A 72,089-nucleotide genomic window follows, 5' to 3' on the forward strand; every position below is an offset into this window, starting at 1 on the left:
ACGTTGTCATCCTGAACCCTATAACTTGAGTGTGTTTGATCCATGGGCACATAACAGCCATTAGCTACTTGACCTGCACACACAGCAGAGGTGGTAGTGGCAACTGTTGTCAATGGTAAATACCACTTGCGGATATGGCCTGAGACTGGAAATTGAGGCCTAGTTCATGTAGCAACAATTCCAGCTTTTGTGTGACAGCAGGCCAGTTTTACGTTGCACCCTACCCTCCTGAACTGGCTTTGCGTTTCAAACAGCCTTGGCATGGTTGAGTACCCCCATCCAAATGTTGTTGGTTTAGTGTTGTGCTTTGCCCCAGGTTTCCCTTGCACAGCCCATGCCCACATGCCGTGCCCCTTTGTCCTTTCCAGTACCTGATTATCATGGCTTATATTTATTGTGTAATAGGTATGTCCCCACTTGTTTGCAGTTAACAATTAGGCATTTTAGTTCCCCATGCCACTTAACACACATCTGTGTTGTCTCCTGGTAGTCTGTGCTGTCCTGTCCTTGAATCCCTGTGACGATCTCCTCAGTGATGATGGCTGCCATCATCTCCTCCATGTGGTCCAGGGCCTCCTGCGGTGCTGGACTCCCACCTCCAGTCTACAGTGCTGCCTTCCTGTTCCTGGTGATCTTTTCCTTGGTCCTGCACTTGCATTAATGCCAACATTTCTTGCACTCGGTGACTGTTCTCTGTACTTCTGCCACACTGTTGACCTTATCAACAGTTTGTTGCCAAATTGCCTCTCTCCTACAAATTGGCAATTTAGAGGTGACAAAAAGTTTGTGATGGTGTTCCGTCACCTCGTTCACCAGTATTTCATGCTCCTCTGCACTGAACTGACACTTCCTTTTCTTCTTCTCCCTCTCCTGGGTCTTGTGTGGGTCCTCTAGGCTGGTTCCTGGTCGGTTGTCATCTTCCTGGGATCATGACTCTAACCAGTGGTTTGCGCCACGGTGCGCAAAAGTATAAATTTGACGTCCGTGTGGCGCAATGAAATGGCGTTAGCTGGTGTTAAACTTTTTGACACAAAACTGCGTCGGCGCAGTTTTGCTTCAAAAAGTATAAATATGGCCCCAAATGTTGGAGGGTGTCCCTCTAGAATTGGTCAACATTATAAGCCAACTATATAGTGAGGTATGGGGTAAAAACAAACAGAGAATAACATTAAAGTTAAATATGATAGGAGCATGAATCAAAGTTGTGCTTCCTGGGGCTACTATTTAATTTTTCTAAATTATCGACTTGACTGAAATAATAAACTAATTCATTAATAGCACACCTATTTGCCTCCCGCCATGTGCTAAAGTCCCATGCCACGTGCTTAGCCTCATCCTGGTCCATTCACTTTAAACCACAATTATAGTAATGTTAATAAAAGGCAAGTAAAGAGTTTTGGTAAATCACCGTTGGGGCTGAAGGAGAATACCCTTTCTCAACTGAAGAACTATATATACTTGTAGGCTTGGATAGATAATAGAATGAGTTGGAGTTTTATCCAAACGTCCAAAAATAACAAATGTCAGCTTGTGAAAATGCATCCCTTTGCATGGTTCTCCAGTTTTTTCAACTGACTTAATATTAGTACTGAGATCGTTGCAGAGACTAGTAGCAAAACACTGCTGAGACCACCTGGGTCCAAAAAGGGAAATATGTTTTAACGCACTCTCCATTAGTGCGTTGATACATGCATCACTAAGATTGATGCAGAGTGTTCTTTGTTGCCTTGGTCGATTTGGCACTTCCCCGTTTACAGTGACCAATTTTCAATAGAAATTCTCAATGACAACTGGAGTTACTTCATTTTGTAAGCAAGGAGAAGCTACTATACACCCATGTCCATGTACGGACCTGTAATCATGGAGAATATTGTTTTGGTAGGGCCACAGCACAGTGCTAAAGAAATTACACCAGTGGCATAAAATCAAATGTCACATGTAGGCCCGGTGTAGAACTCTGCTCCACAGTGGAAGTGGTGGGATTCGGGCACTTTGCACTACTTGAAGTAGTGTAGAGCGCCTGAATTCTGCAATTGGCTGTGGAGCAGAGTTTGTTCGCATGGGGGCGAGATTTAATTTTGGTGCTCTCTCACGAGTGCCACAATACTCTTGGGCCACTAGCGAGCACACATGAGACTTTGCATTTGCTCGCACTGCTTCAGGTCACTCACATGAGTTTTTGCGTTTACATACGCTGCTTCTGGCCACAACAGCAGCCAAAATGGTCTCACTCACAAGTGTGAATGCACCTGGAATAGATTTTCAACTTGAGATGCATCTAAATCTATTCAAAAAGAGGATTTTGAGTGGATTTTCTTCTCCAGTAATGGACCCTTCAAGTTGTTTTTTGTGTAAGATGCCTCTTATCGTTGTTTACAAACATCTGAGACTCCAACTTCCTGTTCCTGTCCAACAGGCTCCTCCCAGCGCTTTGTCCATCTCCTGGTCACTTTTCACTTGTATTTTGAGTAGGAAGGTTCACTCTCTTTGTCTCCTGGATATACCTTTGGAATTATGGAGTTTGTTTTTGCGAAATTACAAAAGTAAGTTCCAAAAGTATTGAATAAGGGTAATGTTTGTTTTCTTGTGCATGCACCTGTATTTCTTTGCACTTTAATTTGATTTAAAAAATCTGTTATGCTGGGTGGCCCAGAGTTTAAGTATGGGCTTAATTATTATTGTTTTGCATTTCATTGATTTTTCTTCTTTTGTAAAGGAAAATTGTTGCACAGCTCAGTACTTTTCTATGTGTTTGTAACATTTGCAATATTATTTTACTCTGTCGCCTAGATTTCCAAAGGGCCACTTAGCTGGGAGCCCAGTACTAGTAGTCAACAGTGCATTAAATAAATGTTTCACTGGTTTATGTTTGTAAAACTTCATTTAAGCCTGGGAATGGTTTGAATAAGAAATGTTGGCTATTGGTTGAATTTCATTTTTTATGAAAAAAAGTGTATATGTTGTGGGGTAATATTTGATGGCATAATCGGATAAGTACTGTTGTCATGACATTTTTACAGTTCAGTTAATTTTCATGTTTTGCTTGCTGAATTAATGTTAGTGCTTTCTTAAGTGTTACCGCCATGTCTCCTTATGGCCGGTGTGCATGTGTGTGTGCCTGCCTGTGTGTGGGTGTCATTATCCACCATTTATCTTTATTCTCCATACCATGTGGCCTCTGTCAATAGACTTTCATGTGTTCTTTGTTCTCCATGCCTCCTTGTTCGCAGCTGTTGTTTGATCATGTCACTGGGGTCCATTATCCGCATCCAGCCAGGGTCACCTGTGCCATGGGATTGCATGTGTTCTTTTTTTTTCATGCCTCCTTGATCCCTCGTGTTCTTTGATTATGTGACTGGCAGCCATTTTGTGGATCCAGCCAGTGTGCGTTTGCCATAGGCTTGCATAGGTTCTATCCTTGTTCCCATGTCTCCTGGCTCATTGTTGTTGTTTGACCATGTGGCTGGCAGCCATTTTCTGCATCCAATCAGGGCCCCTCTACCCTAGGCATTCATGTGTTCACTGTTTGCTATGCATCCTTGCTTCTTGTTGTTGTCTTACCATGTGGCTGGCAGTCATCTTGTTCATCCAACCAGTGTGACTTTGCCATAGGTTTGCAGGGGTTCTTATTTGTTCCCCATGCCTCCTTGCTGTTTGACCATATGGCTGGTGCAATTTGTGCACCCAGTCTGTGTGCCTATGCTATAGGCTTGCTTACAAACTTCAGCATTTATTTATCATTTGTTTATTTTAAGTTTATATTTTAATTGTTTATTTAATTTTTCCTGTTATTTTTGTATTTCAATATTACATTTTATTTTTATTTTACTTTATATTTTATTTTAATTTTTAATTTGTTTTTTCATTTTTCATTGTGTTTTTTATGTATGTTTTGTATTTTGTTATTATATTTTAGTTTTTATTGCTTTTATTTACTTTTTATTTTTTTACTTTCTTGTTTTTATTTTAATTTTTCAAGTAAAAAATCGTTTTTTTATTTTTTTCATTTCTTATTTAATTTTATTTAATTCTGCAGTTTGCCATGATCCATCCATCCTTGCAACTGCATCCATTCATCCATCCATCCACCAAAGGCAGACAGCTGTGCTACAGCATTCAGTTTCTTTAGGTATTCCATTTCCTCCTGGACATCCTGGCTGTGGTGCACTGCAGACAAATCAGCAGCATAATCCATGTTTTGAATGATTATTCCATTTACCTTGGACCACCTTGCCGCCTTAGGTATTTTAAGGTTTATTCCATTTACTCATGCCTCCCTCTGACTACCACAGGTGTCCCCTTTAAAACAGATGGAGATATAGCAAAGAACTATACCTGCAAGTTGTGCTGCCTGACTTGAAATTACATTTTATGTTGTGTTTTGACTTTACAATGTTTGATTATATTGGCATTTATTACATAAGCAACCAACCACACTAATATTGCATTTGTCTGAATTATTTCAACTTTCAACAATTCTATGTTTCAGTAGCTACATGTTTTTCTTGTTTGGTTACTTTTAGGTCCACAAGAAAAGAGACTTCACATCACCTGCAGTAAGGCCAAAGTTAAAGCCTGTACAGTTAGTCCTCCAATCTCTTCAACTTGTGCAGCTTAGTGCCTCTGCCAAATGAGAGCTTTAAGATGGCCCCAAAAATGTTGTTCCTAAGAAAGTGGTCATTGAGAAGAAGCAGCTTTCCACTAGTGGTATGAGAACAGCAACCTTTTTCAAAAGACCTGGGAGCAGCACTACCACACCTACTACATCACCCCAACCTAAGGCCAAGACCATCTTTGTCAGTGAGTAAGCCTCTGCAATCATAGTGACACCAACGAGCAGTGAATTTGAATTATATTATTACTTTCACAAAGTAGTACCCAAGCATTTCCAGAAACAGAGCAAAGTGGACACCAGCTGCAGCCAGCAATAGCAGACCTTCCCAAAGTTTAAGCAGAACAGAAGTCAAGCTTCCTGCTGAGCAAGAACCTCCTCTTTTAGAATCAATGGCTCCTAGATCTCCAGCAAGAAAAAGGAAGGGTACTACTCCTCCATCTTCTCTAAGCACCACTTCTGATGACAATGATAGGGACATGGAGTGGACCCTGACAGAGTCCAAGAGATCCCTAGAGAGGTGAGGGAAAAGAGAAGTTCCAGAATGGCTTAGAATCATGGAAGGGAACAATGGTGAGAATGATGATGCAGATTTGCCAGTCATTGTGAAGTTCTCCCAGAGTAGTTCAACATTACTATCCAAACTGCTCTGAGGGATGTGACACAGGCAGCACCACCAGATCCCATATTTGTATGGCCCCAGCAGAGACCTGTACCAACCCATACCTCAGTAGAAGAATGTACTCCAGGGGGGTAATCGATTCACCCAGCTACCTCCAGGTCTTCTTCAGCCTTTGGCAGTGGCCCAATAAGAAATTACTTCTCTCCAGGTTTTTACGATTAGCAAACAGAAGGAGAACATTGTGATATGCTTCATTTGCCACACAAGTGTCCATCAAGGTAAGCCTGGTTCACAGGAGGCCAGATGACTTATATGAAAAACCATCACGCAATCCGGTGGGAAGAGCACCATAAAAAATTACTGAACTTTGCTGCGGTGGTGAAGGTCAGGAGAGCCAATAAACATCAGCCACAACTGGTCAAATCTTGGAAGAAGGCGAGGAAAAATAGTGTAACATCCTTGTGCAAAGCAGCCCTGTCCCCAGCAGGGTGCAAGAATCACAAGTTTCAGTGACCTTACAATGGCAACTGAAGACTCAGCATCAGATGGAGATATCACAGTATTTGGTGAATGCATCAAGAAACACACTGAGTCTACCACCACCTACATCTCAAAAGTCGCCTGCTTCAGTGGCCCCACAAAAGAATAACATCCAGGCTACTATTACAGGTAAGTTTAGGCAGGAAGGGCCCTTCCACCACAAGTACCCAATGGCATGTTTGTACATTAGGAAGCTGACAAAAATGTTAGTGCTGGACGTCCTTCCTTTTTCTTTTGCAGAAGGAGTGGGATTCTTAGAGTTTGTGACAGACATCTGACCAAAATGGAAGGTTTCAAGTCAAACCTATTTTGCCAGTTTCTGTTCCAGCACTGCATCACAATGTGCTCCAATTGGTTGGACAATCTTTGCAGCAAAGTTTAGTCCACACTATCCACCTGATGACAGACAAGTGGACCAGTTGTCAGGCTACTGAATACATGTGCACACCACATTCAATAATTTGAAAACCCTACACCTGACACACCTGCACACTGCACTATAAAAAACACACCTTCACACCCCACAATCCTTTGTAACCAGAAAGCCATACACAGCTCAAAAAAGGCTGCAATCAACTATCAGTATCCATAGATTATACAAACCCACACACTTCACGTTGCACACATCACACATCTGTGCAACACACCAAACACAACAATAAGTACCCCACGCATTAGATACCGTGGGTCATCCACTGACATCACAGCTCCCATCACCAATTCTATTTCCCTATTTTTTTACATCCTCACCATCTCGTCCACTACTATCATGTCCCCACAAAAACATCCCCATTTCACAGATAATGAATTGAGGGTTATGGTGGACAAAATCATCAGAGTAGAGCCACATCTATTTGGAGCACAAGTTCAGCAAACATCCATCACCAAAATAATGGAGATTTGGCAAAGAGTAGTCGACAAGGTCAATTCTGTAGGCAACTATCCATGTCAAGGCAGTACTTCAGGAAGAGGTGGAACACCTCAGGGGAAGGTGTATTCCATGGCAGTCTGGCACCAACTGGTATTCAGCAAGACAGGCAGTGGGTCCCCACCTCCCCCCCACAGTTCACATCATGGGAAGAGAAGGTCTTGGACATCTTGTACCCTGAGGGCTTGACAGGGATACCTGGGGGAGTGGAGTCGGGCAAGTCACAACACCTATGATGTCACCATAAACTTTTGTCTTGCATGATCACTGATCCTTTTTGACATCATAACTGCCAAACCAGTTACCATCCCAATGTCCAACTGCCCAAGTACCTCTCTCTGCCATCCCACAAGTCAACTAAGCTCACCTGGGGCCCCAGTGTTTGTATGACATTGGCAGTATAGGGACTGATAGCAATACAACTCCCAAGAGGCACTGTTCCACCATAAAGAAATCCAGAACAGTGTACTGCAAATAAAATTGTCTTGGTGTTTAACAAACAAACAATTTAACACACCGGAATGCTCCACAATTGTACCATCTATAGCAATGACATCAAAGCGATGGGCATCTGCAAATACAGTATCATCCAAAACACAGCTACAGCTGTGTTCCCTGTTAAACTGGCCTTCAAATCTCCATTTCATCAATGTAATGTACTCACCTTGGGGCACAAACATATAGGAAGCTGGATGTGCTTGGAGTACACCCTACAGAGGCCCAGGTATAATGCGTACTCCCATACTGTTGGCCAGCTCTGTTTCCATTGTACATTGTGCAGCTGTTGGTTGACTCAATGATGCCATACACCTAACTTGGAGATAACTTTAAAAAAATTAATTAATTTAGCAGACAACATATGAGTCTATGAACAGACATCTAACCACCAAGATACTCCAACATCTTGTAGCAAGGTGTATGATATAGGAAATCTCTGTTTGACGAATAGCTCTAACCCAGATTTGGAAGCAGGTGTCAATGTCATATCAGGGGATCAAGTAAAGGCTATGTGTGTATGTCACATAGCATGTCTACTGGTCAAATTTTGATGTCACTTGTTACATAATTTTAGGTAACTGTGTGTTGAACTTACAGGTAACCTTTGCCATTATGGCAATGGAAAGGACACCAGGGACAGCCACTTTTTCTCTGGATGAACCCCTCTATGTGGAAATCACCCCTGGATGTGTGGACATTGAGGATGCTTCTGCCCATCTTGGACACCTGGTCAGTCAACTACTGTGAGTCTCACCCAGCCTACATCGACTCCTCCCAGCACTGTTGCTAATACATCTCAGGCAACCATTCACCCCCAATCCTGTGTTCAAAAGACAGTGTCAACCACCAAGATCCCCCCCCAGTACAGATACTTAAGTCACCAGTCATAAACCCAGACAATGATAGACATGGCACCAGTAGGAGTGGGCAAACAGTACCAGGGGCACAGGCACGTGGGGGTTGGGTATGTGGGAGGAATGGTTTGGGCCCAAGGATGGAGGCTCCTAGGGATACAACTGACCATGACACCATCTCCCAAGTCTTGGGAGCTTACCAACAATCCAAAGGCGTGATGGGCCAGGTACTTACCATGATGGGAGAGATGAAGCAGCTGCAGAGGGACAACCACCAGGACGTGATACAGCAGTGGAAGGGCCAAGATGCTCATTTGGCTGCCATTGCAAGGGTGCTGAGAGACAGGAATACCACCCTGAGTAGGTTATGCCAACAACAGCTGGCCCCTTCCACTAGCAATGTGACATCTGCCACATCAACATCCGTGCCAGCCAGTGGAATGGAGGCCTCGCCAGGGAAAGTACTTGCCTCAGACACCCCTACCTCTGTAGCTGATAACCCCCCAACAAACATGGACATCTACCTAAACATTCAGGAGGATCAGGTGCCAGGACTTCTACCACCGCCAGGAAATGAACATCCACTGATTGGTTCCCCTTGTTTGTTACTGATAGACCCTGTTGGCTGTCCTACTTGCAATCTCCAACTTCCAGTGCTACAAGAACACTGGACGTGAGACTTTAAATATTTTTGCTGCTACCCTGATGATTTAATCCACCATGACTGAACCCTTCAATGTTTATAAGCATTCCATTTGATCCAATTCAGACACATGAATGTGCACTCCTTACTAAACACTACTAAACCACAGATCATGTGTGAGAGTCATTTTTTTTAGCTATATGTAACTATTAACTCTAATACTTCTTGCACATAAAAGATATGCACAAATGTGCCAACATTGTAAAGTCCTATCTCACATGTACCGTTTAATCAGGGTACATTTTGCATTTGATGTTACTGATGGACAAACTTATTATCACTTTCATTGCACTTTTCTACATATAGGTTGATAAAATGTAAATGATCACACAGTAAAGTACTGTTGCTTACTTTAATGACTCAGTATAGATGTGAATAACTAGGGCCCCAGGGACCACAGACATTAAAGACATGTCATTGTTTCACTATCCAAATGGGCAAACAGATTGGTTCACTGTATCATCAGATAAAGCTTTATGAAATACCCCTATCATCCCTCCCCAATTACCATACCCCAAAATACAGACAGAGATCAGTACAAATACCCCCAGTCATGGAACCTTCAATGTACCATGGAAAGGTATCTATAGTCACGTTACTCACCTATGTCAGTCTTGATACACATGCACAGTGGCCTACAATGATGAAACACATTGACAGCTACATACAAAAAAAGGCATTACCAAATTCAAGCCATTAAGATAGCTGAAGGTATGGATTGCACAGGAGGACTTGAGTCAGAGACATAAGACCACACATATGGCACCATTGGGCCCACCTACTATGGCAAACAGGTCAATAGTGTGGAATAGGACACTACCAATCTCCTGTCCAGATAGTCCTGGCATAGAACTCACACACCAAAAATCTGATGCCAGACAGTTACTGGTTCAATCCATTTTTACTTCACATGCCAGTCTGCAAGCCTCATCTGCCTGTGACACTGTTGGGTATTGTCAAATGAGGATGACCCTGTAAAGTAATCTGCAAAATGATAATGTAATATATAAGGTATAGGAAGGAATTGACTGTAAAACGTTATACAGATATATCCTATTTACAGTGGTAACTCTGATTGTGCATGGTGACAAACCTAGACTATGGTCATCAAAAAGCTGCACACTACTCAATGTAGTATTCTGCATGAACATCTGAGTAATGTGCTTTGAAGCTACTTTTATCTGATGGTCATACTAAGATACTTATCAAGCATAACTAACCCCACTGAGTTAGTACGATTACAGGACATGACATACCTACAGTCGGGTGAAGTACTGATTGATGAGATCTGCCCAGATGTCTCCACCTTCATCCTTATCGTAGTCATCCTCACTTGGCACATCTGCATTCTCACCTGCTGGAACTGCTGGCTCCTCGTCATCTTGTATAAATGGAATTTGACATCTCAGGGCAAGGTTGTGGAGCATGCAGCAGGCAGCAATAATTTGACATACTTTGGTGGGTGAGAAGAGGAGGGCTCCACAAGACTTAGCAATGCTTCGGAAGCTTACCTTCAGGAGCCCAAAAGTCTGCTCCATGACACGCCTTGTCCTTTCATAGGGCTCATTGAAACAGTTCTCCCTGGCGTGGTTGGGTACCTCATAGTTGTCAACAACCAAGGATGGTTTGGTTAACCACAGTCCCCTGTAAGAAGTAGTTACAAAGAGACACGCTTAACTCTTTGACATCCACACATTTGGTAGCAGGTAAAAGTTGCAGACACACATGACATATATAACTTACGAACAAGCCAGGCCGTCTCTGTGTCCTATTGTGTCATCAGCAGTGGGATATTGCTGTTCTGCATGATGAAGACATCATGGATCAACACGGGGTACCTTGCACAAACTTGTGGAATGTAGAGGTCATTCAAACAGACTACTTGGACATTAATGGAGTGGTAGTTTTTCCTGTTCCTATACACCTGTTCATTGCCTTTTGGGGGATCCAAGGCACCATGGGTGCCATCAATGGCACCCACCACAGGTGGGAAATGTGTAAACCATAAAGATCATCCTTCACCAATGGCAATGTCCACGAGCCGTGATGGTGTACATTGTGGCAGACATGACCACCATCTCACTTGACCCCTGACACTGCTACCAGCAAGACCTCCATGACCTGAGTTTCTGTGTACTGTCCCTGGGAGTAATCATGCCACCTTCTACAGGTGATAGGGCCCCTACCTTCTCCCCAGAGGAGCATAATAAGCTGGTGAAGATTGTAATACATGATCACTGAAGGTGGTATGACAAACTTTACCAGGAATATCATCTTAACAGATATGCTTGTGGTCTGGTCATATGTGACAAGCTGACACCTGTTACTGGGTATTCATGTTGTATGCCTGTTTCAACATCACACATGGCCTGACTGCAATTGTTCATCTATCATTGAATGGGGTGTTAAAGGCAGTATGTGTATGGCTATGTGCACTAATTTGTTTTCATCCTGCTTGTTTAGGTATGGTGCATGTGGACATGACATTCTATTCTTCTCTGTATCTTCCATGCAGGTCACTGCCCATCAGAAGATGGGGATATGGCATGCCATCACCAAGAAAGTGTGGACTCTGAGGGTCCACAGCTCGCAGAGCACCCGCTGCAGGAAGAGCTGGGAGGGCCTGAGATGCTGGGCCTAGAAGACCGCAGAGGCCCAGCTGGGTATGTCCTCCCAACGAGGATGGGGTGCACATCGGACCTTGACCCCTCTAAGGCCCACATTTTGGCGGTGGCCCACCCAGAGTGTGATGGGCGTTTCACAGCAGCACAGTAGCCACAAGGGGGTAAGGACAGACGTAACACAATTTCAACCCTTAGGCAGGTTAGTGTTTAATGTGATAGATTGTTAGCTCTGACAACGTGGTAAGTGCATGGGGTCAAAATATCTCCAGTCAACACATTGATGCACAGTCCCCAACAATGGTACACAGGTGTGCACATTTTAATGTGGATAGGGACACATTACTCACCTATGTTGTCCCCTCTGTATAAAAGCATATGATGATCCGCATGTGACAGTGTCATATGCATACCAGAAAACAGCTTTTCATATTCTGGTGGTTGTTCGTTCCCAACTTCATATCAGTACTCCCAATATCATGATGGTAAGTTGTCCAGGTTCTTGCTCTCTGTCCATTGCAATGTCCCTTGCTCTTTGTGTATGTGTAACATTGAGTCAGACAATTTGAAGTCATTCCTACTTTTCAAAAGGTCACAGATAAGTGACAGAATCACGTGTGGCCTTGATGTCCATTTGACATTTCACATGAAATACTTGCTTCACATATTCAGTCCTGTTACAAGGTGAACCCCCTTTGTAAGAGAGGGTTGTATATAGACCTTTTAAATTCTCTTCTGAGTGGACAACCTACATATTGGGAACCATGGAGGTATTGCTAGTCTCCTATAGGATCACACACATTGGTGTCAAGACAATGAATATTAGTACCATGTTCATGTTCAGTAGGTGGTAAGTGCCTACCCAGCATTTGCCTTAGCAATACTGTTGTAAGCATGAAAAATAGTCAAAGAAATCTTATTCACAGTTAAAATCTTTTTTTTGTTGCCAACATCATGTGCAAATTGAATGGTTCTGTCATTGTTATTTGACATCATAAAGAGGTATATACATACTTTCTGTTGCTAAACAGGTGGCTGTATAGAAATCTATTGTTTCCACTGACACCAATGTGTTGCAGGTGTGGTAGTTCACATATACATGTGAGTGGCATGGTATGTGTATTCAGACATTTTGCTTGCACCATGATGTGTGTACCTGTCATCGTAGCATCAGATGTGGTTTGTCTCTCAAACATTTTTCACAGACAGATCCAAGGGTAGTCATGTCTGATGTGTGAATAATGAGGTTGCCACCCAGTCAGTCATTGGGCTATTTGCGGCAATGATTGCATGATTACGTAATTATAAGTGTCACCTTCATGCGCATGACAGTGGTCCATTGACTAGAAACAGAAGATATACTAGCTGTTGTTGTGTGTGAGCAAAGGCTCAGAGCCTATTAGGCCCTTATATGTCTGATATACTTTATTTTCAGGAGAACTTAGATACCTTGGTCCACAATGTATTTACAATCCTTTCATACATCACTATTGGTGCATGTGTAGGTGACATGTGTTTAGACTCTTTCATTTAGAAAGATTTAGAGTATGGCAATTAGAAGAGTTGCATGATTGCATTTATCTATTGTGCCTGTTGTTAACTATTTGACGTGAAGTGGTTATGGCTTGTGTACACCAGGCTGTCTAGAGTATACTAGACAATATGTTGCATTGGTTGGTACATGACATTAGGCTTATTTGTTACTTTGTGTTGAGTTTGTGTATGTGAATTGTTTAAATCAATGTCACATTTCTGAACTATAGCTTGATTGTTGCTTGACTAAGTTGCTGTGGATAGGGACCCTGTATAATGTGTCAAAGACACCGTGTCATGTAATGGTCAGTGTGATAGGTCTACTGATATCATGGCATTGTAGAAGTGGGATAGGTAGCTCAGCCAGTGTGTGAAAATGTTTTTACTGAGGGACGTACATTGTATCTTGTTGTGATATGATGTTGACACTTAACTGGTACTACCTGGGGGTGTTGGTCAACTGGATGTGACGTTACTGAATTGTAAATTATGATAGAAGTGGTATTTAGAGAAGAGATGACCATACCTCACTTTCTGTTTTGCAGCATCAGCAGGTAAAGGAGACGGGGCACAGGCAAGGTGCCATTGGACCTCCAGTCACGAGAACACTGACGCCGAGGGACCCAGTGGCTGGAGGGCAAGGGAGTGCTATGGAGCAGACCAGATCCTATACATCATCCTTGGAGTCCTCCTCCAATGGACAGTTCCTGGTGATTGCGGACCCATCTGGAACCTTCCCATCTCTTCTACCACCCCTTTTTTATCACTGCCATCCCTGTAAATCCCCACACAGTTGGCAGTGCCCCCATCCAAGAGGGTGGGCGTCTCCTTCACCGTAGGCACCTCTGCCCCAGCCCCTGTTAGCCTGCTAGCCTGCTGCCCTCTGTGAGGAGGCTATTGACCTCCTGAGGTTGATCTCCATGTGTCAGTCAACCATTGTGAATGCCATCCAGAGACTGGCAACTCAGTTACAACAGAGTAATGCATTCCTAGAGGGCCTTCATGGTGCACTGACTGACCCACACAAATATTTTCATGATCTGGCCTCCACACTGACGGCAGCCAGTCACCCATTGTCTACCGTCACCCCTCCACCTTCCTTTTCCCAATCTGATTCCTCCTTCCCAAACCCAGCAAAAGCACACAAACAGACAGGCATGCATCCACCTTAAAATCCAAGGGTAGCGTAGACAAACATAAGCACCACAAGGCACACCACCGGTATATACACAAGCAGCATCTACCTGCATACAAAGCAACAGGCACTCCCTGCCCTGACACACCCACCACCCTCAGCATCACAGACACAACACCTGACACACTATCAGACACCACACCAGCATTCAGTGCTACAGCCACCACAACTATCCTACCCACAGACACCACCACAGCAGACCATCAGGCAGCACACCCACAGTTACCAGAACTACAGACATACATACATGAAGCACATTCACCATACCTGCATCCCCCAGCACCTCCATCCCCCTCAGCCAAAGACACATAAGTGCCCTCACTCACCCACCTAACATACACCTATCACCCATAAGCACACCTCCCACAAACACACACCCAAGACATTCACACCAACACCTCTTACAACCACTCCCTCTACCTCCACACCCAAAACCATCCTAGTGTGTTTGAGAAAGCTTTCCTCTTGGAGTTTAACCCTTTCCCTACTGTTCTCCCCTGTGACACCCCCAAAAGATACGTTTCCCTCCCCAAGGAAATCCCTTATACCTCTAAAACCTCATTGACCCCCTGTCAGTACCTATGTCCCACCTCCCACCAAGAGGTTAATCCCTCCCAAGAAGACTCAACCCTCCCTTAAGCCAAAACCTAACCCCCCTACCAAGCCTAAGCCCAAACCTTCCCCTCTCCAGCCTAGGCCTAAACCCAAACCCCCCTCCCCCACCGCAGGTGCCTGCCTGCCGCTTGATGCCCCTACCTGTGTAGGCTACATGGCAGTTAGGAGTCAAGTTGGGGCAGCACTTTGGGCCATATTTATACTTTTTGACGCAAAACTGCGCTAACTCAGTTTTGCGTCAAAAAAATTAGCGCCGGCTAACGCCATTCTGAAGCGCCTTGCGGGCGCCGTATTTAATCAATGACGTTAGCCGCCGTTAGCCGCCGGCGCTGCCTGGTGTGCGTGGAAAAAAACGACGTACACCAGGCAGCGCCGGCGTAGGGGGATATGGAGCTTGGGCGCCAAAAAATGGGGCAAGTCAGGCTGAGGCAAATTTTCCGCCTCAACCCGATTTGCGCCATTTTTTTCGACTCCCAACCCCCTTAGCAAAGACAGGAGTCATGCCCACTTGCCCAATGGCCATGCCCAGGGGACTTCTGTCCCCTGGGCATGGTCATTGGGCATAGTGGCATGTAGGGGGGCACAAATCAGTCCCCCCTATGCCACAATTTTTTTTTTTTTAAATACTTACCGGAACTTACCTTAATGTCCCTGGGATGGGTCCCTCCAGCCTTGGGTGTCCTCCTGGGGTGGGCAAGGGTGACAGGGGGTGTCCCTGGGGGCATGGGAGGGCACCTCTGGGCTCCTTCCGAGCCCAGAGGTCCCTTAACGCCTGCCTTGTCCAGGCGCTAAAAAACGGCGCAAAAGCGGGCATACGTCATTTTTTTTGACCCGCCCACTCCCGGGCGTGAATTTTGCCCGGGAGTGTAAATACGGCACACATGCCTCGGAGTCAATTTTTTTGACGGGAACGCCTACCTTGCATATCATTAACGCAAAGTAGGTGTCCACGCTAAAAAATGACGCAAACTCCATGGACTTTGGCGCTAGACGCGTCTAACGCCAAAGTATAAATATGGAGTTAGTTTTGCGTCGGAATTGCGTAAAAAAAAACGACGCAATTCCGGCGCAAACAGAGTATAAATATGCCCCTTTATGTCTTTGGTGCAATGGACTTTTGTTTATAAGGACTGGCCTTGCACCTCTATCTGTTTCAAAAAGTAAATATATGTTCTGACTAACCAGTTGTTGGTTTTCTGGTTACATCTTTGTCCTGCATTTTCTTTCCTAGGTTTGAGCTGTTCTAAGCTGAAACTGGTTGTGTCTCTGTAATTGTGTGTGTGGTGCTTGTGCTTCCTGTGTTGTTTGAGCTGTATGTGATGGTGTGTGCAGTGCTGTTGTCCCACAGGGATAGGGTGTGTGATGGGCATGTGTATATTGCTGACATGTTGTTGTCATGGTGTTGTGTCATGTTTGTGTTGACATGTTTTTGTAATTGTAGTGTGTGGCTTTGTGTGCTTTAACTGTGTAAGTATGGATATATTGTACATATTATGCTAAGTATGATGTGCTGTATGTGTATGATGTGTTTGTTGATTGCTAAGTTGCATGAGGGTATAATTGTGTGTGTGTTTGTTCCCAGTTGGTTGTATATTGTGTTATATGTGTGATGAGTCTGGGCCAATGATGGATTGTGACTGCTTGACAATGTGTTTATGATTGTTCAGTTGTGGTATAGTTGTGTCGTGTTGGTATGTTTTATGGGATTGTGTGAGACTAGCCCTGTGCTACGTTGCCTTGCGTAACTGTGTGTTCTTGACGTGTGGTGTATGTATGTGCTGGCTTCAGTGTGCGTGCTGTGTTTCTGTGGGTGTATTTGTTGCTGTATTTGAGTGTACATGTCATTGTACTGTTACGCATGAGTATCGCCCTCGCACCCCCTCCCCATTGTATGTTGTGTGTCTTCACAAAATTTGCCAATATACAGATGTAACAGGTAAGTGTGTGTACTTACTGTGCTGTGGTCCTCGTTAGCTATTATTCCATTGTCTTTCAGTGAGCAACAGCAGCTGGATGATGTCTAATTGAGGTTCAATGGCTGCTCTGGATGAGGATTGATTCCTGGAGGTGAGTGTCTTCTTTTATGCAGTTGATTTCCGGCTGCGTTTCCGTGGTGGTCTGACCTCAGTGGGAATGTTGGCAGTGTGCAACGTTGTAATGAGTCTGATGCAAACATGTTCTCTGCAGGCTCCAATCGTCTGCGCCAGTCTGACTGCACTGGCGGTGTCAGCAGTTCTTTGGCTGTGTTCCATTCAGGGCCTCATTACAACCTTGGCGGGCGGTGCGGCCGCCAATGCGAGCGCACCCCCGCTGTGCTCATTTTGACATCCCCGCAGGCCCAGCGGGGATGTCAGCCGCAACATGGGGGCCGGCTTCTAATGGAGCCGGCGGCGTTGTGGCCGTGCGACAGGTGCAGCTGCACCCGTCGTGCTTTTCACTGCCTGATCTATAATCTTTAAGGGGTGGTAGTAGTAGTAGACTAGTGAATGGGCAGTGCAGGGGCACCGCAACTCCCCTTCCGGCAGTCAGGCTGGCGGGAAGGGGACTAGTAAGCAGCGCTGCCCTGGCAGATGAAAACTGCCGGGACGACCGTGGCGGGAAACTGCCGGTCCCGGCGGTACGACCACGGTGCTTGCGCCGCAGTCGTAATCAGCAAAATTGTACCACCAGCCTGTTGGCGGTACAATCGCCGAAACAGCTGAGGCCCTTAGTCTGCAACATACTGACTCTGCACTCAATTCAGCCATTCCTCTAAAGCCCAGAAGCAGTTGCAAATTATTCAGCATGGTAAACGTGTACCAGTTAAAGCCCTGATAAAGAAGTTGCTGAAACATTCAAACTCAACCTATTATATTTTGCAACAGCTGTTTGAGCAGTACAGACAGATCAATGACAATGCATTCTAGAGGAGTGGGTGCAATTGGGAAAACTATGACCATGAATGCGGACAAATGGGGCCTAGTTAAATGCCTGAGATTCTGCTTCCTTTTGAGCTTTTCATGCAGAAAGTTAGCAAGAAGGACAGTACAACGGGTACAGCTATCCCATTGTTACATCTGCTAAAGGTGCAGCTAAAGGAGGTTTCTGAAAGGGTCACACTTAGAAGAGCATGCTCAGTTGAGAGCCTAATCTGTCTCTTGACTTGTAATGCAAGGCCGCAAAATGACATTATCAAGTCCAAAGAGTAGCTCTGTGCCACCCTACCTAATCTACACTGCAATAAAACTCTTTCCACATCCATTACTTTTTCTGAAGGGGATGTTTTAAAATATAAGAGGTGGACTGATGAGCACGCCAGAGAACTGGAAGAAGAAAGGCTGGAACTCAGAGTGCACTCTGCAGTTCTGGGGTGCTGCCTTAAACTTCCAAAAAAGGCAGTCTTGTCTCAGAGCAGCCAACACCACCAACAAGAACAGCAGCAACAACATCAGAAGAATTGGACCCAACCTCTGCATTGGCTTGGTTTCAAGTGGCAGGTCTTAAGTCCAGTGCAAAGGCAAAGACAAAAAAGGTTAATCAAGTGGCAGCACCAATGATACTTCAGAGGATGATCCAGGAGTATCTGGATGACCCAAAAGAGGAGCATGTGGATCAAAACCCATTGGTGTATTGGTATGGGACGATGCACCAATGGCCAAAGCTCAGCAGTTTGTCAGTAAAGTATCTGGCTTGTCCTGTAGCTAGCTTGTCTCCCGAATGTATGTTCAGTGCAGCGGGCGCAGTTGTTACAGTGAGAAGGACCAGTATCTCACCTCAACATGTAGAGATATTAATCAGGATCAAAATGAATCAGCATTTTAAACCACCTGATTATACTGTTCCCAAAATAGCACAGGAGGAGGAAGAGGATGATTGGTCAGACTCAAGTGTGCTTGCTGACCAACTTCTACCTGAGTTTGAGGACAAACTGTACTTCCTGAACTGAGTATGCTAGTGCCACCATAGAATCTTTTAATTATTTCTCATTGAACCTTTATCTTTGCAAAAAAAGGTAGTGGAACACTGTTTGTGTTAGATTTATGCTGCCCCACCATTTACTATAATCACGTATATGGCCGGATAGCAGTTGAACCCATGTGCAGTGAAGGAATCACCACATTCCCTTTAGGGCATCTGAGACAATGCCTGCTCCCTCACATGCCACTGCCTATCCTTTTTTATGTTTGCATCATCTAGCCAGGCTGCTTCAGAAGACTGCAGGTGCCAATGCAAATTCCAATGTGTTGCTACCATTAAAGAGGAGATCATATTTTGTATCAACCATCATGCTTTGATTAGAAGACCTAACTGCTAACTATTTCACTAATGAATGATGATATATAGAATGATTGTGAGTAATGATTGGTGATGTATATGGTGTCTGACAGTGAGGACGGAGTTCAGCAAATTTGTAAGATTGATTTTGATGATTTACAATGTTTGAGTGCTGGTGGGTGATCATTTTTCCTGAAAGTGATTGGCCTTTCAAACTTAGCAAAACTTACCTGCAGAGTCCAGTTCTCTCTTCTGATTCCTCAGAGACAAGACCAGTCACTTTAGTTGCCAAACACAAATCTACACAAAATACTCCAGTTCTGTTTCTTTATTTTGTTCTTCAACAGCAGTGCCTTACACAGGTCTACCTTGCTTGGTTTGGGACTGGGACGGAGTTACTCAGAAACAGAAGAACGAGGTGGAGGTTGGAAGGACAGAGGATGTCACTACTTCAACAGGTAGAAGGAAAAAGTTATCAACTTCAAAGAGAAACCATGATGATGGCAAAGACACTGAGGCCTAGTACTCACTGAGATCTGTAGGAGGGAAAGAGGTGCATTGATTTATGAAATGTTGCTCAGCATCTGTTTGTTGCATTGCTGAATCAAACGTGAAAATCCTTGTGATGTTCTTTCTCTGCATTTGAGTCTTCTTGGTACACTCTTAATTCCTCATGAAGCTTACCTTGCTTCTGTTTTCCTTCTTCTTTACTCAACAATAAGGTTACTGTTTTTTAATATGCAGGCCTTCTCCTAGACCTCTCCTGCACATACAAAACTTTGTGAAAGCTCAACGCTCCAGCTTACCTACTGGACAGGTTCAGCCAGGCACCCAAGAGTGAAAGACATTCCAAGAAGCACTGAGATGTACCGCCCAATATGGCAATACAGTATTATTTTCCTTTTAAAATTCATAATTGTTAGAATGGAGGGTTAATTTAACTCCTCCTTAATTTGTATTTTTCAAACCTAGAAGATGTAACATTTAGAGATATAGGCCCAGATTTAAGAAGGCCTTGCGCCTCCATGCGCCACATTAGCATACTTATTTATGACGCTAATGTGGCTCAATGAGGCCAAATTTACTGGGCCAGATTTACAAAGTGGCACAATGCATGCATGCATTGCACCACTTTGTAACCACTTGCGCCACATTATATCTGTGTCAGGCATAATGTATGCAAGGGGGCACTCCCCCATTGGGGGTCCCAAAAATGGTGCAGTGGAATCTGTGAGAATCCACTGCACCATTTTAAGTGGCTATTTTTAATGCCTGCACAGAGCAGGCGTTATAGAGGGCATACCATTGTTCTTAATGGGCCCCTATGTACCTTGCAGGAATAGGACAAAACTTTGTTGGTGCTAATCCTGCAATGTACAACAATGGCATCAAAAAATATGATGCTATTGTCCCTAACCTGTGCCATGGTGCGCCAAATGTTTAATACCGCACACACATGCTAGTGCTATGGGGTGCAAGAAAAGTGGTGATGCATATTATTCAGTGGCACTTTTCTTAAATTTTGGCCATACTTTCTTGGGTCACTCTGGGGAAGAAGGACTATTTGCAATGCATTTATCTGAACAGATTGATGTTGGTGTGCTGCTCAATGCCCTGATGAATATTGTGTAGTTTTTGTCTTTGTCACACCTTTCCCCAAATCCCCTTTCCCATCTATTCATCAAGCCCATAACCCTCTTCCGTGAGCCGTATGATTTATTGAGGTGTGGCTTAATTTTACACCATAAAAGGATCACACACTTGCTGGGGCAGATGTGGTGAAAGCAACACCAACTCACTGCATGCCCTTCTACTGCATGAGCAATATTCCACACCGACCCTATCAACATTTTCAGTAAGGCCTTGTGTTGTATGTTGCATAATCGCTCAACTTTGTCCAACCACTCCTGACTCTGAGCCCACTTCTCCTGACTTTGAGGATTTCATTTACTAAATTTAGTTTTTAAATAGTAGCTCCTCATTCCTCAGAATAACTTTTAGTATCATATCAGGTCTTCTTTGTTGTGTGTCAAATATTGTCATTGTGCTAGTCTGGTCTCAGACTTCCTAAAGTTAAGATAGTTGACAGTGCTGGATAACCTTTTGTTTAATCCTGCAGTTGGAGTGAGTATAGGTGGGAGTGCACCTCGTGTCTTCCTGTTATTGTTCTAGTCTACTACTACTACCACCCCTTAAAGATTATAGATTGGGAAAAACACTGCAGTTAGAAGACTGAGGGATTAGTCCCCGCTTCATCTATTCAGGTAAGAGAATGGGTATAGATTGAAATGAGCGCATTTAGTTAGTAATTAACTTCTACTGAATATGTTGTTTGTGTGCATCTATGTTTTTGTAGGCAAAATAAGTAATGGCAATCATCCCCTAGTTCTCAGTATAGTTACGGAGGATAGTAGAGCATGGGTAAATGACATAGGGGGTCATTCTGACTTCGGCGGGCGGCGGAGGCCACCCGCCAAAGTTCCCCCGACAGAATACCGCAGCGCAGTCAAAAGACCGCCGCAGTAATTCTGAGTTTCCCGCTGGGCCGGCGGGCGACCGCCAGAAGGCCGCCCACCCGCCCAGCGGGAAACCCCCTTCCACGAGGATGCCGGCTCCGAATGGAGTGGCAGTTGCACCCGTCGCGATTTTCAGTGTCTGCTATGCAGACACTGAAAATCTTTGTGGGGCCCTGTTAGGGGGCCCCTGCAGTGCCCATGCCATTGGCATGGGCACTGCAGGGGCCCCATGACACCCGTTCCCGCCAGAACCAGGCTGGCGGGAAGGGGGTCGGAATCCCCATGGCGGCGCTGCCTGCAGCGCCGCCATGGAGGATTCCTCAGGCCAAGGGAAAACCGGCGGGAAACCGCCGGTTTCCCTTTTCTGACCGCGGCTTTACTGCCGCGGTCAGAATTGGCCTGGATGCACCGCCAGCCTGTTGGCGGTGCATCCGCGGTCCCAGAGCCAGGGTTGGAATGACCCCCATAGACTTTTTTTTAGCAGATTTTAAAACAATCTACCCTAAAAGGCAGAAGTGCAAAGTAAAACACTAAAATAAACATTTGAGGTATAAATCAAGTAAAATAAATGATCTCCTTTTATTATACAAATAGAACTCACACCCTTTCCAGACGCAACAGGCCCACCCCCTCACCAAACAAATGTGCCATTCCCAAAATCAAACAAAAGTCTACAACAAAAGTCCAAAACGAAACTCTAAAGTCCAAAACCCAGTCCCAGTTCCCTTACCGCCTTATCTGACCCAAACAAGTCCCTCCCACCAACACAAACAAATACAAAAATGGTCAGAAGAGGGCACTATTGATTTGTGTCCAGAGCTGGTCCAGGCTCCGCTGGATCCTCTTAAGCTGGCTCTTCACCCGCCTTTCCAGGTGGCCCAACTGCTGCAGGATGGGCTGCATCAATGTCCTCTTCATGTCACCTTGAGAGGGTTGGCAGCAGCTCCAGAAACTGATGGCTGTGGTGGTGGAATCGCTGGGAGGCTGGAAGCTGGCGGCGGCTTGCTGAGTTGGGACCCGGGTCAGAGGCAGCTTGTATTTATATTTCTTCATCCTCCAAGGCCACCAACAGCCTGCCTAGTGAGTGGTGCTGGTAGACCAGCAGGAGTAGCTATATCAACAAAAAAAACAAGAAAAATTGTAAGCTTGTGTAAACATTTGTTTCAAATTAAGTAGTGGGTGGCACAGTAGCTGCACATTGCTAGTCCCAAGGGCCATTGAAATGTTATGTGATTATGATTAGGAGAGTCACAGGGCCAATTTTTGTCTTTTACCCACACATTCCTCACATAAACAGCACTCACTGCAGGACAGAATTCAATTAAGGCAGAATAACACCAGATTGAAAAAACAGTGGTTTGATTTTTTTTCTTTTAAAGCCATTTCTAGTAACTAAACAAATAGAAAATAAATATAAATCACATCTCATTTCAAATAAGACATTATGCACTGTGGAGTACAAGTATCCCTTATGCCAAATCTGAAATCAAATTAGGCACTTAGGTGGTGATTACAACCCTGGCGGTTGGTGTTAAAGCAACGGTAAAACCGCCAACAGGCCGTCAGTAAAAAAAATGGAATCACGACCGTGGCAGAAACCGCCAAAATAGACAGCCACTTTAACACTCCGACTGCCACGGTGGTACAAACAAACACTGCGGCGGTAACCGCCAGCAAGACGGCAGCAAAGACCACGGTGAGTACGACACAGGGGAGGTAAAAAAGAGTGACACACACACACGCAACACGCAACACTCCCACCTCCACCCTCACCCACTACAACACATACACACAAGTACATGTAGATACATTACATTAACAACCCCCAACTGCCCCTGGAAGAATGCAAGGGCAAAAAGAAATGAGTCGAACGTTTGTAACCTATTCAAAAACAGTAATAAAAAAATATATACATTCTTATATATACATATATTTACACTAGAAACAAATATATACACCAAGAATACAAGTCCAAGGTATTCCAACATCATAGTCCGTGGACCACTGGGCCCAAGATGCATGGGCGAGGCCCACACTCAATACCCGATCAAAACGGAGAGAACACTGCTGGGGCATCAGATAGAAATACAACAGGCACCTCAGGGGGAAGGGAAGTGGGGGGACCTCAGCCAGATGAGTCCACAACACCAGATCTACGAGGGGGTTCCATGCCCATTGATGTATCCTGGGGAGTGCAAAGCCACAGTCTCTCAAGTCTCTCAAGTGGGTGGTTTGCCCACTGCTGCATCCTGGGGAGTGCAAAGCCACAGTCTCTCAAGTGGATAACAGTCTCCACTGCTTCTGGAGGGGGCTTTGTGCCCAGAGTGCTTCATCCTACCAAGGACTGAGGTAGTGGATGTGATACTCCACTGGTTCTGGAGGGGGCTTTGTGCCCAAAGTGCTTCATCCTGCCAAGGTCTGAGGTAGTGGATGTGATACTCCACTGGTTCTGGAGGGGGATTTGTGCCAGAGTGCTTCATCCTGCCAAGGACTGAGGTAGTGGATGCCTTTCTCCATTGGTTCTGGAGGGGGCTTTGTGCCCAGAGTGCTTCATCCTGCCAAGGTCTGAGGTAGTGGATGTGAATCTCCACTGGTTCTGGAGGGAGCTTTGTGCCCAGAGTGCTTCATCCTGCCAAGGACTGAGGTAGTGGATGCCTTTCTTCACTGGTTCTGGAGGGGGCTTTGTGCCCAGAGTGCTTCTTCCTGCCAAGGACTGAGGTAGTGGATGTGAATCTCCACTGGGTCTGGAGGGGGCTTTGTGCCCAGAGTGCTTCATTCTGCCAAGGACTGAGGTAGTGGATGCCTTTCTCCCCTGGTTCTGGAGGGGGCTTTGTGCCCAGAGTGCTTCATCCTGCTCGTGGCGGCCTCAGTAGCGTCGGAATCTTTTGCGCTCACTGGCCTGCGGTGCTTGTTGCGGCGGTGTCCTGTTCAGCGGTGCTGGTAGCGGCGGTGTCCTGTTCAGCAGTGCTTGTGATGGCGGTGTCCTTGGAAGCGGTGCTGGTGGCGGCGGTGTCCTTGGCAGCGGTGCTTGTGGCGGTGGTGTCCTTGGCAGCAGTGCTTGTGGCGGTGGTGTCCTTGGCAGCGGTGCTTGTGGCGATCTTGTCCGCCGTGCAGGCCCAGACTTGCCTGTTTTACTGTGCCCCTTCCCCACCTTGGATGGTGGCGCAGCTGTCTCCACACTCCCAACTGTACCCCTGGGAGAGGCTTTGGTGGAAGATTTTTTTCCTCTCTCCCGTCGGGTACTGGCCAACTTTTTGTGCTTTTGAGGTGGGGGACTGTCCGTGCTCTGGCTCCTTGGCACACTGGCTGCCCTGCTGCCTGGCGCACTCCAGAAGCCAGTTACTACTGGAACCACTGTTCTTGCTGATGTTGTGGCTGAGGCGTTGGGTTGGGACCTGGAGAGGCAGGCCCTAGGAGACTGAAGGGGTGGGGGAGGTGAGGGGAAGAGGTCAAGGTTGGACAGGAAAAGTTTTTTGGACACAATGGGACGGGTAGATGGAGGGGGTTTGGGAGGTAATGGCTGTAGGAGGTGTACGTTTGGTGACTTTGGGTGAAGGTGCATGGGCTGCGTTTGTGTACCTTGGGAGGTAGGCTCACAGACACAGGGGATGTGTGAATGGTAGTGGGGGTGGTGACTGCACGTGAGCGGGGTGTGGTGGTGGGTGTGCCGGTGATGGAGGTAGTGGCTGATGATGTAGTGCATGTAGATGTGAGTGGAGAAGAGACTGGGAGGGAGGAGGTATACGAGGAGGAGGGACACACAGTGGAGGCAGTGGCTGTTGGTATGTCTGCATGTGTATGATGCATGCGTGAGTACCTGTGGGATGTGTGGTGCTTGTGTTTGCCTGAGCTTCCCTTGTGTGTTGACGTGTGTGCATGCTGGTCTGATGGTGTGCTTGGGATAGGCTGAGGTACAGGGGTTTGGGTCTGGGTGGAGGAAGTTGGAGGGGGGAGGCTAGTGACAGGGACAATGGCTGCCATCAGTGCTGAGGCCAGAGTCTGAAAAGCTCGCTAATGGGCTGCCTGACCAGAATGAATGCCCTCCAGGTATGCATTGGTCTGTTGCAACTGCCTCTCTAAACCCTGGATGGCATTCAAAATGGTAGACTGCCCAACAGTGAGGGACCTGAGGAGGTCAATGGCCTCCTCACTGAGGGCAGCAGGGCTGACTGGGGCAGGGGCTGAGGTGCCTGGGGCGAAGGAGATGCCCACCCTCCTGGGTGAGCGGCCACGGGGCAAACTCTGAGGGGCTGCTGGGAGGGCAGTGTTGGTAGGGGGGGTGGCGGCTGTACCTGTAGATGCGGGGGGCACAGAGGGGCCTGCCACCACATAGGAGCTATCATCAGAGGAGGAGTCCGTCTCGCTGGTCTCAGCTCCTGTCCCCGCAGTGGAGCTCCCCTCGCCCTCCGTCCCACTGGTGAATTCTGACTCCGTTGTGTCGCCCTCCAGGGCCATGTGGGATGCAGCTCCCTCCTGCTCCGGTGCCACTGCTCCTCCGCCTGATGATGCTAATGCACACAAGCACAGGGAGACCACAAAAAGGGGGGGAAGACAGAAGAAAGATATGTTGAGTGCATGCAATACCGCTACAGTTGGTGGACACTACAGACACAGAAGCCCCCTGCACTACGCCGTGCACTTGGAGATCCCTAATCAATCACAGGGACATGGGTTACATGGCTATGCCCGATTGCTGTACAAATGGAAGTCACAGGAGCCTGACTAGGTGTAGTTGGCTCTGTACACAGGTGGGGTGGGGTGCCACAGGGCCTGACTTAAGAAGGGACTTTGCCTACTAAACTCGCCCTGGCCTAGCGGAACCCACAGCCCACCTCCCCCACCCAGACACCTACAATGTGCGCTGAATCAGCTGAATGAGAGTGTAATCACCCCCTTGTGGCTGCTGTGATGCCCTCAAGCATCCATCCAACTCCGGGTACGCCACCGCCAGGATCCAGAATCCAGAAACCAATGCAGGATTGCATCTCGGTCTTCGACCGCCTACTGCGAAGGTGTACACCAGCGCAGTTACCTCATGTCCCCTTGTCCCAGGGTCGGGCAACCGCCATTTCAGGGGGCCACATTGCATTTATTTTTTACTGTGTCACACATATCTAGGCCTTGCTTAAATACTAATACAGCCATATGTCGATTTAAATACATTTTCCAATTAAGTTGTGTTTACGTACCTCAGTGTTGGTTGACTCTCTGCTCGCTGTTCTCCTCCATATAGCACGTCCACTGGGGCAGGTGAGGATATGGCGGCATCCTCCAGTGTACAGACCGCTGGTGGACCTGTCGACAATGGAGGAGCGACATGTAATTATCACCTACAGACTTGATAGTACCACAATCCTGGAAATGTGTGCCCAGTTGGAGCCAGACCTGATGTCAGCTATCTGCCATCCCACAGGAATCCCCCCTCTAGTGCAGGTGCTGTCAGTACTGCATTTCCTGGCAAATGGGTCTTTTCAGACAACAGTGGCCATAGCATCAGGGATGTCCCAGCCTATGTTCTCCAATGTGTTGTCTGCCCTGCTGAAACACATGCACAGCTACAACGTTTTCCCTCAGGTGGAGGATTTGCCTACAGTGAAAGGTGACTTCTATGCCCTGGGACATATCCCCAACATCATAGGTGCCATTGATGGGACACATGTGGCCTTGGTACCCCCCCCGCAGGAGTGAACATGTGTACCGAAACCGGAAGAGTTACCATTCTATGAATGTGCAGATTGTGTGTTTGGCAGACCTCTACATTTCCCATGTGAATGCCAAATTTCCTGGCTCACTGCATGACGCTTACATTCTGCGGAATAGCAGCATCCCTTATGTGATGGGGCAACTCCAGAGGCACCGTGCGTGGCTATTAGGTGAGGACATGGACCCAATACAGTGTGACTAGGTGTCTGGGGATGTCCCTAAGAGTTAGTGTGTGTCTAACAGTTGTCCCTCGCCATTTGCAGGTGACTCTGGTTACCCCAACCTGTCATGGCTACTGACCCCAGTGAGGAATCCCAGGAGAAGGGCAGAGGAACGCTACAATGAGGCCCATGGGCGGACTAGGAGGATTATAGAAAGGACCTTCGGCCTCCTGAAGGCCAGGTTCGGGTGCCTCCATATGACAGGTGGTTCCCTATTCTACTCACCAAAGAAGGTGTGCCAGATCATCTTGGCCTGCTGTATACTTCACAACTTGGCTTTGTGACGACAGGTGCCTTTTCTGCAGGAGGATGGTCCAGATGAAGGTGTTGTGGCAGCTGTGGAGCCTGTGGACAGTGAAGATGAGGAAGCAGAAGAAGAGGACATAGACAACAGGAACACGGTGATCCAGCAATACTTCCAGTGAGACACAGGTAAGAAGACAACACTGCCTGCTACATCTGATTTGGTTCTTCTACCTCTCTTCTGTCTGTCATTTTCACCCAGTGTATGGACACTGAGTTGTCACTTTCCCTTTCGATTTCACAGATGTGGGTCCCACTGTGTGACCTCTGCTTTGATTCCGCATGGACTATCGCTGTGTGACTTAGGTATGTTGACATTACATTGGATATAGCTTTTTGCCACTGTTATTACAAATACACATTTTCGAAGGCACAGACCTACTCCAGATTGTTTTGTGATTTAAGGGTGTTTATTTAAGTGCAAAATAGTGGAGGGGGTTGTAAAATTGTCAGGGGTGATGGTGGAGGAATGTCCATGGCAGAGTCCAGTCTATTAGTCTCACAGGTGCATTGTCCAAAGGTGAACAGGAAGTGGAGCTGGGGCAGTTGATGGATGGACAAGGTGACAAAGTGGGACAAAGGATGACAATCAGGGAGGTCTCATTTCTTGGCGGGGTCTTGGCATTGTTCTCTGTCTTTGTCCTGGATCTCCGGGACCGCTTGCGGGGTGGTTCTCCATCTGCAGGGGGTGGGGTGCTGGTGTCGTGGTCCTGTGGTGGTGCCTCCTGTCCACTAGCGCCTGCGGAGGTGGTGGGAAGTTCATCATCCAGGGTAGTGTCAGGGGCCCCTTGTTGTACCACAGTGTCCCTCCTGGTGTTGATGAGTTCCTTCAGCACCCCTACAATGGTGCCCAGGGTGGAATTGATGGATTTTGGTTCCTCCCTGAACCCCAAATACTGTTCCTCCAGCAGCCGCTGGGTCACGTGAAACTTAGCCAGTACCGTTGCCATCGTCTCCTGGGAATGGCGGTATGCTCCCATGATGTTGGAGAGGGCCTCGTGGAGAGGGGGTTCCCTGGGCCTGTCCTCCCCCGTCGCACAGCAGCCCTCCCAGTTCCCCTGTTTCCCTGGGCCTCTGTCCCCTGAACCGTGTGCCCACTACCACTGCCCCCAGGTTCCTGGTGTTGTTGGGGTGGTGGGTTAGCCTGGGTTCCCTGTAGTGGTGGACACACAGCTGCTTGACGTGTCCTGGGGACAGAGGTATGGGCCCACTGGGTGAGTGCTGTGCTTGTGTTTCCAGAGGGGGGAGGCTCTGTTGTGGCTTGTGCCAGTGTGAGGGGAAGCGACTGTCCCGAGGTCCCAGATGGGCCGGGCTGGTCATCTAGATTCAGTTGGACAGAGCTGCTGTCATCACTGTGGGCCTCTTCTGTGGGTGGAGTGGACATGTCTGGACCCTCCTGTCCGGTGACGTTGGGTAGGGGTCCTACAGGGGTGTAAAAGCATGATTATTGCATCTGTGTGTGCCATGGTGTGCAATGGGTGGGTGACCCTGTAGCCCAGTGCTTGCATTCTTGTGTGGGACCTTGTGTGATAATGGTTTAGGGGGTGTATGGGTATGTGCAGTGGACATGCTTTGGTGATGGGTGTCCATGCTTTGGTGTTACATGCAGGGCTTGGGTTTGGGATGTGTGGTTTGTGATATTGGGACATATGTGAGGAGTTGGAGTGATGGGGGAGAGGGTGAGGGTGCCGGTATGTGATAGCATGCAGGTGGGTGGGGGATGAAGTAGTTAAAGGTTTGACTTACCAGAGTCCATTCCTCCAGCTACTCCTGCGAGACCCTCAGGATGCAGTGTAGCCAAGACCTGCTCCTCCCATGTAGTGAGTTCTGGGGGAGGAGGTGGGGGTCTGCCGCCAGTCCTCTGAACCACAATCTCGTGTCTTGAGGCCACGGAACGCACCTTCCCCCGTAGGTCGTTGCACCTCTTTCTGATGTCATCCCTAGTTCTTGGGTGCTGTCCCATTGCGTTGACCCTGTCCACGATTCTTTGCCATAGCTCCATCTTCCTAGCTGTGGTGGTGTGCTGCACCAGTAATCCGAATAGCTGTGGCTCTACCTGGATGATTTCCTCCACCGTGACCCTGAGCTCCTCCTCAGAAAACCTGGGGTGTCTTTGCGGTGCCATGGGGTTGTGTGGGTGATGTGTGGGGTGGTGTGTGTTGTGATGTGTGGAGTGATATTTAGAGGTGTGTTGTGTGAGGTGCGTGGATGCTGTGTGAGTGATGGTGTTGAGTGCCTGTGAATGCTATTGTTCTTTCTGGTGGTGTCTCTTTATGGCCTTCTGTCGCAATTGTTGTCGTAAGGGTTTGTGGGTGATGTGGGTGTGTGTTTTATAATGTATTGAGTGTGTGGGAGTGGTGTGTGTATTTCGAATTGTCCAATGTGGTTTTGTTCTGTAAGTGAATGTGTATTTTGAGCGCGGCAGTGTGTACCGCCAATGGAATACCGCGGTTGAAAGACCGCCACATGGATTCGTGGGTCGTGATAGTGTGGGCGTATTCCTGTTGGTTTGACGGTGTCGGTTTTTTGATCACCAGTTTATCACTGACCTTTGGTGTGGCGAACTTGTGTGGGTGTCTAGATTTTGGCGGATTTCGAGGTGTAGGTCATAATGGCAGTGGCGGTATTCCGCAGCCGCGACGGTGTGTTGGCGGTCTTCTGCACGGCGGTAAGCGGCTTTTACCGCCAATGTTGTAATGACCCCCTTAGTCCCACTATACTCACTGGCCTCATCCACCATCACAAATTATTTCCGACCAAATAATTTGCTGGGCAGTAAAGAAAGGAAACTTGACTTATTTTACTGCAGGTAAGGAATAGGGATTAGGCAGATAAGTAGAGCCTTTTCTATGGAATATAGGGGTGACACTGATCACTGATTCATCATGTGCCTAAGCTTTGGCTTATTCAGTCACTGTAAAAGACAAAAATCTAAAGGGAAAAATGTGAACAGGCGTATAATAAATCTATTATGAGAAACCATGAAATATATTTTGGACTAACTTCACATTGCCATAGAAATTTAGCACAGGCCAATAATAAATTTTTCACATTTTGGTAGGCTGGGACGGAGTAACTTAGGAAATAAAAAAGAATTGAAATACTAAGAGATGATTGAGTGGGCGAAGGGAAACACACTTTAAGTGTTCGGTTTGCAATGCATTGAAAACCTTGTTAATTAACTGAAGCAGCCAACATTGCATTCACACATTGAGCCGTACTGCATTTCGTCATTGATGGTGAAATGCCATGGACAGGAAGATGATGGGTAGAATATTAATCTTCCTCGCTTAACAAATACAGTGAGTCAAGGGATTTGAACAGAAATGTAAATACCCCCCATTTTTAACCATAGCTTTGATAACTATACAGCAAAGTAAGCAAAGTAGATGAGCAGCATGCCCCTCTCTAGAATGGCTCCCTTGTTTATTCATCCAAGCAATCATTCTTTCATTCTTCCTACTATATTGACCCATAACCACCATGATTTAAGCTTTCCTTTCCTTTATCCAGTCTTTTACCAACATTTTCAATCCATTATCTATCCATTAAGAATCCACCCTTTCTTTCAGTCATCCTTCCCCCATTCATCCATTTACCCAATAGTCACCCATGCATTCTTTCATCTGCCCACGCATCCTTTCTTTTCACTCATTTCCCCCATCCCTTCTTTTAACCTTACATTCTTCACTGTTTCCCTCAAACTAACATTTTTAGCTTATATTATGTGATCTTTTGCTGGGTTTCTGATAGAAGAAGCCATAATTCAACCACTTCTGTAGCTGGTAAAGCAGGGGTTCATGATCGCAAGGCACATCAATGCCCTTCTAGCTAGTGAGTATAATACTAAATGTCAATGTGCAACCAATGTGACTTAACACCGCCTTCCCATGCTGCCACTTCTCCCCTTCCAACTGACATCCCTTCTGCAGCAGCACTTGAGCCGGTGGCCTTGGAGATCTGTGTGGCTATTAAATTAAACATTATACATTTTTTAGATGCCATATATTACCCCCTGTTATTTTTTTTTATTAAAAAATTGAATTGCAGTACATCACTACAGTTTGGTTAGCTCTGCAGTATCTTATCACACTTGGCATTTTGTTTGGTTCACAGCGTTGGAAAAGCCAGGTGGTCATGCCAACCAAAAACCATTCGTAATGGAGGGGCAGAGTTACAGCCCATGATGATAGTGACTCTAAATCATAGAAGCACAATAAAGGGGTGGAATAATAATGGTCAATGAAAGACTTATAGGGCCAGATATAATGGAAAATGACTGTGTACAGCGCTGCACAATGCAGGGATACACCATTTTAATAGAATACAGTACAACCCTGTGTTTCCCCATGTGCCGGTGCTAAATGTGCTGCCCTGTGCCAACGCAGACACTCTTTCACCATTGTGCAAGGTTGGCTCCGTTGAGGGGAAGATTATTTTTGTGCAGAGAGGAACAATCTTAAATGGTGATTTGCTGTTTCAATATGTGCTGCAAAATGCAGCACACATAGAAAGAGCAAAAAACGAGGAGAAATGAAAGCAATTCACTTTGTTGTGCAACTCTAACGCCACCGCTGGATATTTGGCAACATTCTCCTAAGATGAATTCAATAAAAAATGTTCATCTTTGTTTAAATCCTTGACAGCCCACAAACTAATTTACCAAGCTGCCAATCCTTCAGCTGTTGCAATTAGATTTACCAGCCCAGCAAAAAGGTGTGAATAGCTCACAGCACAGAACAGAATGCATTTATGAGCTGCTGACCTGCTATTAAATCTTTGACTGCAATTCGAATGTGGTAAATAAAGTAATATTCACCCATAGATATCAATTTTTTTTTAGGGGAGATCAAAACTGCCTCACGAAGAGTAAACAGGGACAATGATAATGTGATGCTTATACTTAACAGGGTTCCATAGGGAGCTTGCTTTTGCAGGTGTTCTCCATTGCACACTGGCTCCTGAGGGTACCCTGGACTTAGAGGGGTTATTGCTGGTTGGTAAAGGAAGATTCTCATTTACATACACTAGACACTTGGACAGCCACAGAGCTTCACATTGTGGTCCCATGACACCTTTAAAACCCCAAGAATAATGATATGTGGGAATGTTTTGCAGTAAAGTAGAGGAATAAACTGAAAGTTGGAAGACTTTTTGGTGTGGACTTTGGCCCCAAACTGAAATACTAGCCAAGGACCTTTACAAGAAAGACTCTCACCACTGAGACTTAACAATGCAACCAGACTTGAAAGAAGAACAGAAAACAAAGAATCTGTTGTTTTTTTCTGCCTGAGGTAGTACAAAGTCTTAGATCCTGTTTTCTATTTATGCAAACATTAGAAATTGATTTTCAAGAACTGATAATATCCATTCTGTGTTCCCTAAGATAAAACGGATAAGAAAGACATCTTGTTAAAATAACTATCTGACCAGGGCATTGGATTATATCAATAATTATGTCCCAATGATACCTGTGCTCACGTACCTTAGAAGTTCTTATCAATCTGCGAGCAAAGAAATATGTAAAAACCTAGAATATATTTTGAGGTACAGAAGACCAGGATGAGTTCCCAAGGATATTTGACAATAGAGGGTCCTCATGAGACATGATTTCCTCATTTGTCACACTTTCATCTGTTGCTGTGAATTTTGAGTTTCCCCAAAATGTTTTGCCTGCTTGCCTCTAATTTTTCTGAATTTGTTTTTGTTGGTCCTAGGACTTTGTGCACTTTACCACTGCAAAGCCATTCTAATGTGCCTATGCTCTCTCCCTAAAACATGTTTTGTTTGGCAAATTCCCAACTGACACATTTAATTTGTTTGTAAATCCCTAGTAAAAGTCACTACCTGTGCACAGCAACACATTTTTAATGGATGTCCTGAGTAAGGATTATCATATAGTGATATTATAACAATAAAACAAACCATATGTGTCATATAAAATATATGAGGTCTAACCTGCACATAACACAAATATAGGAACATGCGGGTGGATCCCTGACTCAGCCCTCTTTTGCTTTACTATTGTGTACTGCTGCATTGATAAAAGAACACATTCTACAACAGACATCAGGGCTGAGACTTTAGGAGTAACAGAACAACAGAATAACAGAATTCTTGAAGACAAGACTTGAACCTCAACTTGTCAGTATTAAGTAAAGTGACAGGTGCAGAAAACGTATCAGACAGGCTTAAATCTTGAAACGACGTTGAAACACACTCAAACCAAGGAATAGTTAGACCCCTATCTATTTCAAGTCAGTCTAGAATAAGGTCCCTTTTTAAAGTGGCTTTTACAAAGGCCCAAAAAGTAACCCAGAGCAAAAGTAGGGCCAACTTTGCTTTATCAGAAATAAGTTGTAAATGTAGCTCTGGGTGGATGATAAAGTGGGAGTTGGTAGGGAGAAAATAAAGGAGTCACCTATATATATAATTTGTTTCTGTTTGTGAGGAAGAGATGTTGTAATATCCCCAAACCCCTGCCCCACGCAGAGCTACAGGGACACACTGAGAATTGAAATAGCCCCCATTCCAGCAGTCTAAGGGAGATTGAATATTGCCCCAGCAGACCTGCTTAGCTTCAGGTTTGAGGTATTACCCTACGGCTGTCAGAAACCTAATAAATCAAAGATAACAACTGATCGCCAGAATGGAACCATTTTCCTTCCCATAATATGGGATTTCCCAAAGTTGGTGATCAAATCTAAGTTGCTCATGAAAGTCACAACTGACTCCACCAATATAAAATGGCCCAAATTTATACTTCTTTTGTACCGCATTTGCAACATTTATCCACGCAAAAGCAGTGCAAACTTACAAAATGTAATTGTATAAATATGGGCCAAAGTTCTTTCAGATTCCAAGCCATAAGAACTACATCATCTGCATGAAGTAGCACAAAGATACACAAATTAGCTATTCTTGGAATGTCACTGGTGACATTGGCCAAATAAGGACTCATAACATAAATATACATAATAAACAATAAAGGTGGGAAATGCAACCTTGACACACCCCGCCTACTAAAAGGAAAATGGCTGACACAGTGGGCAGTGTCTGGCTATGGTATACTTGCAAACAATCAGATGCAAGTTCAGGCACTGTTCCACTGTGCGCAGCCAGGGACGGAAATCAAATTGGTGGGGCAAAAGATATTGTTTTGGTTTACTCAGAATCTTAAGCGATTTAAAATCATCCTTCGTAAAAACTTGATGGTACTGTCAATTAGGCCTGGGTGGGGATTGTGGATATTTGCTATGCAAAACTAAGTGCTTAAAAAAATCATTCATGCTATGCGTAGTTCTGTGAGTAGATGAGTTTTGGGTAAGTTGCACTTTTCTAGCTGATTTTCAGCACCAGGAGTTTCTCCTGAAAACACATCACACGGAGAACCAGAGAGAGCAAACTTCTTTCTACCACTCAAGTATATTTCTACTTGCGTGGCAGCTTTCTCAACATGAAAAGCAGCTTTTTCAACACAGGCGGTAGTTGATGAGGTCCATTGAGATCCATCTGGACCTCGGGCTTTGTAGTCAGTGCTTTGCCTTATTGCATCTGCCACTTCCAGTAAAGTAAAGGGCAATTAGGAGGAATTGCACAGTTTTTCCTGAACAAGGTCCCCTCAAGCATTCTATTCTACTAGATGGTAAATAGACCTAAAAAGCTTAACCCACTTCAAGCCAAGCTGGATACATTGCAGAAGAAGGTTGGCTAGGGCATCCCTTTGCCTGACCCTGATAACCATATTCCCAGACTCTTTACTATGATTGCTCAACACTATGGTTTCCAAGTGCTCCCAGTCTGTTTTTTTTAAAGCTTCTTTTGTAAACTTCAAGGTGTTTTTCTAAGACTTTCTAGCTGTGCGAAAAGCAAGGATCTTTCGCTGTGTTACCAAGGGTGCTTTCCATAACCAGGGACTCGAAGCAGAACAATACCTATCAAACCAGTAAGGGCACTCCTGAGCATGCCAACTAGGCATCAGTAAGTGGATCCCAATGCATAAACATAGGTGTCTGTAATGAGCTAGCATGGCATCAACACTCACATCTGCAAAACATCCCATGAATGTCTTTAGTGATTCATTATGAGAAGACCAAGGGTAGACCTTGATTCCTTTTAAAACCAAACAAGTCTAAGGCTATTGTTTGAATGCTCGGTGACAGATATTGATACAGCAGTGTTTTTAGCCTTAAGTACTGGGAAGTGTCCTACTGTACCCTCTAAATGAGGCCAAAGAGGGTCCATCTCCATTAAATAAGTGAACTATGTTGACAAGGTCATGTGCAGATTGGTGATAGCCTTACTAATTTGCTTGATTATCTGAGAGACCCTTGTGGGTTAACAGACCCTCATTCCCGTTCTCATTGGGATTAACCACTAATTTGCAACTGACACAAAACCTGGTCTGCTGAACGAAGAGAAGGAATAAGGGCCGGTCCAGTTAATTGTGGAACTTGAGACTCAAGTGGTGTATCCACCTGTTGGCTTGAGCAGCTAACATAGAGCTTAGTTTGTCAACAAATGAGCAAGGCAAGGCTTTTAAAAAATATCCTAGTGAAACTAGGGTGATATTGCCCCTAACAAAGGCTTTACTTATAGTCTCAAACAACAAACTTTGAACCAAGTGAGGAGAACTAACATTTACAAATAACACAGTCTCCCTGAATATCAACTGGGTTGGACCCAATTCATCTAATCCTATGAGTTAGCAAATCATAATTCTGAGAGGGAGAGAGAAAACCACTATTTCAAGCAAGCCAATCCTGGATTTTATTATGAAGTTCCTCATTGGACTCTATCTGGTCCCTAAATAGAGTGGCATCTCTGGTAAGAATCACCTTCTAAGAGCGAGCATGGTAGGAAGGTTAATGATGTTCAAACTGGGATTAGAAACAGCCCTACTTGACACTTTTCCAGCCATGTATGAATTTGTTGAGGAACTAGCTCCCCTTTGATTTAACATAGCCCCTTTTGGGGGAAGCGGTTATGACCCATGAATTAAGTTAGGTCTGGGCCTGAGCATGGGAAGTGCAGGGGGCCCCCTGTGGCTCCCTGCACTAGTTCTCTGCCAGTCTTTTCATGGTGGTGGAGTTCAGCACCCCTCTGGCAGATTACAACCAGGACCACCGTCAGTCCATCAGGATCACTGATCCTGGCGGAAACAGCGGTACATTGGTGGGTCTGCTCACCAACCTCGTAATATGGCTGTCAAACTGCCACAGCTGTGGCAGTCTGATCGCCACAGCTAGGCTGGTGGTCTTTGGACCACCTGCTTCGTTATAAGGCCCTTATTCTAACAAACATTGCTTACCTTGTTTCAAGTTAATGCTATATTTTTAAATGTTTAGACAATAAATTAATTCTCTCTTAATTTTTGTTAATCTGATCTTAACATAGTTGCACACACATTACATGCTGATGGGTCAGTCTTAATTAATTGAAAAAACTGACAAGCTCATAAAGAACCTAAGAATGCATGCTTCATGGTGCAAATTTAAAAGATACACGTCTAATTATCACTGAGGTGTGTGGATGCCCTATTTAAGAGTATAAATCAATGTAAAATTAGAGCAAGAAGGAGGAAAGCAAATAAACAAATAGAGACAAAATGCTCAACATCAGGGTAACAGAATCAGAGATAGAATGAGTTAAATATTTAAGTTAATAATTAGCAATAAATCACAAAGTGCTATTCGTTCAAGTTGACCAAACCTAGGTACATTTCACACTGAGGATGTAAGTCAAGAGCAGGGGTCTTCAACCTTTTCTGTAGTGAGAGCTACTTCTAATCAGTGAAAATCATCATGAGCTACTGAAGGCTAAACAACTTGTGCATTGTTACCAGACACCCCCACATCCAGCTCCATAAAATAAGATTCTATGGGCCTAATTACGAGCCTGGTGGTCCTGGGACCGCCAGACTCACATTGGCAGTCAGATTTCCGCAATCCTGGTGGTCCTACAGCTAGATTAGGACTATTTTTCAGTTTTACATATGGCACTGTTTTTCGTGGCCATTGGGAGCAAAAGGCATGTTATATGTAAATATGTAAATGTGACACTTTCAAATGGGAGAAAAGTAAAATGAAGAGTTAACTTAATCAATAGGACAACTTTTCATTTGGATTTTCTCTCATTTAACATCATTTTGAAGCAAAATTTATTTTGTTCTCACCTCCAATACTGAGTTGACAAGACAATCACTTTTATTTTATTCTTAAATACCTCAGTGCTCCAGTTCTTCACCTCTGTGCCCAATCCTGAGCTTGCGACTGAGCACTGCTCATTATTAGGATCTGGTCCATGCAACCTGATGATATTATTCTAAAATAACAAACATCCGTCCCACAACTCAGAAGATATCTGGGAACTAGTGTTAGCTCGCAATCAACTAACTTGAGTACCTGGTTTGAGAATTTCATGGATCAAGTGTGTTACCTTAGGATTTAGGGCCTCAACAGGAGTTTAACTGGAACTGAAAATCCTTTATTCAATAGAATCCACGAGCAGATTTTTCTTCTCAATACTTTATAAATTATGGAAGAATTTAGGCCACTGGATGTAGAGCCTTTAGAGTTTGCTAAATATATTGAGGATTTTTTAGTTTTGCCAAACCTCTAATTTAGGCCGAATTTAGGGTTTGACTTTGTGCACTCATTCAGAGTGGCAGAGGACATTAACTACACTACTCTGATTGACAACTGTCTGCACACTTAGAGGCGGCCATTGACCCAACAGTCATCTCTGTACTTTGAAAGTAACCGCTCTTACAGCAGTTCCTTTCAAAACACAAAAAGTTCATGTGATGGGAGCCAGTGAATTTTCCAAAGTTTTTGTTTTTCAGAAACAAGCTCCAAAAGTGTGAGTTTTCTTTTCAGAAATCAATAAACTAGTGAACCAAACACGCTGGGAGTCTTGTCCCAGAGTGTGGGGACATTATTTTTTGTCTGTCCCTCACCACTAGGTTTAACCTGGTAATGAGGAGCAGAAAAAAATGCATTACACCATCTGCCCTAAAGACGGCGGACAGTGTAATGCCACTTTTCCATCAGGACACAGCAGAGAGCTTTTCATCGATAAAGTTAGGTACTTGTTCTTTTAGGGTACAGCTGAAGCCATGAGGCTTGGTGCCAAAAGCCCAGGGTGGGACAACATTGGAAAATGTAGAGAAACAGGTAAATAGGCTGCCGTGGCAACTTTGTTACCATGTCACAGTCTGAACACTTACCCGGGGGGAGTAGCTTGGTAAGTATAATTGGGGGAAATGAGGTTCAGATTTTCCAACAAATACAATGAGCAGGGCACATGAAAGAGGCTAATAGGGGCAGTGGAAAGGGAGACAAATGTGGATTGGAAGGGCCAGGAAGTGAGAAAAAATCATTTTTTTTTAAATATTCAAAAAATGTTATGACTTTCAAAGCAGAGAGAGAGTATGTGTGATTTTTGCCTGTATTTATGTACAAGTTCCTGGTGAAATCCAACAGACACCTCACCATACCCTACTGAAAGCACCTGTACCAAACTATTTGCAAGGAAATGTATTTAATAAGGGGAATGTTATACCCCAAGCACTGCCTGGAGCTACTACCTTGACTTTCCGCCAGAAGTATTTCCTCTGCTCCTCTTATGGAAAGCATTCACAAATGTATTGATCCCTACCAGGCAGGCCCGAATCTTGCTGCCTTCAACAAAACGGTGAAGACAATACTTTTGCAGAGTTTATTTGATACTTGGCAAAGTCATTTATTTTCAAGACCTACTTGCAAAGCAGGCTATTCTTACAAAGTACTTGTCAATGACCACAATGTCATGTCTCACATCGGTATGCTGGGCAGGTAAATCTAACAATGGCCATCCTACTCAAAATGGAGATGGGTGACCATCACTAAGACCTCACAGCCTTGTGACAGATGCTCCGGTATGGCAGTGGTTTTCAATAGCAGGGCTAACACAGACTCCACCAGTGGAAAGCCAACACTTTCTCCAATTGTAAATACAGCATGGGACCTGCAAGATTGAGATGGTGGGAGCACTGCCGATTTATGGCACATCCAGCTCTATCAAACTCTAAGTTGCCTTCTGAGGCACAACTTCTAAAGATCATGAAAGACCTCTTTTTAGTCTCTCCTTCAGGTCCAAAATAGATGAGGAAGTGCATCTAGCGTCTATATGACAGTTCAGTAGTGGGAAGCAAGCACAACACTTACTCCAATAAAAGCACCAGCAAAGCCCCGTTGACTTTCAATTGGCCAGCTATTTCCTCCACAGAGGAGCCACTTTCTGTACCATTTTCTTTCCAAGCGATAAACAGGATGCCAAGTTTTCTGTCCTTCTAAGTATTCCTAAAGCAAGAGTGCTAAGAAAAGTGAGTTCTGCTAGTCCTTCTACAGCCAGAAAGTAGGCAGGCAGTGGGTACCCTCTTCTTCTGGTATCTTCCAAATCTCAATTGTATTGTGATGAGCAGGGGGTGGAATCATTTCAAGTGGGGCACACTAGCTTAGAGAAGACAATTCTGTTACGATCCGAAGAATCCTCACATGCCTAAACCAGGCTCTTTTTCAGCATTTCTTATTGATTTTGGGTAAACCCTGCTCTGGGGGCTTTACAATTGCATAACCAGTTATGGAGCTCAGAATTGCCACCTGCACTTTATCCTAGTTAGATATCTGTTAAGTATGTGCCACATGTGCCACGTTTGGATATCTTTCACTTGTCGTAGTTTGTACTCTTGCTCTGAGCAAAACTGCTAGTTTAGGGATAACAGTACTTTTGTTTGTAGGCAACTGAGTCTTTCCTACCACAATTCGCAACTGTTGTCCCAACCTTACCGGCTTACTAGCAGTACCTCACCAGAAACACAACAGTAAAAGGTGATTTATGGAAGTCGCTTACGCATGGACTCAAAGTAAGATGTCTCAGGGTATGTCGTGGTTAAACGGAGATTACCCTTTTCTCACAGATATATTATGTCTCATACAAACACAGGCAATGACACAGATGCAGTAAAGTTATAATAGATTTTATTTAACATAACTGCAATTTGCGATAAGTTGCATGAACTGCAATGATTAGGATAATGAATATAGCAAGTAACAGTATTGTGAAGAAGAGAGTCATTGTTAAGAAGTATTGCAATACATGAAAAAGATATATAAGATAGAATATGCCCTATTACCCTCATGTGAATAGGCCTAACCTCCTAACTAAAGGAGAGCTGGGTTTGCTAAACCTAATCTGCCAAAGCCGTGTCCATGAGAGGAGCCCCCAACCCTTGTTACCTTGGAATGAGGTCTATATCTCAGACTCTGTAGGGACACGAAGACTGGGTCAGCGTCAAGACGATTGCAGCATCGATATCAGCGATGGTGGCGATGCCCTCTGGTTGGAATCCCTCTGATTATCTGTCTAAAGTGTGATGTATTTATACAGATCTACAAGGTCCCCTGACGTAGGTGTATTCCAAAACAATAGATAACAGGCATGCTTGGGACGGCAAGTAATATCAACAATCCCTCGAAAGTATAGAGAGGGAAAATCCCTAAGTGTGAACATCTACTGTTTGTTTGTCTTTGGTGCTTGATCTTGACGCCTTGGCGCGGTGACACTGTGTTGGAAAATGGGTTATTGGTAGGGCAGGTAGGTACCTACACCTAGCAACAAGCCACAAACCTCCACATAAGTACAGTTAGGTCTCAGTAAATTAATCCCAGCTCTACCCTTGGTAGCTTGGCATCGAGCGTCAAGGCTTAACTTAGGAGACAAAGTGTAAAGCATTCAAATATCACAAAACAGTAATTAAATAAAACACAGGAAACAGTTTAAAAATCCAAAACCAATTTATAAAAATAGCTTATATTTTTATCTTTAAAATGACACAGAAACGATTAAAATCGGTTCAAGGGAACCGGAGATATGAATTTTTAAAGTATTATTATTTTCTAGCGCTTAGAAACAAAAAGCGCCAATCGGGTCATCTGGTTGCACCAGGACCGGGGCAAAGTCAAACTTTCAGGCCGACCGCGATGGAGCCCTGCTCGGCTACAAGTCGCGGGAGGCCTCGGTTAAAAAGTTACCTTCTGACTTAGGCCCTCATTCTGACCCTGGCGGTCGGCGGAGAGACGGCGGTCGGACCGCGAACAGACCGGCGGTATTAAAAATGGCATTCTGACCGCGGCGGTCCCCGCCGCGACCGACCGCTACTTCTCCACTCCGACCGCCGCGGCGGTCATGACCGCGGGGCTGGAGTTTGCGCACTCCGGCCCGGCGGTCGTCCCAAGACCGCCAAGGGTATTATGACCCTGCCTACCGCCGCGGTTTCTTGCGGGCGGGAACCGCCGTGCGAACCATGGCGGTAAGCACTATCGGGGCCAGGGAATTCCTTCCCTGGCACTGATAGGGGTCTCCCCCACCCCCCACTACCCACCCGAGTCCTCCCCCCACACCCTCCACCCCCCTGCCACCCCCCAGAGGTGGTACGAACCCCCTCCCCACCCCCACCCCGACATGCACATACATGTACCGCGACATGCACACACCCCCAACATGCACATATACACACCCCCTACACACACATACACAACGGGGACACATACCCGCACACATACATGCCGACATGCGCACCTGCCGAACAGCACACATTACCCATAGACACAGCAGCACCCCCCGCCCGCATACACGCACTCACACACCCCCTCTACACACTCACACGCACACCCCCATGCACGCCCACATCACACAACACCCCCCCACCCCCTCCCCTCACGGACGATCAACTTACCTTGTGCGTTGGTCCTCTGGGAGGCGACGGGAGCCATAGGGACGTGACCGCCAACAGAAGACCGCCAACAGAAGACCGCCACACAGAAATGTGGGTCGTAATTCTGTGGGCGGTGTTCTGCTGGCGTGGCGGTGGAGGTTGACCAGTCTCCACTTTCCCGCCGACCGCCAGTGTGGCTGCTGGCGGTTTTCCGGCGGAACGCTCCCAGCGGTCAGAATGCGCACAGCGGCACACCGCCGCGGTCGGCGGTCTTCACCGCGGCGGTAACTCAGCGGTCTTGCGAAAAGACCGCCAAGGTCAGAATGAGGGCCTTAGTCTTTATTTTGAAGTTTTTCTTCACCGGGACGAACCTGCCAGTTGAATCCGACCTCCTGGAGCCCTTGTCCGGTTACGCGATGTGGGTTTCCTCGGTGGAGACTTTTACCTTCGGACTTAGTCGTTTTTTCGAGATGAAAATCCTTCGACCGGGGTAAACCTGGATCTTGATCCGACGTCCATGGAGCCCTTCTCGGATACGATGGCTGGGAGGTCCCGGTCAACTTTTTACGTTCGGACTTAGTCTCTTTTTTGGATGTTTTTCTTTACCGGGACGAACCACGAAGTCAGGCCGGGTCGCGGTTGAGGCAAGCCGGCTAGAATTTCCGCGGCGGGTCGGTCCCTCTCTGGAGCTTTTTTCCAAAAATTCTCAAATCTTTTCCAAACTTCTGGGGCTTCACACTGATGTTCTTTTAAGGTTCTTTTGGGGTCCACAGCTCACCCCAAGGGTCCAGAAGTTCTGTGATGGTCCTTGGGGGGTGCGGACTTCAACTCCCAGAATGCACCTGGCGCAAACTCCTTTTTGGCCACTGGACAGTGGTCAGCTGGTCGCTTTCTTCAGGAGTTGGTGCAGGGGACTCTGGTTTAGCAATTTTTCACCTGTAGCAAACAGGGAGTCCCTCCTTGAACCAGTTGAAGCCAGGCAAAGTCCTTCTTGTGGTGAAGCCCAAGTGTGCAGCTGGTGCAGTCCTTCTGAGTGCAGGGTCCAGGTGCAGGCCAGGGGTCCAGCAGGGCAGTCCTTCTTCTTCTTTAGTTCCTTTCTTGTTGAATTCTGGAGGGGATCTGAGGCGTGGGTGCAGGTCTGCCAGTTTTATCCTTGCTCCTGGGTGAAAAGCAGGGGGGCCCTGGTTCTCCAATCAGGGACAGGGTCGTCCCCCTGTGATGACCACTTCCTGGGAAGTGTGGAAAAAATCCATCCCAGAAGGCAACAGTCTCTAAAAATCCAAAATGGATGAATCTGATTTTTGGAGGAGAGATCTGGCTGAGCCCACCCACTGGTGTGGCTAAAAATTATAAACACACCCCTCTCCTGCCCTCTCCTAATCTAATCAAGGGGGCACCTAGCTGTCTGGGGTTGCAGGATGTGGGGGTGTTGCTGGGTGCTCCAGATGTCCTTCTCTGCCTTTGAAGACCAGTTTGGCACCCTCCCCCTTCCTGCCTCACCATCTGCTGAGGGGAGATTCTCTCCCCCAAGCACATTCCTTTGTTTGAAGCCAGGCCACTTCACACCTCATTAAAGTAGCCTGGCAGAAGCTGCTGCAGGCTGGCCAATCAGAGCACAGCAGCAAAAACAATGCAGAGCTGAAATTGGCAACTTTTTAGGTAAAGTCTAAACTTTTTACCTGAACTGGTTATATTAAATCCAACAACTGGAAGTTGTGGGATTTATTATAACAATCAATTTGATACCAAATTCTTGGTATGCAACATTTAAGGAGACTTTAAAATTTAAAATAAAGTCTGCCCATTCTAGCCTATGAAGGCCATTTACTTCAATGAGGGAAAAACGAATTTGGCTGTTTTTACCTCACCAGGGCTTATAAATCTATTTTTATAAAGTCCCTGCTTATAGTTACATGGCACCCAGCCCTAGGGGCACATAGGGCACACCTTAGGGGTGACTTATATGTAAAAATAAGGTAGTTTAAGACTTTGGAAGTACCTTTAATTCCAAAGTCGAATTTGCATATAACTTTAATTTAAAAGCAGCCAGCGAGGCAGGCTTGCTTTTAAAATGACACTGGGCACCTCAGCAACGCACCTAGGTGTGCACCACCTATGCTGTGGTCCCTAAACCTACATGCCCTACCATATACTAGGGACTTATAGGTAGGTTAACTTAGCCAATTATAATTAGCCTAATTTGCATATCCATTTTACACAGAGCACAGGCCCTGGGACTGGTTAGCAGTACCCAGGGCACCATCAGAGTCAGGAAAACACCAGCATAAAGTGGAAAATGGGGGCAAAAAGTTATGGGGCCTCTGCAATCAGCCCCAGTTTCTCACACACTGATAATGTAACTCATATCAAGTGGCCTAACTATAAACAAGGCAACCATCTTAGAAGAAATAAATATCTAATGGGCTAAAACAGAGCAAGCTAAGTAGGTTAAAAGTCACTAGGTGACGGGGGCACGAGTCTACAAGCCAGAGGCTAAGCTAACTCCTGTTATCCCATTAAAATGAACTGGGATTCACTACACACTCAGACCTTGGATGTTTCTGAATAATCATAATTAGTCGCCTAGCTACTGTCAAAAGTAGGCTTTTATGCATGTCACTGTTTGTGGGGCTTCAGTTGTGGTCCTGGAGATATATTTTATCAATTACTCATATGGGTGGTGTAAATCTACACTGTACCCATAGGTGACAGCTAACCTTTATCCCACATATGGTATTTCCACACCAGTGAACTATGGCTTTACCTAATGTTTGGCAAGTCAATTGGAATTAGCTAATCTGTCACCACATTTTGATTGCAGAAAAGATGCACTTGGGACTGTTTAACAGTTCTCCAGCTCCGTGAAATCCATGAACATATATGAATTCTACACAGGATCTATTTTTTTACCTGAACATGAATGTCTTGCCTCTTTGTAAATGTTGTAAAACACAATTTATTATACAGTTACCACTAAAAGGTAGGACTGAGTTTTATGGCAGCAGAATTTCAGCACGAGAGAACTGGGTACATCTACACCATCAAGAACTATTGACCCAGTCCGTAGTGTTAACCCTGGCATCCTTGGTGTGGTTTCCCCTAACTGTTTGCCTCTAATGTCCATGTAGTTGCTGTGTGCTGGACTTTGCTTTTGCTGTTTTTCTTACTCTGGGCACTTTACCACTGTTCACCAGTGCTAAAGTGCAAGTGCTCCCTGTGTAAATGTATGTTTAATTTGCTTTTCCCTGATTGGCACATTTGATTTACTAGTAGTCCCTAGTAGAGTGATATAGAGGTGCCCAGAGCCTGTAAATCAAATACTACTAGTGGGCCTGCAGCACTGGTTGTGCCACCCACATGGGTAGCCCTGTAAACATGACTCAGACCTGTCACTGCAGTGTGTATGAGTGCAGTTTTAAACTGCCAAATTCACTTGGCAAGTGTACTCACTTGCCAGGCCCAAACCTTCCCTTTTCAGACAGGTATGCCCTGGGTATCCCCATGGGCAGGGTGAGGTGTATTTTAAAGGTGGGACATGTACCGATGTGTTTTACATGTCCTAACAGTGAAATACTGCCAAATTCAATTTTCACTGTTGCAAGTCCTTTCTCTCTCATAAGTTAAAATGGGGGCTGCCTTTAAATATCCTTAAAGTGCAATTTCCCTTTGAGAGTATATAGTAGCTCACGGTGCCTCACCTGAACCCCCAACCTTCCCAAGGACACAGGTCATTACCGTTCCGGTACATGACATGTCCTATCATGGCGAGCTTAGATCTATATCTTTCCAACTATCACTATCTACAATCTGAGAGCATAGCTGGTATACCCTCCGTCTTCCTCTTATCTAGAAGGGTAGCCTGAGACCTCCATACCTGGAAAGCTGATCCAGGATTCTGGTCTAGAGTGAAGTTGGCAATCATTCACTGCAAGATAGAAGCATCAGCAGAGCTGCATGTCAAACACAGCTTTCTCTCCAGGACAGTAGTGCACAATTTATAAAATCGAATTCTGTGTTGCAGGCACAGCTCTGATGCAGTGATATGTCTACGTGTTAAAAGCTGTTCCTGAATGGGCAACGCAAGCACTTGTTTATCTTGTTCTATGTTCCTACCCTTGAACAAAGTGTATATATTACACTTTGAGAAAGGCAAGCTAAAAACAAGCAGCATGTAGAATGTATTCTTTGAATAATATTGTGCAAGCACAAAGGGGGTCAATATGAACCCCGGTGGTTCAGACTGACATGCTGGCGGCAGGGACAAAGACCGCCAGCGGCATGGTGGTCTGAACCGCCATATTAAGACACAGTGAGGGCCACCATAGGTGGCCCTCCTCCTCCACCAGGGTGCCGCCGACAGGCAGCCTGACAGTGAAGGGAATAATTTTCCGACAGGGCAGCGCTGCAAGCAGCGCTGCCCCTCAGATAATGATCCCTTCTGCCACCAGCAGTTCCCTGGCAGGTTCCCCCGCCAGATAAAGGCTAGCGGAAGGGGTGTTCCGAGCCCTTCCGGGGGGCCCCTGCACTGCCCATGCACTTGGCATGAGTAGTGCAGGGGCCCCCGTGCAGTGCCCCATTGCGCAGGTCACTGCCGATTTAAGGGCAGTGTTCTGGGCAACGGTGCAGCTGCACCCACCGCACATCAACATTGGTGGCGGCTCCATTTGGAGCCACTATCAATGTTATGCCCCTTTTCCCCACTGGGCCGGTGGGCGGAAACACTGTTTCCTCCTGCCGGCCCAGCTGGGAAAACATTATATGGCTGGCAGGGGGTAGTTGCGCTGGCAATCTTCTATTGACTGCTAGCAAAACCGCTGAGATCGTAATGAGGGCCAAAGTGTGTATAATGTCATTGTTAAAAGTGGTCAGCTAAAAACGTGTAAAATGTCAAATATAAAACTAAGCTAAAATGTAGGCCAATTGTGTGACCAAGAAGGCCTCACGGCAAGCTCAACTTTGAAGATACTGCCACAAAAAAGCAGTGCTTTGATATAATTCCCACCTTAGATATTTAGCCTGATGGGTTGTGATTATGGACCTGCTTGTTCCCGATGGCCCAGGAACTAATCATATTGTCAATTTTCCAGCTTTTTGAAAATCTATTAACTTGCCAATATTTCACTGAAAAGTCTAATCATTAAGGTATTTGAACTTCTGAACTTTAAACAGTCAGACTCCTTATTAGCATTGGATGCGGCTATTTGTTTAATGCATTTCATAAATTTTTATTTCTCACACTTTATTTTGCTGACAGATTTTTAAATCTATTATGGTGAATTTCAACTTTTGTTATTCGATCTGTTTAACACTTTTATATTTAATATAAAGTTGTATCAGTAGCTGCCAAGTACAATCTGGTGCCTCCAGCTGTCCCTGCTGGTGGCACCACATAGTAGCTGTTCCTGAACAAAGGAAGAAAACTATTCTTCAGCTAACCTGTTGAAATATATAGGTTTTTGAAAGATGGATTTTTGTTTCATGACTGAGGGCCTGATTTAGATATTGGCGTAGGAGTTACTTTTTCACACTGGTGATGGATTACCGTCTGCCAATGTCTAAATCCCATAGGATATAATGGGATTTAGATTTTGTCAGGCGGGATTTCCATCACTACTGTCACAAAGGAACTCGTCTGCCAATATCTAAATCAGGCTCGAGCTGTTTTGCACCATATGGACAGGGTCCATTTTAAGGCAACAGAGTACGTCAAAATGCAAAGCTATTCTTCTGAAATGCCCCAGTAAATGATTATAAATTAAAACACTTAGGGCCTGATTACAACTTTGGAGGAGGTGTTAATCCGTCCCAAATGTGACAGATATACCACCAGCCGTATTACGAGTTCCATAGGATATAATGGACTCGTAATACTTCTGGTGGTATATCCGTCACATTTGGGACGGATTAACACTTTCCTCCAAAGTTGTAATCAGGCCCTTAGTGGTGGATTCACAAAGACATTTTAGAGTATTTAAGGTAGTACTCCTGTAGTACCCATTTATGTTCTCTTAAATGCTTTTGTGAATTGGTTTTAAAAAACTAAAATGTAAATTAAAAAAAGAAAATTCAGGTATTCTTCTGCGTTAATTAGAAATAGAAAGCATTGAGACTTTATTTTACCTTTACTAGGAGTTGGAGGTTTCAGGTCAGATTCATAAAGATATGTACTGGTAGGGAAAATATGCCTGCTGTAATATGACTCGCCTTCATCATAAATGCTTTTCTGAATCAGCACCTGTGATTTCAGTAATTTTGAGTAGCATTTATAAGGGATACCACCATATGGCAATGAGAATGTTCTGCATTAGGAGAACAGTGTATACACATTTGTTTATGAAAGGAAGATGTAGGCATAAGTTTGGATTAAATGTATTTAATAAATTCAAACAGAATTACAGAAGTACTCTGGCAACGCTTTGACAATCATAGCTTCAAGAGTAATCACTTCCTGACTTTTATTTATATGTATATGAGAGTTGGTTTAAATGTAGCATACAACTTTTTTCACCGTCTTTTCCTCTTGCTTGTTTCCCGCCGCTGCCTTCCCCTGCGGCCCCCCCTGCCTCCCTCTCCTCCTCACCGTCTTTTCCTCTTGCTTGTTTCCCCGCTGCTGCCTTCCCCTGCGGCCCCTCCTGCCTTCTTCCTCCTCCTCACCGTCTTCCCATTCGACCAGCCCTCCCTCCTCCCAGCTGCCACTCCCATCCTCCCCTCCTTTTATGGCAGCTGCGGCTCGCCGAAAGCGCGCCAAAGGTTAGCCCGTCTGCGCCCGTCTGCGCCCGTCCGCACCAAGACCGCGCCCAGTGCCAGTCCCCCTGGCCCTCTCAGACAAACCTATTCCCCCCTCACCCTCCACTCACTCAACCCAGGCCCCCACCCCACGTGCACCCCTTCCGGCCCCACACACACTCACGGCCCCTTCACCTGCCACACCTGCCATTTCACCTGCTCCACATCCCTCACACCAACCATAGCGACCCCCCTTTCAACAAACACAACACCCCCAACGCAATACTCACCTGCTCTGCCCCCACCCCACCCCACCAACCAACCCCACCGCACAACCATAACACATCCCGCAACAACACCCTCATGCGCCACACCAATACCGCCCACCAAACCACCTCAACTGCCTGCTCCTCAACATCCGCTCCCTTCACAAACATGCCATAGAACTCTGGGACCTCATCACATCACACTCACCCGACATCGCCTTCCTCACGGAAACCTGGACCAACCCCTCCTCAGAACCCGACATAGCCATCGTCACCCCCAAGGGATACAAACTCCAATGCAAAGACCGCCTCAACAGGCCAGGGGGTGGCATCACCATCCTACACAACACAGGGACACCATCAAAGTCACCACCAACTCCCAAGACACTATCGACAACACAGAACACATGCACTTCCTGATCCACATTAACAACAACTCCACCCTCAGAGGTACTTTAATCTACAGACCACCAGGACCACGCCCGCCTTCTGCGACACCATAGCCAACACCATCAGCTTGCACCATCCTCCTCTGTGATTTCAACTTTCACTTGGAAAACCTACGAGACCACAACTCTACCTCCCTCATAGACAACCTCACCAACCTCGGACTCAAACAACTGGTCACCGCACACTCCCACTCAGCAGGACACACGCTCAACACAATTTTCACATCAATCCAACATATAGACTATACCCAAACCACCGAACTCCTCTGGACTGACCACCACTGCGTCCACTTCTCCTTCACCAAACCCCACACACACCACCATCAACACACCAAACCCTACCGCATGTGGGACAAGATCCCCACAGAACAACTAAACTCCCAACTGGCTCACAACCCCGCCCCCACGCCAACGATCCCAACACAGGAGCACACAACCTCTCCAAATGGATCACCACCTGCGCAGACACACTAGTCCCCCTCAGAAAACACATCGCCACCCGCAACATCAAGAACGCCCCATGGTTCACCCCCAAACTCCAAGACTCAAAACGCAAATGCCACCAAGTGGAGAAAATATGGTGACTAGAACCCTCCACAACCAACCTCTCCACCCTCAAAACCTTCATTCGCACCCATCACCAACTCATACGCACTACCAAAAGAGATCACTACAAGACACTCCTGGACAACAACTCTCAAAACAGCAAAGAACTCTTCACCATCATCAACGAACTTGCCAAACCCAAAGCCAGCAACATAGACCCCTCACACACACAGCCCCTATGTGATGCCCTCTCCAACCACTTCCACCAAAAAATCCTGGACATCCACAACAGCTTCATACCACACACATCCAGCGCAAACACACCTCACTCACCCAACCCGTCCCCCACTCATGACCCCTCCACCACACTCACCACCTGGACCCCCACCACACACGAAAAAAACGAAAAAACCATGAACTCCATCCACTCCGGATCCCCCTCTGACCCCTGTCCACATCGCATATACAACAAAGCCAGCCCAACTATCACCCCCATACTCCACGACATAATCAATTCCTCTTTCGACTCCGCCACCTACCCAGATCCCTGGAAGCACACGGACATCACTGCTCTCCAAAAGAAACCCAAAGCCAAACCGGAGATCCTCACCAACTATCGCCCCATTTCCCTCCTCCCTTCCCCGCCAAGGTTGCTGAGAAACTAGTCAACGCCCGCCTATCCCACTTCCTTGAAGCAAATAACACTCTTGACCCCTCACAATCCGGGTTCCGCAAGAACCACAGCACGGAAACCGCCCTAATCGTATGCACTGACGACATCAGGACCAAAGTCGACAAAGGCGAGACCGTCGCACTCATCCTCCTAAACCTCTCCGCAGACTTTGACACCGTCTGCCACCACACACTCCGCACACACCTCCACAACATAGGAATTCCCCACAAAGCCTTAGACTGGATCACCTCCTTCCTCACCGACTGGACCCAGAGAGTCCGCCTCCTACCTTTTCACTCCAGCACCTCCAAGATCATCTGCGGAGTCCCCCAAGGGTCCTCCCTCAGCCCCACACTCTTCAACATCTACATGATCCCCCTAGTCAACATCCTCCGAGCACACGGAATCACTATCCTCTCCTACGCAGATGACACCCAACTCATCCTCTCCCTCACCCGCAATCCCACCACCGCCAAAACCAACCTACATGCTGCTCTCCTCGACACCGCCAACTGGATGACTACTAACCACTTTAAGCTCAACTCCAACAAAACCGAGATCATCATCTTCGGCCCCAACAAAACCACATGGGACGAATCCTGGTGGCCCACCGCCCTAGGCCCCGCACCCACCCGTGCAAACCACGCACGCAACCTCGGCATCATCCTAGACCCCTCCCTCACCATGACACAGCAAATCAATGCCCTAACCTCCTCCTGATTCCACACTCTCCGCACTCTAAAAAAATCCTTCAAATGGATTCCCCCAGAAACCAGGAAGATAGTCACCCATGCACTCATCAGCAGCAGACTAGACTACGGTAACGCCGTCTACGCTGGCACCACACTCAAACTCAAATGCAAACTCCAGAGAATCCAGAGCACAGCCGCACGCCTCGTCCTTGGCCTCCTCCGCCACAAACAAATCTCACCACACCTCAAATCCCTTCATTGGCTCCCCATAGACAAGAGAATCACATTCAAGATCCTCATCCACGCTTACAAATCCCTCCACAACACCGGCCCAACCTACCTCAATGAAAGAGTGAACTTCCACACTCCCACACGCAACCTCCGATCAGCCGACTTCGCCCTAGCCACAGTCCCCCGCATCCAAAGCACCACCACAGGAGGCAGGTCCTTCTCCTACCTTGCCCCCAAAACCTGGAACTCCCTCCCAACCAACCTTTGCAAAACCAAAGACCTCCTGCTCTTCAGAAAGAGCCTCAAGACATGGCTGTTCGGACAGTGACTCTCCCTACCCCCTTTTTTTTTATTCCCCCCCCCAGCGCCTTGAGACCCTCACGGGTGAGTAGCGCGCTCTATACATTTTTTTGATTGATTGATTGATTGTGTCTCCATGGGTTAACTATTTCCCCAGGTGGTGTAAGTGCCTGATTTATCATGGGGAAGGGAGTAAGTATGTGAGACTTTGGGCCTCATTACAAGTCTGGCGGTCTTAAGACCACCAGACTGGTGGTGGCAGTCAGACTGCCACAATGCTGGAGGTCCAACCACCAGATTGCAACCCTGGTGGTTGGACTCTCAGGGAACCACTACCAACATCAGGAACAGGGTTCCCACTGGGGTGGTGGCAGTCGGAGTGGTGATCAGCCATGGTGGTGCTTAGTTCAGCGCTGCTGTGCTGATCACGAGTCCTCTTTCTGCCAGCCTTTTCATGGCATTTTCCCCACCGTGAAAAGGCTGCCCAAAAGCCAGAGCAGGGGGCCACAGGGGGTCCCCAACACTCTCCATGCTCAGAGCATGGTCAGTGCTGGGTCCCCCCTGCCAGAACCCTTGGAATACACACTTTCCTTGCTGCAGACAGTGCACATTCTGAGGGTACTGATGTGCCAAGGCACTGGCCCGGGATCCCTTAAGGGTGCAAAATCCAGAAGAAGAAGCTGCTACAGAGGGATGTACACCATCAGATGGAGGTCCATAACTCCAACATGGTCTCCCTAATTGGGGTGCTGTAGGTCATTCACATACACCTGTGCAGGGCTTTACTAGCACAATCACCTTTTCTTGTGGTCCAAATACATCAGGACCATCGTCATCTGCTGCCGCCACAGGAAGGGAGGCCCTAGCAGAGAAAGACACACCTGCAGACATCCCTTTCCCTGCAGCTGTGGATCCCTTCTCACTGGCAAGTGGAGACATTCCCAGAAATTACTAGGAGGTGTTAATGGCAAGACTTCTATAACTACCAGCAAGAAACCTCAAACCTATTTTCCTCCAGTGCATGTAACACATTCACTCTGTCAACTCTTTCTAGACACATCTACCTTTCTGATGCTGTAGTATTTTGGACATCATACTCCAAATAATTTTGGAACTACAACTATGGTTTCATTCATAGTAACTAACCTGTTCACTTTTCGGTTTTCCTGTTTGTTTTTCACAATGTTTCTTTTCTCCTTGTTCTCTTAAATAAATCCACTAGTCTGAACCTCCATGCCTGCCGTAATATATCTCACATCTAGCAATGTATTTATGTACTTCCACATGAACTTGACAATAGCATAAATTTCTAGTTTTGTAAGCATGTATATGTTGGATATATACAAAGTTTAGCTCAGGATCACAACCATGTCTCACCAAAACATACATATAAATGATGTTCCCATATGCCATCTTTAGTCCACTGCACCAACAATAGCCTGGCATTATGTCAGAAACACAGCAAAGCATCCATGACACCAATAATCTGTGCCAGTGGTCACAATTTTATTCATCTGACAATTTTGTATTGAATAGGTAAAATAAAATTGATCTGTGACATCAGCTGATTCCATACCACTTAGCCCGCAAAGGGAATACCTCATCAATAACACCAGTAGACAAACACATGGCAGTACTACATTTTCTGATCAAAGGTTCATTTCAATCCATATTTCTAGTATCTGGTAGAATGTCTCCAACAAATATCTCCGTTGTGCTACAAGCAATTTGTCATACAATTATGAGACACATCAACAACTACATACACTTCACACACAATGAGGATTTTGCCAATATGAAGGGAGAATAGCATGACTTGGCTCCACAAAAATATTGAATTGGAGCACATGATGGTACATATTTGGCATTTTGAACACTACATGACAAGGAGCACATCAAGTGGAGTCCTCATAGCTTCCATCCTATCACTGTGCAAGCTATCTTGATACAGGATTTGTACACCCAAAGTCTTTGTCTGTCACACCCAGAACAACCTATGTCCCCACTGTACTTCCACACAGCATCATATACCTGCAAATGTCACTACTTTGATAAGTTCAAATGATGATGCCATTGTGAAGGTACCAAGAACAGACATAAAGAAGAAAATGTGTTATTAAACCATACAGATAAAACAGTTCATATAGTCAGCTCCTGGAGAACACAGTCCATGACACAAATCTGAGCAGAAAACACAAACAAAATCACCATGTCATAACCTTGTTCAACAAACGCCTTTCACTTGAATTACCCAGAGCTTGCCATCCCTGATATTGTCCCTTAACATACTCCTCTCATCATGACAAGAGTTGTTGTAACAGTCAAAGTTAAGACATGTTACAAAAATACACTAATGAGAAGAAGTTGTTGATGAGATTTAGACTTTTCAGCTCCTTCCTCTTCACCACTTTCATCATCATTTGGCATTCTAGGGTCCTCATCCTGTGGTACTTCATGTCTCCATCCTCTGAGATATAAAGGATGTTCCTTTGCAGGGCTAGGTTGTTGAACATGCAGCAGGCCACGGTAATCTGACACACCTTCCCAGGTAAGTAGAGGAGGGCTCCCCCAGTTTTGTCTAGACATCTAAATATGGCCTTATGGAGCCCAAAAGCCCACTGGCAACCTTGTCCTTCCATTGAAGCGAACTTCCCCTGGCGTTGTTGGATTTTTCAGTGAGGCCAACAACCATGGCCAGTTAGGATAGTCTGAGTCTCCCAGATGGAAGACAGACGTATGTGAGACAATGAATTACACACTTCCTGCTTATACAACCTGACATTACCCACATAAAGCTAGAACAGCTCATCCTTATCAATAAGCCAGGCCCTATCCTTTAGTAGCTGTGCCAGCAGCTAGGGTAGAGTGGGGTACAGCTGATGCACAGAGTAAAATCGCTGTAGATCTGTGGAACTTTGGATGATCAGTAAAAGAGTTTAAAAAAAACAACGGTAGCCCTGATTGATTTTATATTGAATACATTTGGAATGGTGACTGAGGAGACCGCTTTGACCTGATACTTAATTCAATTGACACGCATTGACAATGTGTCTCATAATTACAGGCTCCTTCACTGCTTAATTTGTACATAAAAATGTGCCGGTGCCCAAAGCCCTCCTCTTAAATGTGCAAATATGGAATATTGAGGCAGGGTAATCTTGAAGCCATCTCGGGCTTCTTTAATCCATTCACAGTCGCTCCCTGCCCCTTCAGATCACTCTTGCACCTTTCTGCTTTCTCCCATTGTGACACTTTTTTATTTTTCTCTTCCTCCGTCTTTCCTATATGTGTCTTTTGCTCACAGTAAATGCTTGAGACAGTAAAATAAGTGCTGGCCCTCTAAAATAAGTGTTGGTGCTCCGCACCGGAAACAACAAGCACAAATTAAGCACTGGACTCAGTACGGCTACAGGTCTGGTTTCATGCTCGTACTGTAGAGGCCTATTTCTCATTTGACACATTAAGAGTGCAGTTATTTGTTTTTCTTCAGAAGAGGTTTTTAAAATTACCATTTTTGTTTTTTTACATTCACCAAACACAAAATACAATGAAATGTTGATGTCATCCCTGTAACAGTGCCACATTTGGCAAAAGGTTTGTACAGGGAACCTAGTACATACTACACAAACTCTATCAGATGTAGTATGATGTTACATTAAGTTGTCTACATGTACACACATCACCAGAGAGGAAGATATCACTGACACACATGGAAGCCCTTCCATTGTAACCTATGTCTTAGGATGTAGGCTGTATTATGGTTCCAAACTCTATGGACCGTATGCATCAAGTCAATAGGCCTGGCTGTAAAGGTGTCTGTACAATAATGCACAAATAGTGTACTTTTCTAAAGCTCACAATGATGTGATGTGTTTCATAGTAACCCCCACCACAGTACATGTATGATGGGCCATGGCTACATGATGTTAGTGGGCTGGCTTAGTCAGTGTGGGACATGACCAGAGATGAGTAGGGTCAGCAGATGACTATTAATTGTATATGTATGCCTTAGTAGTGGTCAACATGTGAAAACTACAGTTATGTGTTAACTTTTGATTCATGCTTGTTCTAGTTGTAGACAAATTGTGTGAGAACAAAACAGATATCCAATAAATTGCAGTGATATACTCTCTTTATCCATATAGATCAATGCCCATCAGAGGCATACCATTTGGAAGGCCATCGCCCGGGAGGTATGGACCCTGGGGTCTTTCGTTGGTGCAGCATACATTGCAGGAAAAGGTGGGAGGACCTAAGGCGCTGGATCCGAAGATCCGAAAGACCCAGAGAAGTCCTCCAAATGTGGATGGGGCTGAACCCCCCCCCATAATGAGCCACATACTGCCAGTGTCATATAGCTTGATTGGCAGTTGAGGGGCCAACAGCAGCTACAGAGGGGTGAGTGCTGGCCAGAGTTGTACATGTTACATTGCCAACTCTTTTTGTTACAGGCAACCATTTGTCCATCAACATTCTGGATTGTCTAGGTCTGGCAATAGGTGCATGATGATGAGGTTTACCTAATGTCTTTATGACCAGGAACCCAGCAGAGTCTAGTCCTCTACCAATTTGCTATTTTGAGAAGTCACATGACCGAGTAAGGTTCATGCTCACCTCATGCTATTGGATGTTCTGGGTGAAGGTTGTGCCAAACAGGCCACTTATCTTCATTGTGTCAGGAGTGATGCTCCCTCACTACTGTGTCTCATGTGATGTTAGCCATATTACATGTGACATAGCATACAGTGCACTTTTGCTGCAAGGACTGGACAACAGTGTCCATTGGTAATTTGGAATTCAACAGTAACATGAGTGTGCAATTATCCCTGGTGGCCTCAGCATTAGTGTGGTGTACCTTTCCCTGTTGTAGTTTCATATTCAATATTGTTTCAAGATATATTCACTGACTCATGTCATGCATCCGTGAGTGAAATATAGAAATCTAGGGATCATATGTAAGTGTCTTCTCTTAGTTTTACAAGGCCATTGGTGTTTACAATGCTAAATGGTGGTGTGTTGTGCCATCCCATTAGGGCAGAAGTGTGACCACCTCTTCATGTCATAGATATCTACTGACACACAACAAACTTCAAAGGGTGCATTAAAACTTAGGAATGCAATCTAAGAATGGTGGCACCAGTACCACACACAAATGGGGATTTTCATAGGGCCATATGAACTATAATGATGTATGCATTTGTAGTATATGTCTCCCAATGCTTTGGCCATGATTCTCTCAAGCCTACTTATCTATGCTAAATGTGATATGTAGCAGGGCTACCTCAGTACAGTTTTTTTTACTGTCTTGACACTGGACATATGAGGAAGTATCAAGGAAAAAGTAACATCAGGGTGAACTGAGCCTTTTGCAGGTGAAATTGTTTCTGCTGCAGCACTTATTGTAGCTACATTTCTGAATGACTTGCCCATCATCACACCATGATGTTGTTTCAGGGACATGAGCATTAGCTGAGTTATGGGGCTTCTGTGGACACTGTGGAAATGTTCTTTTGGTAGACATCATATTTTGTGACATTAGTTCAGTGTGGTAGGCTACAAGGGCCAAAGTTCACAAGGTTTTCAACTGTCCTAGTATATATATAAGGATGGAATGTTGGTATGTTAATTCATGGTATAGGAACCTTTTGGGGTTATGGCATCCCTGTGACCAACTATTTTCAGCTACTATAGTGGGCATGCATCTGCTCAAGCTAATTTTGAAGCCCATGTAGTGAACTATGCAGCTGGAATAATCTGTGCCCTTCTATAATGTTTTGTTTTTGAATTAGGTGTATTCACAGAGATACAATCAATCATTTTTTATGTGTCATTTCGGAATCATCCTGGGCAAGTGAAGGAGACAGGGCCAACATTGTTGGGGAAGCAGTTGGTCACAGTGGGTCTGGTTATGCCTCTCCTGACACAGAGGGACTCAGTGGCTGAGAGGGTGTGGGGAGTGCCTTGGAAGATGCAAACTCAATTTCATCATCTTCTGAGTCATCTTCCTGTGGACGCTCCTCAATGGTGGCCATCCCCACAGGATCTGTTTCTACTTGGTCCAAGTCTGCCACCCCCAGTTTCATCTTCACCCTCCCTGGTGCTCCCCACCCAGTTGGCCAGGCCCACTCTGTTGGAGGGGAGCCTTCTTCTTTGCTCCAGGAACCTCAGCTCCTTTCCCTGTCCATCCACTCTGCAGAGTGAGGAGTGTACTGACCTCCTGAGAAACATCTCTGTGGGTCAGACTCTGAATGCCATCCAGGAGCAAGGCAGCCATCTGCAGCAGATTCTGCCCTACCTTGAATGCATTCACAGTTCAATGCCTGGAGTACAGAGATCTTTTCAGGCTCTGGCCTCCTCCCTCAAAGCAACCTCACATCAACCCCAACCTTGTGTCCCTCCCCTTTCTTTATATCAATACCTTATTCCCACACCTGTTCAAAGCACACCCAGACATTTACATACACACACACACTCACACAGACTCAAGCATCACATCCACACATAAGCAAAAACATAAAACAGGCATGCATCCAGACAGATAACACACCCACCTCCACAGGCACACCTACTGCCATCACATCCACAATCACCACTGACAATACCACACCCCATACCCACATACTCACACCACTCCCCATCACATCCCCACACACCGCAGATGACAGTGCACACAGATGCACACACCATACCCCACCACATCCACATCCAGAACAGAAAATACCCCACCTACATGCAGCCCCCACCCACCATACCATTCTTTTCACACACCACACACAACCACACCTACTGTCACTACCACATCAACATCCACAACACCCATACCCGGCACTTCCACAGTAAAAACATCCACAGATCTCCATTCCCTGTGTACACACCTAACAAACACAGACACACACAATTAAGCACCCAATAGACACCACAGATACAAGACACACCTATACTTGCAGCACATATACCTGACACCGATGCACATGTATCCACAACAGACCCAAGCAAAGACCCTTCCAAGACCCCACTTCATTCCATTCTCACTCCTAAGTACCCTATTGAAAATCCTTCCTTTTCCCGGGCCATAAACCGTCCCAAACCTTCAACCTGTATGACCAAGACAATTCCTACCCCTCCCAAACCCAAGACCACTTCTTACACCTCTAAATTAACCACTATTATCCATCCATCTGCCAATCTAGGTCCAAAGGCACCTGTGCAGAATGTTTTCCATCCCTTCTATTTCCGAAACCACCCTCTTAAAAGTAGGTCTACCCCATCTCTTCCCAACCTACTACTTCCCATACCAATGACACCCCTCCCAGACCCAAATGTCCTCCTCCCAAATGAGAGCTTTAAGGTGCCTTCCCTGCCCAATGGATGCCTCTTTGTGAGGAGGATACCCTGGCAGTGTCTTTTAAGACAAGTGTGGTATTACCGCAGCGTCCTCACACCATTTATAGATGGACTGGCCATTGGCTGTTGAAGTTTTTCCTACGTTTTTTAAGAATGGAAAAGAAAGATCTGTTTGATTTAAAACACATTTTTTCCTTCATTTACTTTTTCCTAGCTAGTTTTGGAAACCTATTAATGTTGCCTCAGTTAGACTGTGATACAATATCATTGTGTATACACATTATGGCAGGTTATTCTACACATATGCCTACAGTGTACTTTGTTATGTACATGCAAAATGTGACATGGTATGTGTTGGTGATAGGCTTTTCTGGGCAGACATTCATCATGGTGCTGAACTCTTGCACCACCTAATTGCTGTGCTTTGATACATAGGGATGTGGGACTGCAGGGGTGTTATTTTCACCTTGAATAGTGATCAATTTAACCAGTTTGTATATTTATAGTTTGGGACCAGTGCAGGACTCACACAGTTCAAGGGGAACTGCTCTACGAATGGATATGTGTAATGTATCCAAATGTTGCCAAACATTGATTTGTATGGTATCCCAAGTGGTAAAGTTTTTGGCTTGTTTTGTGCAATGTCAACCTGATTTTGCTTGCATGTCATGTATGTTGGAAATGTTTTTACTATGTGCAAGTTTGTTAGTTGTTTACCCACACCTGGAGGGTGGTTGGCTGTCATGCCTTTTTGTCTTCTTTTTGTGACATGTGTCCATTGTTTTGTTTGCATCCAGAATGCCTCTGCACGCCTCATCCTGGACACCCCCTGCCACTGCCACATCACAGGCCATCTGAGAGACCTGCACTGGCTTCCAGTCAACAAGAGAATCACCTTCAAAATCCTCACCCATGCTCACAAAGCACTGCACAGCACCGGACCAGAATACCTCAACAAACAGCTCTCCTTCTACATCCCGATCCAGCATCTCTGCTCCGCCGACCTCGCCCTTGCAACTGTCGGACGTGTCTGCAGAACTACAACCAGCGGCAGATCATTCTCACACCTCACCGCCAAGACGTGGAACCCACTTGCGTCAGACCAAAGACCTTGTTACCTTCAGGAAACTTCTCAAGACCTGGCTGTTCGAGCAGTAGCAGCACCACTCCCCCTCCGCCCCCCCAACTCAGCATCTTGAGACCCTCACAGGTGAGTAGTGTGCTTTACACTTGATTGATTTGTACCTTACACCTACTTTAGTTGTATGAATGTTGTTATTTATGTGTTTGCTTTAATATCTTGCACTTACACATTGCACACATATGCTATTGGTTGTTCCTGATATATTTTAAGCTAGGGGGCCCATGCACAGAGACGTTTCATGGCATTGGCAAGGTTGCCTGTGGCCCAAGGACCCAGACTTTCAGGGGGGACCCTGATTGAGTCAACCCTGTTCTAAAGAGAGCATTTCCATGATGACCTTGCACTACTTCTTAGGCAGAATGTTTTGAAATCCATTTTACTAAAAATTATTATTTGATGTGCCTGATCTATGAGAGTCTATTGTAGCAATTTTGCAGAGAAGGTTTGTTTCGGTTTCATGCAACATCCCTACCCAGGTTTATTTTCTGTAAATACTAAAAAGAACATATGAGAAGTTGGAGGGTGTCACAATGATTATTTGATGTGATGTTAGTGAGGACTGCCTGCTGTGTTACAGTATTGTTGACACACATCACTATCCCTGAATAGTAGTTGTGCACACATTTAAAATTTGGAAGAGTGTGCCTGTGCAGTGTCAGTGACCTGGCCAAGGAGGGCATTAAAGAGCTGACTGCGGATCGTACATTGTAACCTGTTCCAAAGAGGGACCCACAAAATAGTTTTGTTTTAGCCCAGGACCCCCATGCATCTTAAGTTTGTACCTTCCTGTGCATCTGTTACCTGAAGAGTCAATTGGAATGGGTATGATAGTGGCATACCATCAATTGTGTCCACAATGGTGTGGGTTGCGGACATCATCAAGCAGCAGCTGCAGTGACAGAACATGGACTATCAAGTCCATGGCAGCAGATAATGTGTTCAGCTGAGTAAAGGTGAGTTTCTAACTTATATTTGTCTCTTTTCGCCAGGTCAGGTGTGGAGGTTTTACAACCAAACTCATGTCCGCAGGAAGAGGCATTGTCAATGTACCTGCGGTGAAACTGGAGATCTGCCCTTCGACATGCACATTGGCCTATACCACAGAGGTTGTGATTTCCTGACGGTGATGGCGGTGCCACAGAGGTCTTTCATCTATGCTCCTGCTTTGTTTGAATAGGGCTGGTGGATCGCCAAAGGGGGGGACAATCAACGCCATTTCGTTGGCAGAACTCTTCCCTTGGGATTCCCTCTACACCCTGCAACACAGATGCAATGGGTGCCCTGAGCAGGCTCCAGGGCGCCCACCCTTTTTTGGCTTTGCCCCAGGGGGTAGGGTTCACGGGCTGAAATCGGCCCAGGGAAAGGCAGGGCATGCAATGCCCCTCCACCATGTTTCATTGGATGGACAGACCCTAGGGGACAGGGTCCCTGGTACCAATATTGGGCTGGGAATGAGGACAGCATTCCGCTCCCCATTTACAATATGGATGGGCCCAGGTAGGGGGGCCCCCACACCCATACATGCAGTAGTGGGCCCTGGGGGAGGAGGCCACATAGCCACCCCTACAAAATGTGGTGGGACCTAGGGGACTGGGTCAACGGGGCCAACATTGGCCCAGGAGGGGGTCCATGCCCCCCTTCTAGGTTGGTTTCCTTTAGAGGGTTGGATGAATGTGGGGGTTGGCTGCAGGGCCTGGCCGCAGGCTTGGGGTTGGCTGCATGACACGGGTTGACTGAATGCTGGGAGTTCTAGGATTCTTTAACATAATACATGCAGTAGTGGGCCCTGGGGGAGGAGGCAACATACCCACTCCTATAAAATGTGGGGGGGCCCACGGAACACGTCCACAGGGCTAAAATTGGCCTTGGGAGGGGGTGCATGCCCCCCTCCCAGGTTGGCTGCATTTAGGGGGTTTGCTGAATGCGGGGATTGGCTGCAGGGCCTGGGTGCAGACTTGCTGCATGACACGGGTTGTCTGAATGCTGGGAGTTCTAGAGTTATCTAACTTAAAGTGATATTTAATTACCATAAGTTAACCCAACCACCGTCACACATGGCCAAAGGGGGTTGGCCGCAAGGCATGGTCTGAGGCCAGGCCCTCCTGCCAAACCCCAGTATTCATCCAACCCCCTATATGCAGCCAACCCCACACTGTGGGTCTGTGAGTAGGTGTATGAGTGTTTGACTGGGTGTGTGTAATTATCTGGGTGTGTAATTGGATGTGTGAGTATGTGAGTGGATATGTGAGTGCAGGTGCAAGAGGTTGTCTGGATCTGTGAGTGGGTGTGTGAGTGGTTATGTGGGTCTGTGAGTGTGTTTGAGTGGTTGTATGGATGTGTAAGTGGGTGTGTGAGTGGTTGTGTGGATGTTTAAGTGGGTATGTGAGTGAGAAAGTGGGTGTAGGAGTGACTGTGTGAGTCTTTTGAGTGGATGTGTGAGGGGTTTTGTGGGTCTGTGAGTCTTATGAGTGGATGTGTAAGGGGTTTTGTGGGTCTGTGAGTGGCTGTGTGGGTGAGTGTTTGAGTGGTAGTGTGAGTATGCAAATGATAAGCAGGTGTGTGAGTGAGAGGGTGTATGCATGGTTGTGTGATTCTGTGAATGGGTGTGGTAGTGGTTTTGTACATCTGTAAGTAGATGTGTGAGTGTGGGAGTCTGTGTGTGAGTGGAAGACTGAGTGGCTGTTGGTCTGTGATTGGGTGTATTTTTTTTACTTGGGCTCTGGATCCACTGATCCAAGGTTGATTAACACAGTGGGCCGCACTGAGCACCACAGAGTATCCGCGGATCCTTGCATACCCCACAAAAAATGTTTTGGAGCAATTTCTTTCCCATGAGGGGTTCTTTACAGACTCCTCCAATAGTCCCATTGGGTCAGGGTACTACCACATGTCTCCAAACCTCTGGCTCTACTTCCAGAAGGTCTTTTTGAAGTCTTTTTTTAAAAAAATTATTGAGGGAGGTCAGTAAACAATACATTAAAACCTTGATTGAAAATCAATAGTTATCATTATTTCACATACATTACAGTGTATGAGTGATACTCATCCTTCTCAATGAAAAGAAACACATCAAAGCACTGAAGATATAGCATTGCACATTTCCCATTCCACTCAATTTTTTTTTTTATAAAAGAGAACAATCTAATACGACATTTGACTTCCTCATCCAAAACCCACCTACAACTTCAAAAATCTGTCATAGGATCCAGATCACAAAGCATATTTCCATTTGAGCTCCATAATTATCTTCACTTTAGATCATCGTTGTTGAAATATCGGAACTGTTTCCGTGCACCAGTTTTGAAGAATTAACAATTTGGCTATCAGGGCAATTATAAAAAGGCATTTTTTTATGCAGGGAACTGATACTAATTTTTGATGAATGTCTGATCAGTGCTCTATCTAAACATCAAGTGGCTGCTCCAATACCAGCACAGAAGAACAATAATTTGTGATTTTTTTTTCACAGTAGCCTTATTTTGGAACAGCCCCATATGATATACGTCCAATCACCTGCCTCCTCCAGGAGGCTGGAAGCTGGAGATCTTCTTTAACCTGCCATTTATCCCGAGCTTAGCATAAAATACATTTGTCTTCTGTTTTCTTAAAAAAGGGCAACCCAAGAGTTAATAGACCTGCGAGTTCTGGACTCCATCAATTCTTCTGCCAGATCTAGATTGGAGACTATCATAATTGGGTCAATGTAATTAAAAAAGGGTTGAATTTGAATAAATGACCATTCCAAAACATCTTTAAAATGTTTATATATTAAACGCATCTTCACTTCAGACCTTCCAGGATTCAAATTGTATAAAATCCATAATTAACTGCAGCCTTAGCTCTCCGATTTTGAGAAAATATTTTTTCCCTAGGAGGGGTCGATACCCAATAAATATATCACCAGATGAGTATCTCCATTCATAATGACCATTTGATAATGCTTAAACATTTGAGCTTTACATTTTAACAGTCACTGTAGGGTCTTTTATTTGACTTTCTTGGTTTTTTTTGTAAGCCTGAGGAAAATGAAAATCTCATATCCTTGGCAAATCAAATCAAGAAAGAAATGATTGCTTAGGTTTGCACTCGAGAAATTACAAAAAATTTATGTAATGTGTGCAAAGTTCACAAATGTAATATTCCCTTAAATCTGGGAGACCTAGTCCCCCTTCTTTTATAGGTCGGCAAAAGTGTATGTAGAGACAATCTAGGAATTTTGTTGGCCCATGAGAAGGCAGAAAACATTCCCTTTAACTCCTTTAAAAATTTCATCTGCAGGGCCCAGGGAAAAGCAGCATACAGCAAGTTCCACAAAGGGAGGACAGACATGTGAATCAAAGCATCACGGCCTAGGATTGTCAAAGGCAGATTGGTCCATTTAGCAAACAGTATCTTAATTTTAGATATTATAGGGGCGTAGTTTTATGTGTATTTTCTGAAACATACACACCAAAGTAGCACTTTGATTTTGCACTAATTAGCAGATATAACTCAGTGAGTAGGGTATCTAACATGGAGTTGCACAGTAGAATTTCCATTTGAGACTTGTTTATCTTATAACCTCTGCGCTCTTGATATTCTTGAAAGATCCCAAAGACCTTTTTTTGGATTTCTATTTCGGGTTTTAAAAACAAGACTATATCATTCATGTACAGTTTAATACTGGTCATCCCACTTAATGGCAGTTTAACTTCTGTGTAAGTGGGACTAGCTATTGCTAGCACCTCTATAAACATGGCAAAATGTATGGGCAACAGGAGACAACCCTGCTACGTACCCCAGCCCAACTTGCATACGCCAATATTGTGAGAGTTAATCATTGTCTGCATCGTCACGCCCTTATAATGACGTAAGTACTGTCTGTAGGAAGGTAGTGGAATAACTCCCTGAGAATAGTAAAAATTATTTCCCAGCGGATCAAATCAAAAGCCTTCCCGGCATCTAAAAATGTGACATGGGCTGGAGTTTTGTATTGTAAAAAATAGTATAAAGCTTCAATTAAGAAATTTGTGTTGGTGAATAGTTGCCTATTTGGCACCATGTCACAGTGACAAGCATGGATGATAGAGCCCATATTCCTGTACCCACAATTTGCTAATAATTTAGCAAAGATTTTGTAGTGAACATTTAACAGGCTAACAGGTCCGTAAGAATTAATATTTTCCTTATCCTTCTTCAGGAAGCTAACTAACACTGCTGTGAGAAACGATGATGAACACCCCCTACAGGATGTGGTTAGTAAATTTTAATAATTCAGGGTTTAACATTTGTGTACATTTCTTATAATATTCCTCTGGTAAGTCATATTCTTCGGGTGCTTTTCCATTGGTCATTGATTTCACAGCCACCTCTATGTCCTCTGATGAGAATTTTGGCACCAGTGCCTAAGCTTGAGTTAGTTTTAGTGTAGGAATAGGATGTTTGCTTAAAGAAAAAAACCTTAGTCACATAACATCTACTTGCTGATGCTTACTAAAGACTTCTGTGTAGTGTTCGAGCAAAGCATCTTGCACCTCTGTGGATTCAGTTGTGAAAGTGTGATTATCTATGTCTAAAAGTGATGTCACTCTATTATGCGAAGAAAACTCTTGTGCTTACCATGCGAGAAATCCACCCAGGTATTGACTTTCATCACACACCTGCTGAAGGCACGCAGTGTTTGCAACATACTCCTGAGTTTAATAGTACTACTTCTCTGTCTAAGTTTCTCTTTATTAGCAAAACCTTTATTGTGCAAGACATTGATGCTTGTGAGATTCAGAGATATCTCTAGCTCTGTCCTCTGAGCCGCTAAACTTCTAATCTGTGTGATTTCTTTAGAAGTCATTTGGCCATGGATAGTTGATTGAAAAGCCTCCCAGATGTTCTCAATTTGAGGCAAGTTCATATTAGCCTTAAAATAATGTGTGAAATCAGTAAAAATGTCTTTGCACCATCCTTCCTTTTCCAGATTAACTCTGCTAAAGGACCACCTACCTCCTGCCCTTTGTACCTTGATGCCAGTGTAGGAGGCTGGCCTGGTTTGTAGTGGGTACCAAAGGTATTTACACCTTATACCAGGTCCAGTTATCCCTTATTAGTGAAATGTAGTCAGTGTCTAGAAGCCAGGCTGTCTAGAGGTTGCTGTAGGCAGAGCAGCCAAGGCTGAACTAGGAGACATGCAAAACTCTTGCAATACCACTGTAGTCACTCAGTACTCACACTCATGAAAGACAATACTAAGTGTTACCAAAAATAAAGGTACTTTATTTTATTGACACAAGGCCAAAAACACTTTGGAGACTATACTCCCTTAGGAGGTAAGTAAATTAAACAATATATACACTAGTAACCAAAAACAGGTACGTAACCAGTCAGAAAATAGTGCAAACGTGAAAATAACAATAGGTTGCAATGGGCCTAGGGGGAACAACCACCATATACTAAAATAGAGGAATCCGAAAGTCGGTTTACCACCTAGGCAAGTGTAGTGTGTAGAGTGGTGCTGGGAGTTAAAACAACAAAGGTAAGTAAAATATCCCATCCCAGAGCCCAGGAAAGCAGTAAAACACACTAGAAGTTGTGATAGAAGACAATGCAAGAACCAGAGGAGACTTGTGGAAGAAGGGGACCAAGTCCAAGAAGCACTGAAGAGTTCAGGGAGAACAGGAGCCCCTGCTATCCCGGATGAAGGTGCAAAAGGAGAACCACAGGTGAGAAGGCAAAGTCAGTATTGCACCAAAGAAGACAGATGCGGATTCCTAGTTGGTGCAGAAGATGTCCCACGCTGGATGGATGAGGGCAGTCTGGTTTGCGTCACTGGATTCTGCCAACAAGCCTTGATAAACGCGAAGCTTGCGGTTAGTGGAAAATGGTGTACCAGGCCCAGGAAGGACCAGATAGACTCTAACTAGGAAGGAAAGACATAGGGGGCTTTCAGCAACTCAGGGAGCCCTCAGAAGACCAAGCAGCACAAAGAGGAGTCCCACAGAATGGGGAAAAAGAAGGCGCAAATGGAGGCCCATGCAACACAACAGAAAGGATTCCCACGCCGCTGGAGAAGCACTCAGGAAGTTGTGCATCGCAGGATGCAGTTCTGGGGGCCTAATCTGTGCTGTGCACGAAGAACTTCTTGGAAGATTGCAGACAAGCTTCAGCAACTGCAAGTCACACAGTGCATGGGGGTACTATCTTGCGTGGGAAGGCGAGCTCTTAACTCTTCCAAATTTATACACCTGGACGTTGGTACTGTCAGAGTCACTTTATTCCACCACCCGTGTCACTGTATCCACGTCTGTTGTCTAGAGAGGGAACCCAAGCCACCGGTTGTCGCTGCAGAGAGGTACCTGCTGAAGCAGGGAAGTGACTCCGTCACTCCAAGGGAGATTCTTTCAGTTCTTCGGGTACAGGCTGAAGAAAGGCAGTCCTCGGAGGATGCACAACCTGAAAACTGTTGCAGTTGCTGGCAGGAGCAGAAGTTACACTGTTGCAGAAGTCATCTTAGATTCTTTGTTGCAGTTTTGTAGAGTTCCTGGAGCAATCAGAGCAATCAGCGGTTGATCCGTCAGTAGAAGATGAAGTAAAGGATGCAGAGGATTCCTGCTGGAGTCTTGCAATCTAAATCTGAAGAAACACCCAGAGGAGAGACCATAAATAGCCTTGAGAGGGGGATTGGTCACTTAACCAGGTAAGCACCTATCAGGAGGGGTCTCTGATGTCACCTGCTGGCACTGGCCACTCAGATGCTCCCAGAGTTCCCTGGCCATCCTGAAAAGAAGATTGCAGACCCAGGGACACTCTGGAGGCAAAGCTTTTCCAGAGGCTTTGGGAGAATACCCCTCCCATGTCTGTAACACATATTTCCAAAGGGAGAGGGTGTAACACTCCTCTCCTAAAGGAAATGCATTGTTCTGTCTTCCTGGGATTGAGCTGCTCAAGCCCCAAGAGGGCAGAAGCCTGTCTGTGAGGTGGCAGCAGCTGTGGCTGCAGTGAAAACCTCAGAAGGCTGGTTTGGCAGTACTGGGGGTTCATAGTGGAGCCCACAGGGTGCATGGAATTGTAAAACCATTACTGGAATCAGTATCGGGGTACAATTCCCAGTTGGTAGACACCTCACATCACCATATTCGGAGTTAACATTGTGAAGCTGTACAAAGATATTGACCTATGTGCAGTGCACACTTAAAATGGCTTCCCCACACTCACAGAGTCCAGGAAAATGGGCTTGGATGACGTGGGGGCACCTCTGCTAGTGCAGGGATGCCCTGACCACACAGGTACTTTGCACCTTGCCTCAGGGTCTGAAGGCCTGACATATAGGTGACTTATAAGTAACCTGGTACAGTGAAAAGGGCTGTGAAATAGTGCATGCACTATTTCACACAGTCTGCAATTGCAGTCCTGTAGAAGCCTTTGTATGGGCTCCTTATGGGTGACAAAAGAAATGCTGCAGCCCATCAGTATCCCCTGGAAACCCATTGCCCTGAGTACCTAGGTACCCTATACTAGGGACTTATAAGGGGGGTCCAGTATGCCAATTTGGAGTGAAATACTGGCTTACCAGTATGTAAGGACACATTTGAAACAAGAGAGAGCATAAGCACTGGAGTTCTGGTTAGCAGGGCTCCAGCGACACAGTTAAGCACACTGACAAAAACAGTGAAACAGACTGTTACGTAGGCCACAAATCATAAGCATTGTGGTCCTGACTAGCAGAATCCCAGTGACACAGTCAAAACACACTGACAAACAGGTCAAAAATGGGGGTAACCATGCTAGAAAGAGGATACTTCTCTACAGCCAGATACCTCCATTTTCACCAATAAATGATCTGAGAATTTGTTCTGGATATGCCCATCAATTTTTTAATTTAATTTAATTTTTTTATTGAAAATTGCGTGAACAAAGGAAATAATCCAGTTTAGATGCTGAGTTATATTTAGCCAAATAGCATGAAAAATCCTAGGCATTTAAATATTTATCTCACCATAGATCTGTGAGATTAAGTGCTCTAGTGTACTGAACTAAGCAGCTACCCGTGTGAGGTTTATTTTGCTTGCGTATGCCTTACCATGAATCCAGCTCAGGGTTTTGGAGAAAGTTAAAGTCAACCTCCAAAATCAAAAAACCTGAGATATTGAGTAGTGTCTGGCACAATTCAGTCAGGGGCATTGAATCATCTAAGGTTGGTGCATACATGGTGGCTATAGCAAGCCTAGTTTTATCAAGCAGTCGACTTACTAGCAACCACATGCCTTCTGTGTCAACCTGGTAGACAGTAACCGGCAAAGGGAAATGCTTATCAATATAAAGTGCCACCCCTCTGCATACAACACTTGCATTTGATTTGCAACAATACCCTGCCCAATGCTTAAACATTTTATATGCATCATTACTCTTATCCCTAAAGTGCATCTCTTGCAGGGGCACAACATCAGGAGAGTGCCCCTAAATCCAAACATCTATAGCCGGCGCCTTACATTTATTATTCAGGCCGTTTGCATTGAATGTAACTATTCTTATGTAGTCCTTGTGTGTCTCCATTATATATATGATAAGCTATTTTTTATAGTATTTATAGCCAGATTTTAAACTGTATATGGATAGTACCCAATAACATGTTTCTGAGTGGATAAAGTGACTGAATGATACAGTAGCTGAGCGCAATCCTAGTTTGCCTTACCAAGATAAAGTGTTGTAAGTATCCAAAGTAGCTGACTTTATAAAAAACACCCTGCAATGCACATACTACAAAAGCAGCATAATTTGGCATACAGAAAAATGATTTGTCTGCCATGTAAGGCTAGAAATGTTGTAGTGTCTCCTGAGTTTACCATACCTGGGCCAAACAGTTTCTCCCTTCTATGTTGCTTGTGTCAGTTCTAGTCATACCATTCTCTAGAGTATTTTCAACCTTTATACATTGAAAATGAACTCTTCCCTTTTCTCCCCTGCAGAGACCCACCATCCCCACCTACCCTTACCCAAGCCCTGTACCAACACAAAGGAAGAATTTCCCACATTTCCTCCCTTTCACCATTAGATCAATTGAGTGCCATTCTATTGTACCCTGTTTGTGCTCAAAACCACCAGGACCAAAGCCCGGGAAGTTCTCAAACCTGCCCTCATCCCCCCTAAAGAGCAGTACCATCATCACTTTGCCCCACTTATACTTCTGAAGATTTGCCTCTAAAATATAATACTGAATACTATAGAAGAATGCATATCTTTTCTACACAATTAGTATATAAAGCAGAACTTTTATGATGCTTTTGGAAATACCCTTAAGGTATCTTTACATGTAGGGACACTAGTACGTCCCTCTGTCAATCAACATTACTGGCCAACTCCTGAAGAAGCACTTGAGCCTCACTGATGTCACTGAATAGAAAAAAATGTCCCTTTGCTAAGACCCTGAGCTTTGACTGTTAAACAATAGTTGCCTGGGCACCCCTGGCTTTGAATATGTCAATAATTTTCACAAAGTCTCTGTGTTTCTGTGCCGTGACTGCTGACATGTGAGAAAAAAATCTAAATTGGGACACCTCAGGAGTAAAAAGAGTTTAGTCTTTGCAAAAGCCTTTGACAAAATATGCTCTTTTACATGGCAGTCAGCATAGTTTAGCAATATTGTGCATTGATGTTTCGCCCCAGGAATTTGTGAAGCCCGGACTCTGTGTGTTCTTGTGATAGTTAAGTCACCAGCTAATTCTGGGTTTGTCTGCTTCAAAAGAGGTTCTACCCATTCCCTTAAATGGGGACCTTCACTTCACTCCGCATCTCCCACTAAGCGGATGCTCAAGCTCCTATTGTAATTCTCCAGATCATGTAGTTTGTTCTCCAAAGCATTTTTACTAATTTATTTATTTAGTGACTTCCTACTAAATGGTCATAACTTTGTCCTCTAGCATCAAGATTCAACTTTTGGCCTCCTTTAATCTCTTTGAGATCAAAGCCATATATTTCTCTATCTTTGACAGTCTCTCAATAATGACAGCTATTTCATGTGCCTGTGCACTCTTTAAATATCTCATTTGCAGACAGAATAATAACTAAGGTGCTTTTCACTGATTGTGCAAACCTTTCTTCAAGTTTGCTTACATTCAGTTTCTGTTGTGCTTTCTGAGGTCTCACCCCAGTCATGTCTTCTGCTGGTACCGCCGATGTTGCCCCAGTTGCACCAATAGTCTACAATAGTCTCTCTTCATCATCTTCACCCCGACTGCTGATCTGTGCATTTTGGAGCATTGCCTGGGACTCCACCTGT

This window comes from Pleurodeles waltl, chromosome 9, assembly GCF_031143425.1.
Source record: "Pleurodeles waltl isolate 20211129_DDA chromosome 9, aPleWal1.hap1.20221129, whole genome shotgun sequence".
Lineage (NCBI taxonomy): Eukaryota > Metazoa > Chordata > Amphibia > Caudata > Salamandridae > Pleurodeles > Pleurodeles waltl.